Here is a 72,089-nt window from a genome sequence, read left to right as displayed (position 1 = left end):
CTTGAATGTATTTCTCATCACAGTTATAGTACAAGCCCTTCTCTCGTCTTGCCTGAAGCTCCGCCGGAGAGAGACGTTTGATGGTTGGCGACGGTTTGGGAGGATTGACGGTGAGTGTGGGACGAAACGATGAAGCTGCTGGAGAATTTGATGGTGAGCTAAATGCCGGTTTCACGGTTGGTGAGGGGCGATCCATAAAATTTTTCTCCTGCAATTTGGCCAAGCTAATTGCTTGGGTGATTAATGGCTAGAGATGAAACAACTCAAGTAGAAAGTGTTGGAACAAAATGTGTTTCACAATAAACCTTAATGAGTTTTGATGATAACAAGGTATTAAAAATTGTCAATTGGTTATTGCTAATAATTGTTCAAGTGTACAGGACCATAGGAAAGTCAATCAATTTCAATAGGTCTTGGAAGAACAATGGAGAGCAAAGGAATCCGAAGCATCTGAAGAAAACTGCGTCTGAAGCTAAAGTGCTTCTGAAGCTAAAGTGATTCTGAAGTAATGACGTCATCAGAAGCAGAAGACCATCAGAAGCAAGGTTTCATCAGAAGCGATATCATCACCAGAAGCTACAAGTGATCGGTAAATTTAAACTGAAGATTCAAAGTAGCTGTTTCTCGTTTCAACCTCGTCTGAGAAGAACGAAGAATTGAAAGGGAGGTATCAACGGTCATTTGAAGAGCACTGAGTACTTGTCCTTCGTTATCAGAGTTGACAAAGTACAAGTGTACAACCACTACCTCCACTACTCTGTTTTTGTCTACGCTACAAGACAAGACAACAGCTCTGCCTGCAGGAATGTTCATTCAAGATGGGAATGAATTTGAAGCCGATTCTTCAAAGGACTGCACCCAAATCAGGCAAAGGATTACTGGTGGATGATCAAAGGAACTCAACGACTCTTTAGACGTGCTAATCCTCTCAACGTCTCTTTCACGCCTCTATATAAAGGAGTGAAGACTTGAAGATTGTAGATAGAGATCATACAAGTTAAAAGCGCCAAAACTCTGTCAATTTGATTCTACAAAAACACTGAATTTCTGCACTGATTTGATACATCATAGAAATTCACAAGTCTAGAGTCTTTATTGCATTGTATTGTGAACACCACCGATTGTATATCAAGTGTTCAAGGTCAAACATTTTCTCTGTATTTTTGTTTGAACAGAAGCCTCTCGCCTGCGTGCTTGAGCATTAGTAGAGTCTTGCTTTAGTGCTTGAGCATTGGAAGACTCTTGCCTGCGTGCTTGAGCATTTTGAGAAGTCTCATACTTAGAAAGTATTGAGCATTTGTAATCTTTGTGATTATTAGTGAAATCTCCTTGGAAGTGCAAGGGGGACTGGACTACTTCCGATTTGTGGAAGGAAGCAGGATAATTGCTTGTGTTTCGCTTTTCTTTTCTTTTCTCTGCTTTGTTATTTTCCGCTGCATATCTGATTCTGGTCATTACATCAGAAGCATTCCTAAACTGCTTCTAAAGTATTATCAGAAGAAGAATTTTTTAGAGAAAAAGAAAACACAATTCAACCTACCCCCCCTCCCCTCTTGTGTTTTTCTCACCTTCAGAAAGGAGGTGGAAGACCCAAAATGCGATTTGCGAGTGTTTCAAACTGACTCTGATAATCTTTCACCGATCCTGTTTGGCACAACTTGAAAAGAGCTCCTTTTGGATCTTCGTACAAGGAAGGAGCAAAACGTGCTTCTAGTGCCTGGAGAAACGCCGACCAACTAAGTAGTTGTCCGTTGGAATGCATCCACTGGAACCAGGTTAACGCCTCACCCTCCATGTAGAATGAAGCTATACGGAGACGTTGTTCGTCTGGCGTAAGGTGGTAGTCGAAGAACTGTGTGATTTTGAATCTCCACCCTAGTGGATCTGAACCATCAAACGTGGAATATCCAGTTTGATAGACGTCGCCGGAAAGGATGACATCGTTGGAATGGGTGAGGTAAATCCCGGAGGGCCAAGGCGAGATCTGATGTTATTAACCTCGGACGTAAGGGAGTTCATGTTGTCGGCGATGGTGGATTGTTGGTTTTGAAAGGTTTGTTGATTTTGGAGGAGTTGATTAATGGAGGCGGATAGGGTTTCGATGGTAGGTGGGGAAGACATGGTCAATGAAAGCACCAAGTTGTTATGAAAGCAGATCTGATAAATTAAAAACAATGATAAAATAAAGTAATAACACTATTCTCTTGAATTTGTTCTCTGCTTTATTCATATGCCAATGATTACATTTATAGTACTAGCTAGATAAGATCAAAAGGAATCTAATTAGTACATTCTGATACAGCTCATGCATTTCTTAACCAGCCCATGACTCAGCACATGGTGACTCATAGCAGAGATATTATCTAGAAGCTTCTAGAGGGTTCTCACTTCTTACCCCTCCCCTTGGGAGGTGTCATCACAAAGTCCTTGAAGCGTTGAGGTTTGACCAAGTTTCTCTTAGCCCTTAGTTTAGGAACCAGCTCTTCTTCTCCATAGTGTCCAATATCCTCCTCTTGGTTATTATCCTCATCCATAACATTCTACAACTATGACATAAAGCTTCTCATTTTAGTAGTACCTTGCCATTGAACCTTGAAGAATAGATGTACTTTTCAATTGTTGGAATTTCAAGCCCGAAGTTAAAATAAAAACACATTTGAGAGGAAGCAAAAGCAATGAAACAAAAACCTATTAACACAACCCTTAAGTCTTAACAGAAAACCCGCATTCTCCTCGTCGGCAACAATATTGACCAATCTCTCATGCAGTTTCTGTGTTTAATATTAGTCATATCAATGTTATTAAATGGTACATCAATTTGTTAGACATATAAAGATGTTTAAGGGAATTCTGTTCTGCATATTGTTGTCAATATGAATAGAAATAGGAACATAACACATTTTTATATTTATGTGTTATTAGCATATGTAGAATTGTTGGCAGGTATATAATAAGGATTTCAAAAATATGATATACACATTTGCAGCTAAAGAATATGATGCAAACTAGTAATATTTCCATTCCCTTGATCACAACTAAGCTAGTCTTTTTCACCAACAAGATTAAATCTACTCTATTACATGTTAGAATATGCGGATTGTCCAAAATTATAGAATGCAAAATAAGTAAATACATATTTGTCATATTCCTCAATTAATGCTAAGTCTTATTCCAGTTAATTGGAAACCAAGCATTTGTGTCACCTATCTTTAGTTTATGGTGATCCAGTTCTTATAAAAGAAAAAATGAACGATGTAAATTCTCATTCGTTGATCAAAGTGTAGCGTTACAACTTATATAGAGGTTATGAAGGTGTATGATAGCTATGTTATGTGTATCGAACTCTTTCTCTTTGCCACCAGCTTGTGTTGATTGCTTCAAATTCAATGTGTTATTGTATCTTTTGGATGTCGCGTGAAGATTAGGCTTTAGCTGCCTTGGGCACCATCATACTTTTTATGTTTAATTTATCTTTTAGACCATAGTCACTTAATTCGTAATTCGTTTCGGTATGTGGTACTGGTTCGGGTACACGACATGAGAAGAATTCGGTACGTGTGAGGGTATATATCTTTGATACACTTCGGTTTATCGTACTATAGTACTAGTTGCTTCATATATACTTTTGCTACTTTTAAGTAGGGGGGTTGGTATATCTTTTATAGTTCCCGTGGTCTCTCTTGCGCGTTAGTGTTTATTTATATTAAGGGTGTAATATTTGGGTTAATTATATCTCAAAACTTCATTTGTTCTTGATTTGTGGTTTTAGCCTGTAACACCCCGTTTTCCCCAATAAGAAAATTTCTTAAATCATTTATCAGAGTAAGCATCATAAAACAACGGGATATCACATATAACATAATCCAAACAGTTAAATAATAATTTAACCAAATATCTTAAACATTGCAGCGGAAATTATATCATAATCATAACGTTTGGCACGCAGGCCTCATCAAATATCTCGAAAGAGTTAGTTCAATAACATAAAGCAATAACATGATAGTCACGTAAGAGAATGAAGCATGCATAACAAAACCCCATCCCGTTACGTATCAGAGCGACCTAGACGACACAGTGAGGCAAGGCCACTCACGACGGCAACTGCACACTAAGCACGATCACCTGCAAGTTACCATAAGAAGGCAACAGTTTCCAAGCAGAAGGGGTTAGATTTCATAACAAAATAATGTTAATCCAAAGTAATTTGAATCATAATCAACATCAACATCATAATCAACTTTACATGTTTGATAAACAATTATCACTTATTCTTTCATAGACAAGTTTGCATAATCAATAAACAAGTATCACGTATTCACATATTCAATCGTCATCAACAACATAGCATTATGGACATAACAATGTGACAATGCTCTTAGACTCCTTATATGCATGTGGTACCAATCGTCATCATTAAGTATTAATATACTTTAAAACGTGCGGAGGACAAAGCTCCTATAATTCGTGCGGAGGACAAAGCTCCTAAAAATCGTGGTGAGGACTAAGCTCAATGAGATACTATGCATGGACTCTTAACAACAAAAACACCGTAATCAACACATCAATGTGCATCCAATAATTTGGAGCTAACCGTCATCATATATAGACATTATGCATCAGTTAAATAACAACAGCAACATAGTCAATTCACAATACAAAATGATATCATTATATCAATTACAAATCAATAGCATCATAAACATTCATTCATGTCTTTCATAATGTATAATATATTAATTCATGTTCAATTAACATTGACACATCTTAAACAGCTTTACATATTATAATTAGCATCACCATTAAGTCCCAATACTACCCCAAGGTTCATCATAACATAGGTTAAATACTCTTAGTCACCTTAATTGAACTCCTAGTACTTCTAGTTTTGAGATTTAGAATTATTCCCTATGTTTTGGATTACTTAGAAACGGTTATGCTGAATTTTCATAATATTTCACTAAGACCTTCTTGGAGTATTTTCATCATAACTCAAAAACCAAAAATCATTTTCAAGTGAAACCAAAGCCATTGGAAAGCTAACAAAATTATCTAAAACTTTCATGTTTACACCAAAGGCTAATTCAAAACAGAAACGGGTGAAAATTGCGAATATTTTCCAAATTTTCCTGACAGAAAATCGGGGGCCGATTTGACAAATCGGGGGCCGATTTTCGTCGAACCAAAATCGGGAAATCAGCTCAGAAAATCGGTGGCCGATTTGGCAACTCGGGGGCAGATTTTGGGCTTCACAGCAGTTCAAAAATTAGTTTAACAATGCGTTTTTCACTTAAGAATCACTCTTAGATCACTAGACTCAAACACAAGACTCTCAAATTTGATAGGACACTTAACATATGATTATTCTACAACCTGAACACTGTTTCTACATCAATCTAATCATTCTACATCAATTAATTCTCAATTCCTCTCATTAACCCTAGTTTTCCAACTTCTCTAATTCAATCCTAACTTGTTAATTGGACCATCAGAATTACATAGATTAACACTATTGAATCATTATTCTCACCCTTACCTGGTTATGAAGAAGAAATCGCAGCACTCCTAGTGATTCTCCCTTCTCTTGGCTTTTTCTCCCTTTTTCCAAAAGTCTGCACGTACTACTGTTTTTCTAAAATTAGGTCTTCCCCTATTTATACCTCTTCCTAATAACTTATCTTATTTCACTTCCTCCCCCAAAACTCTCTAAAATCTCAAAACAACCCTTAACTAAATATTTTATATTATTTTCAAATCTTTATTTTATTTAACAACAAAATAAACCTCATATCCTTATCAAAGCATTCAAAACTCATCACTTATCACGTCATCAATCAAATCATCTAAATCATCGTAATTCATCAAAACATACCAAAATCATGCATATATCATATAATTATAATATAATTGCCTAAACTCGATTAAATAAACAATTAACGAAAGTGGGCGTTACAACTCTCCCTCACTTAAAAGATTTTCGTCCTCGAAAATTTACCTCACGCAAACAACTCTGGATAAGCTTCCAGCATCTTACTCTCAAGCTCCCACGTCAAGCTTTCACCAGTCGCTCCCGTCCAAACGACTCTCACGAGAGGTATCTCCTTGCCTCTCAACGTCTTCATCTTACGATCATCAATCCTCACCGGTAAAGTCTCTACCGTAAGGTTATCTCTAACTTGCACATCATCACTCTGGATCACATGGGATGGATCCGGTACATACTTCCGAAGTTGCGACACATGGAAAACATCATGTAAATTCGAAAGATGCGGTGGTAAACCAACTCGATACGCCACTGTTCCAACTCTTTCCGATATCTGATACGGACCAATAAACTTCGAAGTCAACTTCTTAGACTTCAACGCACGTCCTACACCTGTCATAGGAGTGACTCTCAAAAACGTGTGGTCTCCTTCTTGAAACTCAAGATCTTTCCTGCGCTTATCATGATAACTCTTCTGTCGACTCTGCGACGCTTTCATTTTCTCTTAAATCATCTTGACTTTCTCTGTAGTCTGCTGAACAATCTCTGGTCCTAAGACCACCCTATCTCCTGATTCAAACCAACACAACGAAGTTCTACATCTCCGACCATACAAAGCCTCAAAAGGTGTCATTCCAATGCTAGAATGATAACTATTATTATACGTGAACTCTATCAACGGAAGATGACTATCCCAAGTTCCTCCCTGCTCAAGAACACAAACTCTCAACAAATCCTCTAACGACTGAATCGTCCTCTCCGACTGACCATCTGTCTGCGGATGATACGCCGAACTCAATCTCAACTTAGAACCCAAAGCCTCTTGCAAACTCTTCCAAAATCTAGAAGTAAATCTTGGATCTCTATCTGATACGATGCTCGAAGGAACACCATGCAACTTCACAATTTCCTTGATATAAATCTCTACCAACTGAGAAACAGGAAAACTAATATTTATCGGTAGAAAATGAGCCGACTTCGTCAACCTGTCGACAATAACCCAAATTGCGTCATTCCCTCTAGGAGTATTCGGCAAACTAGTCACAAAATCCATGGATATACTATCCCATTTCCATTCCGGCACATCTAACGATACCATCATACCAGCAGGTTTCTGATGCTCGACCTTCGACTTCTGACAAATCAAACAAGAATACACAAACTGTGCAACATCACGTTTCAATCCAAACCACCAAAATAACTTCTTCAAATCATGATACATCTTCGTAGCTCCCGGGTGAATACTCAAGCTACTTCTATGACTCTCCTCGAGAATCATTTTCTTCATCTCTTCATTGTCAGGGATACAAATTTGACCTTGGAATCTTAACACACCATGGTCATCGACCTTAAAATCACCATCTTCAGTCTGATTACTAGCGACTAACAAATCCACAAACTTGACATCAACTTTCTGTGCTTCCTTGATACTATTCAGAAAATCACTATCAATCTTCAGCATACCCAGTTTCACACTTTGAGGTGACCATTCACAAACCAAACTCATATCTCTAAACTGCTCAAGTAACTCGAACTCTCTAACCATCATAGCGGACATATGCAAAGTCTTCCTACTCAAGGCATCTGCAACAACATTAGCTTTACCTGGATGATAGCTCAATTCGAAATCATAGTCCTTTAGCGATTCTAGCCACCTTCTCTGTCTCATATTCAATTCTTTCTGGTCGAACAAATACTTCAAACTCTTGTGATCACTAAACACTTCAAACCTCGAACCATACAAGTAGTGTCTCCAAATCTTCAACACGAAAACTACCGCGGCCAACTCTAAATCATGCGTAGGATAATTCTTCTCATGAATCCTCAACTGCCTCGAAGCATAAGCAACCACTTTACCATCTTGCATAAGCACACCACCTAAACCCAACTTAGACGCATCACAATACACCACAAAAGGTTCGTCGGACTTACGCAAAATCAAAACTGGAGCAGTCGTCAAACGCTTCTTCAATTCACTGAAACTGTTCTCACACTGAACATCCCACACAAAGGCTTTACCTTTACAAGTCAACTGTGTTAGCGGAAGTGCTAACTTGGAAAATCCCTCTATGAATCTTCTGTAGTAACCCGCCAAACCCAAAAAGCTTCTAATCTCAGTAACCGACTTAGGAGTCTCCCATTACGATACCGCTTCAACTTTAGACGGATCGACTGCAATACCATTACCAGAAATAACGTGGCCAAGAAAACTTACCTCTTTCAACCAGAACTCACACTTAGACAACTTGGCATAAAGCTTCTTTTCTTTCAACACTTGCAAAACAGTCTTCAGATGCTCAACATGTTCTTCCTCAGTCTTGGAATAAATCAGAATGTCGTCAATGAAGACAACCACAAAGCGATCCAAAAATGCATGGAAGATGCGATTCATATACTCCATGAACACTCCAGGTGCATTGGTAACACCAAAAGGCATAACTTTGTACTCATAGTGACCATAACGCGTTCTGAAAGCGGTCTTCTGCATATCTTCATCCTTTACTTTAATCTGGTGATAACCTGACCTCAAATCAATCTTGCTGAAAACACGCGCACCCACTAACTGATCCATCAAATCATCAATTCTCGGAAGTGGATACCTATTCTTGATAGTTACTTTGTTCAACTGACGATAATCGATACATAATCTCATAGAACCATCTTTCTTCTTTACTAGCAAAACTGGCGCTCCCCAAGGCGAAACACTTGGTCTAACAAACTTCTTCTCAAGCAAATCTTCTAACTGTTTCTTCAACTCGGAAGCAGACATACGATAAGGTGCCATCGACATCGGCTTAGTCCCAGGAACTAAATCAATAGAAAATTCAACTTCTCTCTCAGGAGGCACATCGGGAATTTCGTCTGGGAACACTTCAGGAAAGTCACATACCACTTGAAGCTTATCAATCACCGCTTGATTCTCAACAGATAAAGTAGCCATCAAAGAAAACATCAAAATACCATCGCGTTCCAGTTGCTTCAGCTGTTTAGTAGATAAGAATTCTGCACCACTTTCCTCTTCGACTGAAGAGAAATACACTGACTTGCTAGCACAATTAATATGAACATGATTGTACTCTAACCAATTCCTACCAAGAATAACATCCATACCGCTCAAAGGGAGACAAACTAAATCCATTTCAAAATCACGACCAAACATAGATAAAGGACATTTCAAACATACTAGAGTGGTAGTTACCGAACCCTTAGCTGGAGTTTCGACAACCATCTCTCCATTCATATCAGACAAATCAAGACCCAAAGTATAAGCACAATCAAAAGCAATAAAACAATGCGTAGCACCAATATCAATAATAGCAACTAAAGGAGTATTATTAATATAGCAAGTACCTCTGATCAAGCGATCCTCGTTCTCTGTCTGAGTACCAGTCAAAGCAAAAACTCTACCAGTAGTCGGCGCCCTCTTAGGCTGAGTACACTGTGAACTAATGTGACCCTCTTCGTTGCAGTTAAAACACACAATGTCCTTACGCTTGCAATCGGCTACAATATGACCCTTCTTGCCACACCGGACACATTTCTTGATCTCTTCTGGACAAACATTGCTTTCGTGGCCTTTCCCACCACAGTTGAAACACACAATCTCAGCAGCATCCTTCTTCTTGGGTCGCCTATCATCGACCATCCTCTGTTTCCCTTTATCAGCAGGGGCACTATACGGCTTAGGACGACTCTGTTGTCCCTTGCCCTTCCGCTCATTCACAGTCTTGTAGTGAGCTTTGGTATCCTCTTCGTAAATCCTGCAGCTATTAACCAAATCCGGAAAAACTCTAATCTATTGGTACCCAATCGCCCTCTTAATGTCGGGCCTCAAACCATTCTCGAACTTGATACATTTTGAAAACTCGGCAGTCTCAGCAGCATAATGCGGGTAAAACTTTGCCAACTCAACAAACTTGGCAGCATACTCAGTCACGAACATATTTCCTTGCTTCAGCTCAAGGAACTCGATCTCCTTCTTCCCGCGAACATCTTCCGGAAAGTATCTCCTCGGGAACTCTCTCCTGAACACAGCCCAAGTAACAACAGCTCCCTCTTGCTCAAGGTTAGGTAGCAGACTAACCCACCAGTCATCAGCTTCCTCGGCCAGCTGATGCGTACCAAAACGCACTTTCTGATCTTCAGTGCATTGCATAACACGAAAGATCCTCTCAATCTCCTTGAGCCAAGTCTGAGCTCCATCGGGGTCATATCTTCCCTTGAAAGTTGGAGGATGATTCCTCATGAAAGTCTCCAACATCCTCGTCTCAGCGTTCACACCAGCATTCGCGTTAGGTTGTTGTCCCACAGCTTGGGCAACAGCTTGTAAAGCAGCAGCTAACGCAGCATCGTTCCTTCCAGCCATTCTGATATTCCACACAACAGGTAACAATAACATAAGGTAGTAATACAAATATTACTAAGACTCGACAAGACTCTTCTAATTGATCGGGCAGACCGACCTGCTCTGATACCAATTGTAACACCCCGTTTTCCCCAATAAGAAAATTTCTTAAATCATTTATCAGAGTAAGCATCATAAAACAACGGGATATCACATATAACATAATCCAAACAGTTAAATAATAATTTAACCAAATATCTTAAACATTGCAGCGGAAATTATATCATAATCATAACGTTTGGCACGCAGGCCTCATCAAATATCTCGAAAGAGTTAGTTCAATAAAATAAAGCAATAACATGATAGTCACGTAAGAGAATGAAGCATGCATAACAAAACCCCATCCCGTTACGTATCAGAGCGACCTAGACGACACAGTGAGGCAAGGCCACTCACGACGGCAACTGCACAATAAGCACGATCACCTGCAAGTTACCATAAGAAGGCAACAGTTTCCAAGCAGAAGGGGTGAAATTTCATAACAAAATAATGTTAATCCAAAGTAATTTGAATCATAATCAACATCAACATCATAATCAACTTTACATGTTTGATAAACAATTATCACTTATTCTTTCATAGACAAGTTTGCATAATCAATAAACAAGTATCACGTATTCACATATTCAATCGTCATCAACAACATAGCATTATGGAAATAACAATGTGACAATGCTCTTAGACTCCTTATATGCATGTGGTACCAATCGTCATCATTAAGTATTAATATACTTTAAAACGTGCGGAGGACAAAGCTCCTATAATTCGTGCGGAGGACAAAGCTCCTAAAAATCGTGGTGAGGACTAAGCTCAATGAGATGCTATGCATGGACTCTTAACAACAAAAACACCGTAATCAACACATCAATGTGCATCCAATAATTTGGAGCTAACCGTCATCATATATAGACATTATGCATCAGTTAAATAACAACAGCAACATGGTCAATTCACAATACAAAATGATATCATTATATCAATTACAAATCAATAGCATCATAAACATTCATTCATGTCTTTCATAATGTATAATATATTAATTCATGTTCAATTAACATTGACACATCTTAAACAGCTTTACATATTATAATTAGCATCACCATTAAGTCCCAATACTACCCCAAGGTTCATCATAACATAGGTTAAATACTCTTAGTCACCTTAATTGAACTCCTAGTACTTCTAGTTTTGAGGTTTAGAATTATTCCCTATGTTTTGGATTACTTAGAAACGGTTATGCTGAATTTTCATAATATTTCACTAAGACCTCCTTGGAGTATTTTCATCATAACTCAAAAACCAAAAATCATTTTCAAGTGAAACCAAAGCCATTGGAAAGCTAACAAAATTATCTAAAACTTTCATGTTTACACCAAAGGCTAATTCAAAACAGAAACGGGTGAAAATTGCGAATATTTTCCAAATTTTCCTGACAGAAAATCGGGGGCCGATTTGACAAATCGGGGGCCGATTTTCGTCGACCCAAAATCGGGAAATCAGCTCAGAAAATCGGGGGCCGATTTGGAAACTCGGGGGGCGATTTTGGGCTTCACAGCAGTTCAAAAATTAGTTTAACAATGCGTTTTTCACTTAAGAATCACTCTTAGATCACTAGACTCAAACACAAGACTCTCAAATTTGATAGGACACTTAACATATGATTATTCTACAACCTGAACACTGTTTCTACATCAATCTAATCATTCTACATCAATTAATTCTCAATTCCTCTCATTAACCCTAGTTTTCCAACTTCTCTAATTCAATCCTAACTTGTTAATTGGACTATCAGAATTACATAGATTAACACTATTGAATCATTAGTCTCACCCTTACCTGGTTATGAAGAAGAAATCGCAGCACTCCTAGTGATTCTCCCTTCTCTTGGCTTTTTCTCCCTTTTTCCAAAAGTCTGCACGTACTACTGTTTTTCTAAAATTAGGTCTTCCCCTATTTATACCTCTTCCTAATAACTTATCTTATTTCACTTCCTCCCCCAAAACTCTCTAAAATCTCAAAACAACCCTTAACTAAATATTTTATATTATTTTCAAATCTTTATTTTATTTAACAACAAAATAAACCTCATATCCTTATCAAAGCATTCAAAACTCATCACTTATCACGTCATCAATCAAATCATCTAAATCATCGTAATTCATCAAAACATACCAAAATCATGCATATATCATATAATTATAATATAATTGCCTAAACTCGATTAAATTAGCAATTAACGAAAGTGGGCGTTACATAGCCGTTCTGTCGGTTATACCGTCTTTATTTATTAGAATCTCATCTTGTTCAACAAAAAAAAAAAAGTTATTAGGAATCTAGCATAATCATTTAGCATCATTTGTAATGCAAAATACTCAACACATTTGGACCCCAATATCCGTTTACTTCAAAGGACAAGTAGCTGGAGAGTTTTAAAATGAGTTATGTTAACTAGTGTTTTCGGAGTATTAGTTAAAAAACTAAAAAAAGGAAAGTTTTATATTGAAAAAAGCACTTATTATACTTTTAAGTGTTTGATTACATATCTTATGAGATAATTTAACTGTCATTGAGGCACAGTTAACACATTCCCTATGGTCAAAGCAAGAAGAAATTAAATATATATTTTTAGATTGGGACCATTTCCAAAAAAAATGCAAACAAAAATTACATAGAAAGTGATCTTTGCTAGGCAAGAGAAGGGAAAAGGGTACGTACATACACGCAATAATGGCCTGTCTGTTTTGAGAAAAGAAAAATGAAGAAAATTTAGTAAAATGTACGTTACCTATTCTCATGTATTTCTACATACTGTAAGAACAAACAAAAAAATGTATTTCTACACACTCTTCATTAAACTAGTTAATTTTGATGTGCCTTAATGGAATCGCAAATGATTATGGACTGAGGTAAAAATTTACAGGAATAATATATATGCTAGTAGCTTTCAATTCAAGTGTTGATTTTGAAAAAAGGGTTAAAGATGTTTTACCCCCGTAATATAGGTTATTTCCGGTTTTTTCTCTGTAAAATATATTTTTTTATTTACCCCTGTAAAATATATTTTTAATAGGTCATAAAAAAAACAAATCAAAAAAATATTTTACAGGAAGAAAATTAGAAATAACCTATATTACAGGGGATAAAGCACTATTAACCATGAAAAAATAGGACCACATGCAACGTTTTAATTAGATAAACAAAGCATTGTGATATGTACAACCTTGTTAATATCAACGAGTACTAGTACATATAATTGGTGCTATTAGTAATGCTTTATATGTCTTTAACAATATTATAAGACTGTTGTTGTGCACAAGTGTAAGTTATATGTCCCACATTGGATAAAAGAGTAAAGGTTGAACACCTTATAAGTAAGAGGACCCATAAAGCCACCCCTTAAGATTTTGGGTAAAAGTGTGGTGTCTCTCTTACTTGTGTGGTTGTTCTAGCCTCGATGTAGACGGTCCCCAGGCTCCCCTCATGACCCAAGAGACCACTTAACCACAGCAGCACTAGTTCCTGAGCTTCCTGAGTTTTCATTATCTGAAAATTTATTATTCTCGAGTAGACAGCTCAATTGGTTACTCTTTCTTTCCAAGAATCAAGGCTGATTAATTATTTTCTATATCTTTCGAGATGGCAATCATTGTGTAGAAAAAATTGCTTCTCTTGATGAGCTCCACATAATGGTTTTGTTTGGTGGGACTTTATCCCTTTTTATGTTTCATATTTATTTAACCGTAGTATCTTAAGGTACCCTCATTATTGTTTCTATTGATGTTTTCAACGGCTCAAACTTTTGTTCAAAATCTACAGTATTAAGCGAATAAAAAAATTTATTTAATATAACAAAATATTTAATTAAAAAAAATCCACATACATATTTTATTTCCATAGTATTACACAAGGATTCAAAAAACAATACACAAGCAAGTAGTCTTCATGCACTCTATAGTATATAAATAGATAATTAAAGATGATAGCCAAAAAATACTCTTGGATGAACAATGCATGTTCCAATTGGAACATATATTGATGAAGACATTGTGACATATCACTCTCTCTCAAGTCTCAATTGAAGCTTTTACCTACAAATATTGTTAAAGAAGTGAGTTATATATATGATATACACAAATACACTTCTGCATTATTGAAAATTAAAATAGAAGCTATATTATATGGAATTTACCGGTTAATCTTCAACTTGGAATCTCTTCTTCAACCTATTTACAAAAACTGCTAGAGTGACATAGATCCAATCTTTCATGTTGTTGAAGAATTTGAAATAGGCACGCCTCCATGATGTTTTAATCACAAGAGTTCCACAAACTCCCCAAAATCCAATTATGAAACCAAGTACCAAGCTAACATAAAACCCAAAGGTTATGAGCTTATCTTCATCTTCTTCACTAGTGACATGTTTATCATTGGTTCTAGTTGAAGAAATCACATCGCTTGGACAAAGATTTATGAGTGGTGGTCCACAAAGTCGATTATTCCCCACATATGAATAGGAATCAAAAGTTTGTAGTTGAGTGCTTACTGGAATTTTGCCGTCTAAGTTATTGAAAGACAAGTTCATGTTATTAAGAAATGTCAAATTTGAAAAGCTCGTTGGCATTCTACCAGAAAGATGGTTTCTTGACAAGTCGAGTGATTCTAACCTTTCCATATGACCAATGTTGCTAGGAATGATTCCTGTGAGATTATTCCTTGAAAGGTTTAAAGTAGCTAATGCCACGAGTTTTGTTATACTTTGAGGTATCTCTCCTGTTAAGTGGTTGCACGAAAGATCAATGATAGTCACCAATCCAAGAATTTTATCATATTCTTTGTTTGATCCTTTCCATGCCAATATTTCCTTGTCAATGAAAGGGCCAGTTTCATACATTTCATTTTCCACAAAGTAAATGAATGACGTATGTTGAAATGTTGTTCTGGGAAAGCTCAAATTTGATAAAGCAACTATCCGATCAAAACATTGTGGTATTTCCCCTATTATATTGTTTTGAGAGAGATCCAATACCTGAAGAAATGATAGATTACACAGACTTGTAGGAATGTTTCCTTGGAACTTATTTGCCCGCATACGTAAATTACTCAACTGAAGAAGATGATGACCTATCCACATTGGTAAAGTTCCTTGAAGATTGTTATCACCAACATCAATTAATTGCAATTTGTGACAAAGAATCAAAGATGGAATTTCACCAGAGAAGTTGTTTCTATTTAAATGGAGTGATTTAATTTGTCGTCGAGCACCAAATGAGTTGGGTAGTTTCCCTGATAAATTATTTTCGGCCAAATTTAGAACTTCTAGAGATTTAAACTTTCCCCAACAATCTGAAAGTTGTCCCTCTAGAAAATTACTAGACATGTCCAATTGTATTAAACTTTGAGATGAGGATGTGCAAAAAGAAGATAGGGACCCTGTTAACATATTCTTTGAGAGAAATAAAACACCCAGTTCTGGAAAAGCAGGCAATGAACCATTCATATTATTGAAACTAAAATCCCATACATCCCACCCATGATCATAATCATAATTACCTTTTGTTCTTGTAAATGATTTTGGCAAGGTTCCTTTAAGTATGTTATGTGAAACATTCAAGTATCGCAAACTCAAAGATAGATTCCAAAACCATTTAGGAAATGAATCTGAAATACCATTATGAGAGATGTCAAGAATCTCAAGTTCCCCTTGATGTTTGAGCCATGCTGGAAATTTAGGACCTAATGTACAGGATGATGCATATAGTCTTTCTAGCTTGAAAGGTGGAACCCATTTCAAACTCAAGTTTAATGAAAGGGAGTTTTGAGACACGTCCAAAATTCTCAATTGAGATAAGTTTGATAGATGTGTTTCATTAATGACACCGCTCAATTTATTTGAAGAGAGAAGCAACTTTGCAAGACTAGAAAGTTGGCCAATTGTATGTGGAATTGACCCACTCAAATGATTATGGGAAAGATGTAGTGTTTTTAATGAGGCAAGTTTAGTAATCTCAAATAGTGGTTGTGACCCATTCAATTGGTTAAAACTGAGATCTAGAGAGTATATGGTTGGTAGATATGCATGATCAATGATTTCCACAAAATTCAACTGATTTTGGGACAGATCTAGAGATCGAAGAGTAGGAAAATGAACAGTTGATTATAGAAATGTCCCAACAACATTGGCATTTCGAAGAGATAATGCCTCCAACGATGAAAAGCAAGAAAAATCAGGAAGTGGTCCTCTAATAAATGGGTTATCGCTTAGATCCAATTTCCTTAAACCATTTTTTGCGGAACACAATTGTTGTATGTTGTCACTAAGTTTGCTAGACAATTTATTGTAGTTTAGTTGCAACTCTTGCAGTTGAGACATATTCCTAAAATATTTTAGTATGCTACTTTGGAATTCATTATATGAGAGATCGAGATATTTCAGAGAAATGGAAGTATTCAGAAGTGGAATAGATTCAAGATTGACTTGATGCAGTCCACAACCATAGAAATCAAGTTCAGATAAAGAAGGAATTTTGCTTATTGATGATAACCAATCAACAACTAGAGAGAGATTGACCTTTGATAGACCAAGGTGTCTCAAATTAGAGAGGTGAGAAATCCATTCAAGGTCATTTGCAGTCAAGTCATTAAATCCAAGGTCAAGAGTTTGCAAATTGGAAAGGTTCCCTAAACTAGGAGGAATGACACTAACAAGTTTGTTACCAATAAGATTTAACTCTATCAACTTACTAAGTGAACCAATGCACTTTGGTATCTTACTTTCTAATTTATTATAAGCAAGATTTAAAGAAGTAAGATGTTTCAGTTCACATATTGAAGAATCTAACTTACCGCTCAATCTGAAAGCAAAGAGATCCAAACTGGTTACATGATGAGTGAAATTATCACATGAAATCCCTTCCCATTTACAACATTCTTCACCTTTCCATGAGGTAAGGTCGTTCCTTTCAAGAAGGAGAGCATCTTTAAACTTGAGCAGAGCTCTCCTCTCTGTCTCCACACACTTGTTTTTATGAAAACTTTCTGCACATAACAAATTCATGCATAGAATGGCCAGCACACAAAAGAGAAAATTGAACCCACAATAAAGCATTATTGCGATCTACTCAACTCACTTGGAAATATTTTTGGTTTATTCCAATCAAAGGGACAGAGTTATTAACTGAATTGTGTAGTGGAATGAAGAAGTGAGGATAAACTAGGATTATATTTATAGGCATATCAAAATCACCCATCTAGTAAAACTTGTTTAATGGGACTTATTCAAAAACAAAACGGTGTGATGGGGATGTCTTTTGTTTCATAATAAAGCGAATTAGTCAAGATAACAATAAGTTATATATTGATGCGTCATAAAATATTATATTGTAATGTAATGTTGAAAACTCGGTAAAGTTTATTTTTTCATCTGTACAAATTTTTTTTTTTATTTTTTTATAGTGATAGCCTTTTGGTTTTCAAGAGAAAGAGACTTTGATAATATGATGTTTGGTCGGAAATTAAGTCAAAGTCCAAAAAAAATTGTTTCCACCCAAATCCGAACTAATGTTAAGTCATTAACTACTTGTGTCTGTTTGGTTTTGAATTTTTTTTTCCTAATTGCAAGAATACTTGGCCATTTTGCAACAAAAATTTGTCCCAAAATAATTGATATTTTGAATACGATATTTATTATTTTTCAATTGTACTCTCTAATTAATATTACTTTGACCACCCTCTATTCCTATTTTTTACTTGTTCAATACAATCTGATATTTCTACCAAAATCTGGAAACTAGCTGAAGACGTGGCCTCCTTAGCTAATGTATGAGCTGCCTCATTTGCTTGTCTCCTTACAAACTCAACACTAGAGTTGATATAATATTGTTCAAAGATAGTTTTACAATTATGGATAATCATCCCAAATTTTGTAACATCCTGACGTGCAAATGAAAAACTATATATCCATCACTTTTTTGGCATCAAACTCAAAATCGATAGGTCCCAAATGTAATTGATGAACCCTTTCCATAGCTGATAACAATCCAAGAGCTTTGCCAACATGTACCTTACAGACTGGAGTAAACCATTCAGTTTTTGCCAAAACAAAAGTGTCTGTATCATCCCTTATACAGACTCCTATTTTCCGTAAAGTTCCAAATGAGTTGGGGACTTTCCCTGAAAAACTATTCTTTGCCAAATTTAAAAGTACTAAACTTTGAAACTTCCCCCAAGAATTGGAAACTTTCCCTGCTAGAAAATTACTAGACAAGTCTAGATAAATTAAATTATGTGACGAGGATTTTCAAAAGGAAGATAAGGACCCTGTAAACATATTATTTGAGAGAAATAGAGAGCTCAATTCTGGAAAAGGTGGCAATGAACCATCCAAATTGTTGAAACTGAAATCCCACACACGATAAGTTGCATCTTTTACTTTCATGCTTGGAAAAGATTTTGGCAAGGGTCCATTAATTTTGTTATGTGAAACATTCAAGTAATGCAAACTTGAAGATAGATTCCAAAACCATTTAGGAAAAAATTTGCCCAATTGTATGTGAAAATGGACCGCTCAATTGATTATAGGAGAGATTAATTATTTCTAATGAGGGAAGTTTAGTAATCTCAAATAGTGGTAATGATCCATTCAATTGGTTAAAACTGAGATCTAGATCGTGCATGGTTGATAGAGATATATCATCAATGATATCCACACCATTCAAATGATTTTGGGAAAGATATATAGAAATGCAAGAGAAGGCATATGAGCAAGTGATTTCGGAAATGTCCCGAAAACATTGGTATTTCTAAGAGATAATATCTCCAACGATGAAAAGCAAGAAAAGTCAGGAAGTGGTCCTCCAATGAATGGATTATTGCTCAAATCCAAATACTTAAAACCATTTCTTGCGGAACACAATTGTAGTATGCTATCACTAAGTTTGCCAGACAATTTATTGGAGTTTAGTTGTAACTCTTGCAGTTGAGAAATATTCCGAAAAGATTTTAGTATGCTACTCTCGATTTCATTATATGAGAGATCAAGATGAGTGAGGACTTTGCTAACATTAATTACCCATGGCACAATGGGCAATGGCTGATCTTAAACCATTTTCTTTAAGATCGAGATATTTAAGAGAAATGGAAGAATTCAGGTGGGGAATAGATTTAGGAAGTGCTTGATGGAGCCCACAACCGAGTAAATGAAGTTCAGACAGAGATGAAGTTTTGCTTATTGATGACAACCGATCAACAGCTAGAGTGAGATTAACAAATGATAGATCAAGGCATCTCAAATTGGAGAGATGAGAAAGCCATTCAAGGTCATTTGAAATCATATCATAATTATACCCAAGGCCATTCAAGGAATTTTGCTTATTGATGATAACCAATCAACAACTAGAGAGAGATTGACCTTTGATAGACCAAGGTGTCTCAAATTAGAGAGGTGAGAAATCCATTCAAGGTCATTTGCAGTCAAGTCATTAAATCCAAGGTCAAGAGTTTGCAAATTGGAAAGGTTCCCTAAACCAGGAGGAATGACACTAACAAGTTTATTACCACTAAGATTTAACTCTATCAAGTTACCAAGTGACCCAACACTTTTTGGTATCTTTCCTTCTAAGCCATTAAAACCAAGATTCAACTCTATCAGTTGACCAAGTGTACCAATGCACTTTGGGATTTTTCCATGTAGGTTATTACTATTGAGATTTATAGAAGTAAGATATTGCAGTTCACATATTGAAGAATCTAACTTACCTTGCAATCCTTTAGTATAACCTAATGTTTGGAAATTCAAACTGGTTACATAACCAGTTAAATTATCACATGAAATTCCTTTCCATTTGCAACACTCTTCACCTTTCCATGATGAAAGGCTACCATTTCCAGCTTCTTTAAATCTTAAGGCTTTGTTTGGGAGTTTGGAGGGGAAGGGAGGGAAGGACTTTGGGGGGTTGAAAATATATAGAAAAATGGACAAAAAATTCACATTTTTTGAAAGAACAGTTTTTTAGAGAATGATAAACTAATACTTATGATTAATATACTTTTAATTTTAAGAATATTATAACAACATAGATTGAATTTCAAAAATTCATATAAACCCTCCATAATCCCCCAAAACCCTCCCCCAATACAAATTTTGAGTTCCCCAAATGAGGGGGATTTTTTATTATCAGTAAAAAATTAACCTTCAAAGCCTTCTCCTCCCAATGTCTTCTATTTCTTTCACTTGCTCCTTCCTTTTTTCCAAAACCCTCCCCTCCATACTCCCAAACAAAGCCTAAGAGAGCTCGCCTCTCCGTCTCCACGCATTTCTTCAAATGAAAATTTTCAGCGCATACCAAACTGATGCATAGAATGCTCACTACACAAAAGAGAAAATTGAACTGCTTCATTGTGATCTACTCAACTCCCTTTGAAATACTTTTTGATTTTGAAGTGGAATAATGATAAACAAGGGTCATATTAATTTATAGACTGCAAAATAGCACACATATATTGAAAATGTCTACTTTCCTGGTTGTTTCTTCGGGTATCATATAATTCAAACCTAAAGCAAATTCAAGTCAAGATAATAATAAGTTAAATGTATGATGTGTCATTATGTACTTTAATAATATTTATATATCATGAAACAAAATGTAGTAGTAGTATATATGTATATAACGACTGTCAAATGATAAGTAGATAATAGTTTAGTAAAAGAATAAGTAAATAATAGTTTAGTCAAAAAATTAATATATAACAGTCATTATAAAAAAAGATATAAATAAAAGTATGAAGTCAATGAATCTTGCACACTTGGCAGGGCTGTTGCTCCCTCCCATCTAGATGTTATTATTATTATATTATGTAAAGAGAATAGATAGTTATAATGTAACTTTTTTTTTTCTCTTTAATTTTACTCTTTATTTAAACTATTTTATTTACTATAAAAAAATATTACCTCAAACTTATTTGAAACAAGCATTTGATCTTGATATATATCTTTCCTTTTGTTTTGAATAAGCCAAGTTTTTTTGATAATTACGCAACCAAAAACAGCTCAAGGCGAGCCGAAACTGAGCGCCAAAAACAATACAACAAATGAGAAACAGATTGAGCTCTTAGCAGCCAACACAGAAGCACAAAAACTAAAATAGAAACACAAAGAGCCTTTTCCAAAAGGCGAACAGCAGCACGTACATTACCACACGTAATATAAGCAAGTGACAATTTTCAATCTACTAAAATTCCAATGCCACGACATCACCTTTATTTTTTCAAACAAGTCTTCTACCTCCTTGATCGTATTGTTGAAAACTCGGTAAAGTTTTTATTTTTTGTTTTATCGGTACAAATGTTGAAAACTCTGATAATCTATAAATCTTGAGTTTGGTCGAAAGGTAAGTCAAGTCCACCCAAATCCTAAATTATGTTAGTACATTAACCATTGTGTCCAATTATTTGGCTTTGAATCAATTTTATTTCCTAATTGCAAGAATAATTGACCTTTCTGCAACAAAAAGTTGTCTCAAAATAATTGATAATATCAATACAATATTAATTATTATTTTTCAATATTAATATCATTTCGACCACTCTCTACTCCTATTTTTTTACTTTTCACTCTCTAAAACGGTTGCCCATGCTTTAGGAGATGTAGCCACAACTTCAACTAACTCCAAACAATTAAGTTTATTTGATTTTTTTACTTAAACTGTGCTCCAAATTTGGATATATTTGGAGAATTGTATGATAGGAACAAAATCAATTCAAAAGTTAGACAATGAAAATCGAACTGATTTGAAATTTATGAACATCAACATATATTCACTTTGTTACAAATAGTTCAAATTTTAAATTGATACAAGAATATATATAGATGACAACAAGGTAAACTTCAAGATTATGTGCTAACAGTGAAAAAGGTGAATCCACTTCCTCCAACAATACGAAAATTCAAGACCAGAGATACGCCATTTTAATATAGATAAACGAGTACTGGTACATAATTAAGTTTAAAATTGTTTCCAAATTTATATAACTAGTCTTAGACCCGCGTGTTTGGCGGTCACGAGTTTGTTTTAAGTTATTTTGTGGCAAGGTACGTTTACACGATTCCTAATATTTTAGAAGGTTATCCATTCGATCGATGTACATGATAATCACATAAAAAAACACAAATTAATATCTGAAAGCCAATATAAAAATGAAGAGCAAAAAAGGTTGGGATAAAATAAGAAAATGGAAAGTGAAGAGATTCAACAATCATGGCTAAGTTTTATTGATAATTCTTTAAAAATACTGGTTGTCTTTTTCATCTATGTTTAGAATAAATTTACAATCAAATTGTGCGGACCAAAGTTAGTTATCTTTCAATGGGACAAAAGCAAATAGTGCAAGAAAAACATAATTTAGAGAAGGTTCAAATTTCATGTATGTTGAACTAGTAAGTAATACTTATACTTCACAACTTACACAACTAATCAAAGATAAGGTTTCCATAGTACTTCATTAGTGTTTTATTATTTCATATATAAATCCATTGAATGTTTTGATGGGAGATGCTGCGTCGCCTTCTTGTGGTCTTGATACATTGTTCAAGTATGCAACTTGATTATTAAAAAAAAAGCATATAGCTTGATTGTTGGTAAACTAGAAAACAATATTGTAAGAGTTTTAACTATATATATGGCGTTTGTGATCCATATTCTAGAATCTAATAAATATAATATAATAAAACAAAAATAAAATAAAATAAAAACAAAAACAAAACATTCAGATTCATATTTCCTTTCCTTGTACATGAGGATTTAAACAACAATACACAAGAATGTAGTTTAGGGAGAACTTAAGATATAAGACATTGGAAAATATGACTTCCTGCACTCTATAATATATAAGGTACAAAACTGAAGATGACTGAAGAGAGAAAAAAATGGTTGTGTTGAGTACTCCAAAGAATACCACGCAACAATTATTGATGAAGACATTGCAAATATCACTCTCAATTGAAGCTTACCTGCACATATTTAAAAAATAAAAATAAATTATGCCAACTAATTTTGTGTGAATGTAAATTATAAATAAACGTAAAAGGAAATTAAATAACAAATATATATGCATTATATATACCAAATATATATTCTCTTATTAAAAAAATAAAAATACAAAATATACATTGGTGTGCATTTTTATTCTTGATAAATAAATAAAAGGTCCTCCGTCCCAAATTATAAGCAAAAAAACTCATTTTCTCTGTCCCAAATTATAAACAAAAAAGACTAATTTTTATCATATTTAATTATGTTTTTTTAAAAAAATCATCTTTTCCAAAGAGAAATTAAATGCAATTTCCATTTATTATGCTATCCCTTTCATTTTCTCTATAAAAATTGTTTTTACATCTTTCTATGAAACTTATTCCAAAGATAACACAAGAAATTATACTACAAACTATAATATTTTAGTTTTCTTAATAAGTGTGAAAATATTTTTTTCCTTATAATTTGGTACGGAGGGAGTATATCACAAGAAACTTACCAGTTAATCTTCCACTTGAAATCTCTTCTTCAACCTATTTACAAAAACTGATAGTGTGACATGGATCCAATCATTCAAGTTGTTGAAGAATTTGAAATAGGCATGCCTCCATGATGTTTTTATCACAAGAGTTCCACAAACTCCCCAAAATCCAACAAAAAAACCAATCACCAAGCTAACATAAAACCCAAATGTTATTAGCTTATCCTCTTCTTCACTTGTGACATGTTTGTCATTGCTACTAGTTGGAGAAATTACATCGTCAGGGAAAAGGTTTATGAGTGGTGGGCCACAAAGTCGACTGTTCCCCACATATGAAGATGGATCAAAAGTTTGTAGTTGAGTGCTTAGTGGAATTTTCCCTTCTAAATTGTTGAATGACAGGTTCATGTAACCAAGAAATGTCAAACTTGAAAAGCTTGTTGGCATTTTACCGTAGAGATGATTTCTTGACAAGTCCAATGATTCTAAACTTTCCATATGACCAATGTTGCTAGGAATGAATCCTGTGAGATTATTCCTTGAAAGGTTTAAACCAACTAATACCACCAACTTTGTTATACTTTGCGGTATCTCACCTGTTAAGTGGTTGCTTGAAAGATCGATAGTTGCCATCAATCCAAGATTTTTTCCATATTCTCTGTTTGATCCTTTCAATGCCAATATTTCTTTGTCATTGAAGGAGCCAACGTCATACACTTTGCCATCCATATAGCCAAATCCGTATGAGATATAGTGGAAACTTTTTCTTGGAGAGTTCAAATTAGATAAAGCAATTATGTCACCTAAGCATTGTGGTATTTTCCCTGTAATATTGTTTTCAGAGAGATCCAATACTTGAAGAAATGATAAGTTACACATACTTGTAGGAATGTTTCCTTGGAACTTATTTACTCGTAGACGTAAAACAATCAACCGATGAAGATGAGAGCCTATCCACATTGGTAATATTCCTTGGAGATTGTTATCTCCGACATCAATTAGTGTTAAGCTACTACAAAGTGTTAAAGGTGGAATTTCACCAGAAAAGTTATTGTTATTTAAGTGAAGCGACTCAAGATGTCGTAAAGAGCCAAAAAAGCTAGGTATTTTTCCTGATAACTGGTTTTGTGCCAAATTCAAAACTTGTAGCATTTCAAATTTCTTCCAACAATTTGAAAGTTGACCCTTTAGCAAGTTACTAGACAAATCCAAATACGTTAAACCCAGAGACGAGGATGTACAAAAAGAAGATAAGGACTCTGTAAACATATTACTTGAGAGAAATAGAGCGTAAAACTTTGGAAAAGGAGGCAGTGAACCATTCAAATTGTTGAAACTAAAATCCCACACATTCTCAAGTATACTGAATTTCATATTTGGAATTGACTTTGGCAAGGGTCCATTAAGTTTGTTATATGAAACATTCAAGTATATCAAACTTGAAGAGAGGTTCCAAAACCATTTAGGAAATGAATCTGAAATACCACTACTTGAGATGTCTAGCACACGAAGTTCCCCATGATGCTTGAGCCATACTGGAAATTTTGGACCCAATGTGCACGATGATGCATAAAGTGCAAAAAGTTTGAAAGGAGGAACCGAATCTAAACTTAAGTTGAATGAAAGTGAATTATGAGCCACATCCAAAATTCTTAAATGAGATAAGTTTGATAGATGTGTTTCAATAATGACACTGTTAAACTTATTTGATGAGAGAAACAATTCTTGAAGATAAGAAAGTTGGCCAATCGTATGTGGAAATGACCCACTCAACTCATTATGGGAGAGATCTAGATGTTGCAATGAGGCAAGTTTAGTTATCTCAAATAGTGGTTTTGATCCCTTGAATTGGTTAAAACTGAGATCTAGAGTTATTAGGACTTTGCCAACATTACTCACCCATGGAAGAATGGAAGAGTTTAAACTATTTTCTCCAAGATCAAGGGATTTCAGAGAAATTGAAGTGTTCATGTAGGAAATAGATTTAGGAGTGACTTGATGGAGCCCACAACCAAATAAATGAAGTTCAGACAAAGTATGAATTTTGCTTATTGATGACAACCAATCAATAGCCAGTGTGAGATTGACCTCTGATAGATCAAGGTATCTCAAATCAGAGAGATGAGAAAGCCATTCAAGGTCATTTGCAGTTAAATAATTATGTGAAAGGTCAAGAGTTTGCAAATTGGAAAGGTTCCCCAAACTAGGAGGAATGACACCAAAAAAATTATTGTACATAAGCTTTAACTCTATCAACTTACCAAGTGAACCAATGCACTTTGGTATCTTTCCTTCTAAGCCAATATTATCAAGATTTAAAGAAATAAGATGTTGAAGTTCACATATTGAATAATCTAACTTACCTCCAACTGCTTTTGTATAATCGAAAGGTTTGAGATTCAAACTGGTTACATAACCAGTTAAATTATGACATGAAATTCCTTCCCATTTACAACATTCTTCACCTTTCCATGACGTAAGATTGACCTTACTATGAATAAGTGCATCTTTGAACTTAAGGAGAGCTTGCCTCTCTGTCTCCACACACTTGCTTGGATAAAAACTTTCAACACATAACAAATTGATGCATAAAATTGCAACCACGCAAAGAAGAAAATTGAACCCAGAATGAAGCATTGTTATAAACTCAATTCCCTAGGATTTTTTGTGTGTCAAATTGACAGAGAAGTTAATTGAATTGTAAAGTGGAATAAAGATAAACAAGTGTGATTATCAAATGACAAATGAGAATGTGTCTATTTGCCTAGTTGTTTCTTCGGGTGCAATATTTCAAAGTTGTTCTTAATTGGCTTCATGACAAATGAACTTAAGCATGAGCCAAGACTTTGTATGCACCTTACCTCAAGTCAATCAAAGCATTTTAGGCCGAATGGAAAATTTTAGACATTATCAAAGTAAATTTATTATGAGAAAGATGTTTGTTGAAAGGTTGATTAAACGAGGGGAGATTTTTAGATTTTTCTTTGGGTGGACTTCAACATCCTTCTATATAGTATCATGCAGTAGAAAATCGTTGAAAATATGATTTTTTTTTTTTTTTTTTTGAGGGAATCATTGAAAATATGATGTTTATTAATTAATTCAGTTGAATTGACTATTCAAAAGATTGAACCCAATTTTCTTCGATGATTTGTAAGCCCAATGGAAAACCAAAAAACGTTTATTGATTGAACAAAAGAAAATATGTGCATTCTATTTGACCCGAAAAAAAGTATAGCAAATTGTAAAAATTTGCTTGATGATGTCAATCAAAGTAAGTTTATTTTAAAGTAAATAATTGATACGCAGAGACCTCATTATGGATTTGTAACAAAATAACCTACTATAATTATTAGGATTAATTAAGGCGCGTTTCCAACATTAATCCCTATTTAAATTATATTATATTTTTAGTCTTCAACGTTTTTGCGGTGTCTCCTCAATAAATGTTCTATTTTGGAGCATGCATGTTGCATCCAAGAGTATTCTTTGGGTACTCTTTTGCTACATTATTCTCTTATTAGTCATCATCTTAAGTTCTTACTAAACTACATTATCAGATAGTAATTGCTGTTTAAATATTTATGTGCCCTGGAAAGAAGTTATGTATATGAATATTTTCTGTTTCTTTTAATTCTATTTTTGTTATATTAATTCTTTTTTTATTTGTTTAAATCCTTTTGCTACATTGTTCTCTTCCACAACATTGACCAATCTCTCATGAAGTTTCCGTGCTTAAGTTTAGTTAGACATATAAAGATGTGAAAGGGATTTCTGTTCTTCATTTTGTGGTCAAAGTATGCAGAGAACAATGGTAGAATCACAGACTGCACCTCTTTATCTACAATTTAAAAGATGATAAAATCATATTTAACTAGATTGAGACCCGTGCGTTGCGCGGACATAACATTGTTTTTTTATTAGATTAAATTTGGAGTTTTATTATTGCAAGTTTTCTAAACATAATTATAATAAAGAAATTCTAACTTCTGAGCTCAAATTACAATAATTGTTGGTCTTATTTTTCATGACAGTGAGCTTATAGAGTTTAATGATGACTAAGTATAAAAAAAATTTGTATTCAGCTAAAGAGACAATTAAAATAGAGAAAGTGTAAGTGAACATGCATGCTCTTATGAATTAAAATAAATAAATTGGAAGTTTAGTTTGCAAATCTAGTTTGTTTAAATTATTCGATTTTGGTCACCATTTATTAAAATTCAATCAGTCTTAAGCAAATCAAATCAACATGTTTTAAGAAAAATCTACTGTGAGAATCATGTAAGGATCAAAAGTCAAACGTAACATGCCAACATATTTTGAAGAGCAAGTAGGCCACAAATAACTCGTTCCAAAAATGGTGTTATAAAAAACAATCTCAAATATTGTAATTAGAGGATTAGGAAGGTTTGATACTTATGTATTTTGCATAACATCTGCTATGTCTGATTAGAATTCTTTAGGGATATATGTAGCCCTGTGTTTTTTATGGCAGGCTACTCTTTGTTTTTGTTGCTATAGGATAGCCTTTGGCTTCCTTTCTCTCTATTGTGTAAACAGGTTCAAACCTTAATCCTAATTTGCATTTTATTTTCATTGCTTTTATAAAAAAAAAATGGTTTGTGGCAAAACAAATAGTCAGGGCCTCACACTTAGAGGGGCCTCAAAAAAATTTAAAAATGGAAAAAAAAAAAAACTGTGTGCCTACGGGAAATTTTCATCATTAAATGTCATTTTTTCGTAGGTAAAAATTTGAAAGACAACAATTTTGCTGTCAATTATGAATTGTCAATAAGTAAAGGTCTATTCAGTAAAAATCATGTTTGAACTATTGTTTGTATATTTAACTGCAACTTAAATGTCTATCACTATTAATAGTGCTGGAATTCTCAAGTATACTGAATTTCATATTTGGAATTGACTTTGGCAAGGGTCCATTAAGTTTGTTATATGAAACATTCAAGTATATCAAACTTGAAGAGAGGTTCCAAAACCATTTAGGAAATGAATCTGAAATACCACTACTTGAGATGTCTAGCACACGAAGTTCCCCATGATGCTTGAGCCATACTGGAAATTTTGGACCCAATGTGCACGATGATGCATAAAGTGCAAAAAGTTTGAAAGGAGGAACCGAATCTAAACTTAAGTTGAATGAAAGTGAATTATGAGCCACATCCAAAATTCTTAAATGAGATAAGTTTGATAGATGTGTTTCAATAATGACACTGTTAAACTTATTTGATGAGAGAAACAATTCTTGAAGATAAGAAAGTTGGCCAATCGTATGTGGAAATGACCCACTCAACTCATTATGGGAGAGATCTAGATGTTGCAATGAGGCAAGTTTAGTTATCTCAAATAGTGGTTTTGATCCCTTGAATTGGTTAAAACTGAGATCTAGAGTTATTAGGACTTTGCCAACATTACTCACCCATGGAAGAATGGAAGAGTTTAAACTATTTTCTCCAAGATCAAGGGATTTCAGAGAAATTGAAGTGTTCATGTAGGAAATAGATTTAGGAGTGACTTGATGGAGCCCACAACCAAATAAATGAAGTTCAGACAAAGTATGAATTTTGCTTATTGATGACAACCAATCAATAGCCAGTGTGAGATTGACCTCTGATAGATCAAGGTATCTCAAATCAGAGAGATGAGAAAGCCATTCAAGGTCATTTGCAGTTAAATAATTATGTGAAAGGTCAAGAGTTTGCAAATTGGAAAGGTTCCCCAAACTAGGAGGAATGACACCAAAAAAATTATTGTACATAAGCTTTAACTCTATCAACTTACCAAGTGAACCAATGCACTTTGGTATCTTTCCTTCTAAGCCAATATTATCAAGATTTAAAGAAATAAGATGTTGAAGTTCACATATTGAATAATCTAACTTACCTCCAACTGCTTTTGTATAATCGAAAGGTTTGAGATTCAAACTGGTTACATAACCAGTTAAATTATGACATGAAATTCCTTCCCATTTACAACATTCTTCACCTTTCCATGACGTAAGATTGACCTTACTATGAATAAGTGCATCTTTGAACTTAAGGAGAGCTTGCCTCTCTGTCTCCACACACTTGCTTGGATAAAAACTTTCAACACATAACAAATTGATGCATAAAATTGCAACCACGCAAAGAAGAAAATTGAACCCAGAATGAAGCATTGTTATAAACTCAATTCCCTAGGATTTTTTGTGTGTCAAATTGACAGAGAAGTTAATTGAATTGTAAAGTGGAATAAAGATAAACAAGTGTGATTATCAAATGACAAATGAGAATGTGTCTATTTGCCTAGTTGTTTCTTCGGGTGCAATATTTCAAAGTTGTTCTTAATTGGCTTCATGACAAATGAACTTAAGCATGAGCCAAGACTTTGTATGCACCTTACCTCAAGTCAATCAAAGCATTTTAGGCCGAATGGAAAATTTTAGACATTATCAAAGTAAATTTATTATGAGAAAGATGTTTGTTGAAAGGTTGATTAAACGAGGGGAGATTTTTAGATTTTTCTTTGGGTGGACTTCAACATCCTTCTATATAGTATCATGCAGTAGAAAATCGTTGAAAATATGATTTTTTTTTTTTTTTTTTTGAGGGAATCATTGAAAATATGATGTTTATTAATTAATTCAGTTGAATTGACTATTCAAAAGATTGAACCCAATTTTCTTCGATGATTTGTAAGCCCAATGGAAAACCAAAAAACGTTTATTGATTGAACAAAAGAAAATATGTGCATTCTATTTGACCCGAAAAAAAGTATAGCAAATTGTAAAAATTTGCTTGATGATGTCAATCAAAGTAAGTTTATTTTAAAGTAAATAATTGATACGCAGAGACCTCATTATGGATTTGTAACAAAATAACCTACTATAATTATTAGGATTAATTAAGGCGCGTTTCCAACATTAATCCCTATTTAAATTATATTATATTTTTAGTCTTCAACGTTTTTGCGGTGTCTCCTCAATAAATGTTCTATTTTGGAGCATGCATGTTGCATCCAAGAGTATTCTTTGGGTACTCTTTTGCTACATTATTCTCTTATTAGTCATCATCTTAAGTTCTTACTAAACTACATTATCAGATAGTAATTGCTGTTTAAATATTTATGTGCCCTGGAAAGAAGTTATGTATATGAATATTTTCTGTTTCTTTTAATTCTATTTTTGTTATATTAATTCTTTTTTTATTTGTTTAAATCCTTTTGCTACATTGTTCTCTTCCACAACATTGACCAATCTCTCATGAAGTTTCCGTGCTTAAGTTTAGTTAGACATATAAAGATGTGAAAGGGATTTCTGTTCTTCATTTTGTGGTCAAAGTATGCAGAGAACAATGGTAGAATCACAGACTGCACCTCTTTATCTACAATTTAAAAGATGATAAAATCATATTTAACTAGATTGAGACCCGTGCGTTGCGCGGACATAACATTGTTTTTTTATTAGATTAAATTTGGAGTTTTATTATTGCAAGTTTTCTAAACATAATTATAATAAAGAAATTCTAACTTCTGAGCTCAAATTACAATAATTGTTGGTCTTATTTTTCATGACAGTGAGCTTATAGAGTTTAATGATGACTAAGTATAAAAAAAATTTGTATTCAGCTAAAGAGACAATTAAAATAGAGAAAGTGTAAGTGAACATGCATGCTCTTATGAATTAAAATAAATAAATTGGAAGTTTAGTTTGCAAATCTAGTTTGTTTAAATTATTCGATTTTGGTCACCATTTATTAAAATTCAATCAGTCTTAAGCAAATCAAATCAACATGTTTTAAGAAAAATCTACTGTGAGAATCATGTAAGGATCAAAAGTCAAACGTAACATGCCAACATATTTTGAAGAGCAAGTAGGCCACAAATAACTCGTTCCAAAAATGGTGTTATAAAAAACAATCTCAAATATTGTAATTAGAGGATTAGGAAGGTTTGATACTTATGTATTTTGCATAACATCTGCTATGTCTGATTAGAATTCTTTAGGGATATATGTAGCCCTGTGTTTTTTATGGCAGGCTACTCTTTGTTTTTGTTGCTATAGGATAGCCTTTGGCTTCCTTTCTCTCTATTGTGTAAACAGGTTCAAACCTTAATCCTAATTTGCATTTTATTTTCATTGCTTTTATAAAAAAAAATGGTTTGTGGCAAAACAAATAGTCAGGGCCTCACACTTAGAGGGGCCTCAAAAAAATTTAAAAATGGAAAAAAAAAAAAACTGTGTGCCTACGGGAAATTTTCATCATTAAATGTCATTTTTTCGTAGGTAAAAATTTGAAAGACAACAATTTTGCTGTCAATTATGAATTGTCAATAAGTAAAGGTCTATTCAGTAAAAATCATGTTTGAACTATTGTTTGTATATTTAACTGCAACTTAAATGTCTATCACTATTAATAGTGCTGGATTTTTTTTTCCAATTCTTTTTAAATGAAAATTGTCAAGTCTATACCCGGCCCTCCGAATTGTCAGGAACGGCCCTGGTGTGTATATATATATTTTGAGTTTGGATGTCAATTAAGTAAAATTTGTCATATTTTTGTGCCAAAAGAAATTGTTAGTGTTATGTGATCAATTATTGTCATATATGGGCATGGCAAAATATTTTGATTGCATTGATATGTGAAACAGTCAACTGCAACAATCAAAATGTGGTATTATTATATATGATTTCTTAACGAAGAGCACTCAGTTGGCATTTTTCTGAAAATATTACAATTTGACTCCAATTTGAGACATGAAGAATCAAAATCCGCCCCTAACTATCATTTCTGCTGATATTTTTTAAGGGCTCAAACTTTTGTTTGCTCTGCACTGTATTTCCTTTAACCTAAGTTTTATCTCACCGACATTTACCTTAGGTTTTGGCCTAATCACCCGATGTTTATAATTTCTCTTCTTTTTTATTGATCAATTTTAACAAGGCTTTGCTGCAATTTGTTTTAAAATAAAATAAAAAGGACGCAATCCGTTCAAAATCTACTGCATGTTATACAATTAAAAAAATTAATGTAACAAAATATATTAAAAAGAAAAACAAAACATGTATCCACATACATATTTCATTTCCATAGAAACAATACATAGTTTGGTAAGAAACGAAAATATACACCAAGACAGATGTTTTCATGAGAATTAAAGATGATAGCTCAAGACAGAAAATATAACATAACAAAAGAGTACCCAAAGAATACTCTTGGATGCATGTTCCAGTTGGAACATATATTGATGAAGACATTGTGACATATCTATCACTCTTATCGAAAAATAAAATAGAAGGTATATTGTATGGAATTTACCAGTTAATCTTCGACTTGGAATCTTTTCTTCAGCCTATTTACAAAAACTTCTTGTGTGACATGGATCCAATCATTTATGTTGTTGAAGAATTTGAAATAGGCATGCCTCCATGATGTTTTTATCACTAGAGTTCCACAAACTCCCCAAAATCCAATGAAAAAACCAATCACCAAGCTAACATAAAACCCAAAGGTTATGAGCTTATCTTCATCTTCTTCATTAGTGACATGTTTATCATGGCTTCTTGTCACATCTCCTGGACAAAGATTTGTGATTGGTGGGCCACAAAGTCTACTATTCCCAACATATGATGAGGGGCCAAAAGTTTGTAGTTGAGTGCTTATGGGAATATTGCCTTCTAAGTTGTTGAAAACAAGTTCATGTGACTAAGAAATGTCAAATTTGAAAAGCTTGTTGGCATTCTACCTGAAAGATGGTTTCTTGACAAGTCGAGTGATTGTAAACTTTCCATATGACCAATGTTGCTAGGAATAAATCCTTTGAGATTATTCCATGAAAGGTTTAAAGCAGCTAATGCCACGAGTTTTGTTATACCTTCTGGTATCTCTCCTATTAAATGGTTGCAAGAAAGATCAATGGTTGTCCAATAGCCAAGATTTGTCTCATATTCTCTGCTGTATCCTTTCAATGTCAATATTTCCTTGTCATTGAAGGATCCAATTTCATACACTTCACTGTCCTCATAGACTGTGATTGACGAATAGTGAAATATGTTTCTTGGAGACTTCAAATTTGATAAAGCAACTATGTGACTGAAGCATTCTGGTATCCCTCCTGTTATATTGTTTTGAGAGAGATCCAGAATTTGAAGAAGTGATAGATTACACATACTTGTTGGAATGCTTCCTTGGAACTTATTTGCCCGTAGACGTAAAACAATCAACTGATGAAGATGATGGCCTAGCCACATAGGTAATGATCCTTGGAGATTGTTATCTCCAACATCAATTAATTTCAATTTTTGACAAAGGATCAAAGATGGAATTTCACCGGAGAAGTTGTTATTATTTAAATGGAGTGATTCAATTTGTCCTAGAGCACCAAGTGATTTGGGTACTTTCCCTGAGAAATTATTCTCTGCCAAATTTAGAACTATTAAAGATTGAAACTTCTCCCAACAATCTGGAAGTGGCCCCACTAACATATTACTAGACAAGTCTAAATTAATTAAACGTTGAGATGAGGATGAACAAAAAGAAGACAGGGTCCCTGTAAACATATTATTTGAGAGAAATAGAGCGTACAACTTTGGAAATGGAGGCAGTAAACCATTCAAATTGTTGAAACTAAAATCCCACACCCAAATATCTTCATAATTTACATTCAGACTTTGTAAGGATTTTGGCAAGGGTCCATTGAGTTTGTTATGGGAAACATCCAAGTATCTCAAACTCGAAGGTAAATTCCAGAACCATTTAGGAAATGAATCTGAAATACCACAATTAGAGATATTTATATCAGTAAGCCACCTTTGATGTTTGAGCCATAATGGAAATTTAGGACCCAATGTGCATGATGATGCATGTAGTTTTTCCAGTTTGAAAGGTGGAACCCAGTTTGAACTCAAGTTGAATGAAAGTGAATTTTGAGTCACATCAAAATGTTTCAATTCAGATAAGTTTGATAAATGTGTTTCATTAATGGTGCCGTTTAACTTATTTGAAGAGAGACGTAACTCATTTAGATCAGAAAGTTGACCAATTGTATGTGGAAATGGCCCACTTAAATTATTATGGGAGAGATAGAGTGTTTTTAATGAGACGAGTTTAGTTATCTCAAATAGTGGTTGTGATCCATTCAATTGGTTAAAACCGAGATCTAGAGAAGAAAGGGAAGACAAATGAACAAATGATTTTGGAAATGGACCGACAACATTGGTATTTCGAAGAGATAATGTCTCCAAAAATGGAAAACATGAAAAATCTGGAAGTGACATCACATTGAATGGGTTATTGCTTAGATCCAAATTCCTTAAATCATTTTTCGTGGTACACAATTGTTGTATGTTGTCACTAAGTTTGCCGGACAATTGATTGGAATTCAGGTTCAAATCTTGCAGTTGAGACATATTCCTAAAAGATTTTAGTATGCTACTTTGTAGTTCATTATCTTTGAGACCAAGAGATTTCAGAGAAATGGAAGTATTCAGAAGAGGAATAGATTCAAGATTGACTTGATGGAGCCCACAACCATATAAATAAAGTTCAGATAGATAAGGAATTTTGCTTATTGATGACAACCAATCAACAGCTAGAGTGAGATTAACAAATGATATATCAAGGTATCTCAAATTAGAGAGATGAGAAAGCCATTCAAGGTCATTTGCAGTCAAGTAATTAAATACTCCAAGGTCAAGAGTTTGTAAATTGGAAAGGTTCCCCAAACTAGGAGGAATGACACCAACAAAATAATTACCACCAAGATCTAACTCAATCAAGTTACCAAGTGAACCAATGCACTTTGGAATCTTTCCTTCAAATTGATTATCATTGAGATTTAAATAAGTAAGATGTTTCAGTTCACATATTGAAGAATCTAACTTACCTCCAAATCCAAAAAACAAGAGATGCAAACTGGTTACATGATGAGTGAAATTATCACATAAAATTCCTTCCCATTTGCAACATTCTTCACCTTTCCATGACGAATTGAATTCCCTATTAAGATTGATAGCATCTCTAAACTTGAGGAGAGCAATCCTCTCTGTTTCCACGCACTTGTTCATACCGATACTTTCAGCACATAACAGCCCGATGCATAAAATGGCCACCATACAAAAGAGAAAATGGAACACACAATGAATCATTGTGATGTACTCAATTCCGTTGGAAATATTTTTGGTTATTCCAATAAAAGATATAGAGTAATTAACTGAATTGTAAAGTGGAATGAAGAATTAAGGATAAACTAGGCTCATATTTGTAGACAGCAAAACCACACATCTATTGAAAATATCTAGCTACTTTCCTTCTTGTTTCTTCGGTTGCTATAATTCACACATTTTAAGTCAACCAAACTTGTGTCATGGGCAAGACTTTTGATTTATGATAATAAGTTCAATGTTTGATGTGTCATTTTATAATAATATTTTTTTTAGCAAATTTATTAATAATATTATTAAACATGATAAAAAAACTAATACTATACCTTTGTCAATTAAATATGAAAAACGATATTTGAACAACTATTTTTTGACAATTTTATCTCTCATCATACTCACATTATGTTTTTATTTTCTCTCTCTTTTGTTTTAGTTTTTGTGTCAATATCTCATTTTCTTTATAAATTTTTGGTTGTCTAAAAACTTATCATATAAATAAATGTTCAAATAACACAACTCATTAAATATTGTTTGAAGTCAACGAGACTTGCTCGCAGGTAAGGAAGATAGCTTCCTCCCATCTAAGTGGATCCCACCCCTAAAATTCTAAACTTTTTAGAAATTTCTTTGCATTGTCTTTAGCTCTGTTTGGTAACACTTTTTCACCATGAGCTTATAGCCTATTTCACGAGCTTATAAGCTATTTTTCAGAAGCTATTCCAAGTAGCGTTTGAGCTTATAGCTTCTCACTTTTTCTTCCAATTTTACCCTTATTATTTCATTTAAATTGTATTTTTATCCATTATAATTTTTATAATAAGCTACGTAATAAAGACTACTATCCCTTTATTCCAATTTTTGTATATATATCAGCTGGCCTTTTTTTTTTTTTTTGAAAAAATATATGCCTTCGTTTTTTTTTTACGAAACAAAATACTATTATTCTATTAGTGTTACTTTTTTTTTTTTGAGGTATGTGTTATTTTCTTTATTCTCTATTATTAGTATTACTCTATTAGTCCTACCTTTTTTTTTTGTTTTTGAGGTAAATGTTATTTTTTTTTATAAAGTGGAAACACTTAAATGATAATAAATATAAGATAAAATTTTAGTGAATAAAATTTAATTTAATTTATAATACATAGGATATATTAAATTAATAAATTTAAAGTATTTTTTTAAAGAAAAATTAGTTTACAAAATTACAAATACTTAAATTAATGATATAATTTTTATTATGAATTAATAATACCTTTATGTCATTTTACATTTATCAGCTAGTTGAACCGCTATTTTTACCAAACACTTCAGTTAGCTTATCAGCTAAAAGCTATTAGCTATAAACTATCAGCTACCTTATCAGGTAAAAGCTATCAGCTATTTTTACCAAACAGGGCCTTTTAACTTTTTAACTCTTGAGTGGAGGATTATTCTTGTATGATCACATGATCAAACAAGATTGGTCTAAAGGTAAGGTCCTCAAAACAATTTTTTTAAACCTAACAAAATGAAAAATTAAATTTTTTTAATTAAAGACCTCATTCATATTCTACTAATGAGAAAAAAAAAATACTTGATATAAAAGCCTCAAACTCTACTAAAATTAATAAAATATTATTTAAAATTATACTATTTCCATAAAGATTAAGTCACTTGTCCTCGTGAGTTTAGCTCAGTTAATATGTACAATTCTTAAAATATGCAAGGTCTAGGGTTCAAACTCCGACTACAAAAAAAAAAAAAGATTAAATCACTTGATTTTTCTTTAAATCACAGTAGAATTATTAAATGAAGTTGATCACCTTAGTTTAATATATGATTATGTATCTAAAACTTATGAAAAATTTAATTTAATTAAAATAATGTAATTTTACTGAAGTACTATTATGAGTTTCCGAAAAGTCTCATCTTCGTTTTTTTTTTACCATGAAAGATTTACTCATTAGATCCAAAGTACAATTTTGTTTTTGTTTTTTTATTGAAGGTAATGAGATCCTAAATACACTCGTTTACAAGTATTGGTGGGGAATGTCCCGTAAGCTTAGCTCACTTGATAAGTGATAATGCATATAAATGAAGGGGATGGAGTTCGAACCCCGAACACCTCACTTATTTACATTTAAGGTGAATTTTTCTAGCCGCCAGACTACTTGACAAAAAAAAAATGTATAGGTGGAGAGATTTTAACGTATATGAGAGTATTAGAAGTACAATTTGAATCAAATTAGGGACAAAAAATGTTGTGAGTTCCGGTTGATAATCACACCAATGAAAAACAAAGATGTGTGGAGCAAAGGAAGTGGTAATCAATGTGTAAAGTGTCTCCAAGCAACAACAACAAAAACAGACCTAATCTAGTGTAGAGCAACACCACAAGCATAAACAAAGAACAAAGATAAGCAATGAAAGAAGGAACAAACACACCAAAAGATTGTTGACCCAGTTCGGTCCAATATGACCTACTCTGGGGGAGAGAGCAGCTCTCCAATCCACTATGATGAAAGTGTTACAAAGAGTTACAAGAAAATAGCTTGCAAGCTTATACAAGAACAAGACCTAATTTCTACCCATTTGTGTTCCACTCTCTCTCAATAATGAACCCTAAAGAGAAGACACAAAAGGAAGCTTTTGATCCTTCCAATGGTGAAATCTCACTACCCAAGGTGTTTACAATGTTTCCCAACCCAAAAGATCCTCACTACAAAGACACTCAACCCTAAAGTTACCTCCTTTGTAATCCAAGTTTCTCTCTCTTCCAGCTCTCCTCCAAAATCTGCACAAAAACACTTATATAGCAGTATTCAGCTGATAAAATCGTGCCACGTTTTCCAAATCGTGCCACGATTGATACATACGACCCAAGGTACGACCAACCTTATCCTGAAAACTTAACCAGCAAGTTTGAAAATCATGTCACGATTTCACAAAATCGTACCACGATTTGACACCCTGTAAACCAGCTCACGACATTACAAAATCGTGTCACGATGCCACAATCGTGTCACGATTTCTCTATTCTTCCAAACCATAAATTTGAAGCCAAATTCCAACAAACAAAAAAAAAATCAAAATGTTCCCCCAACTCATCTAACTTTTTGAAACCTTTTTTCAGTGTTCGTTGTTGTGGTAGATCCCATTGACCACAGTAGCACTGGCTCCCTGTGGAGCTTTGCTCGACAGGAGAAATTTATGATATTGTCCGTAAATTTTATTGTTTTAGGTACACCATTTTTTAAACCATACATCTACATTGTCTTAAAATTTATAAGTAGTGTCAAGCAGGCAGCTCAATTGGTTACTCTTAAATTCTGGAAAAATTAATAAAAATGAAAAATAAAAAAAATAACGAAAAAATTAATTAAAATAAAAAATATGATTAAAAAAATTCTGGAAAATTTAATAAAATAAAAAATAATCAAAAAAATTTGGAAAAATTAATAAAAATTTAAAAAGTTCTAGAAAATTTTAAAAAATAATAAAAAAATCTAGAAAAAGTTAAAAATATGAGAGAAAAAAATATTTCAAAAAATTTATATTTCTGGAAAATTCTGGAACTTGATATATTTCGAAATTCATGAATATAATAAGAAAATTCATTTTATTTTTTTAAAAAAAAGTTCAGATTTTTCTTTCGAAATTAAAAAGTTTGTTTTTTTTAATTTTTTATACAAAAAATAAAAATATTGGAAAATATTTCAATAATTAAAAAACATAACATTAGATCATGAAGAATAGAATTAAGGGCTTTTTATTCAATAGTATAACATGACTTATATACCGGTGTCAATCAAAATCCATTTTATTTTATTATTCATCTAAATTATATTTTCGAATAAAATAAAATTCTAGAAATAAATTTTCATAATCAAAATAACTATATAATATTATATTTTTCGATTTTTTTTATAATTTTAATTTAATTCAGAATTTTTTTATATTTTTTGAAAATTTTGATATATATAAATTTTTTATTTTTTTTAACTTTTTCCAGATTTTTTTTTTATTTTCGTGATTTTTTCCTTAAATTTTCTAGATTTTTTTTTTTTCAGATTTTCTATATTTTTTCATAATTGTTTTTCATTTTAATTATTTTTTTTCATAGTTTTTTATTTTTAATAATTTTTCCAGATTTTTTTTTTATAAAAAATACAAATGCCACGTGTAACGTTTAAAAAAATAAAAAATAATAATAATATAGTCATCACGCCACATAATTAAATATGCACAGTCAGCATGCCACATCAGCTCGCCACGTCAGCAATTCTGCACAGTCACATAGGTCAGGGCCTAAAATCAAAGAATCTTATTTTACAGGGTTGGAATCTAAACTTTTTTTTTTTACAGAGGGGTAAACCGGAACTCGCCTAAATTACAGGGGGTAAATACATATTAACCTTTTATTTAACTATGGTAGATTATAGTACCCTAACTATTATTGATCAATTTTAAAAAGGATTTGCTACCATTTGTTTTAAAATAAAATAAAAAGGACTTAATCCGTTCAAAAAAGAAAGCATACAGCTTGATTGTTGTTAAACCTAAAAATAATATTGTAAGAGTTTTAACAATGGTGTTTGTGATCCAAATTCTAGAAACTAAAAAATATAATATAATAAAACAAAAATAAAATAAATAAAAACAAAAACAAAACATTCAGATTCCTTTCCTTGTACATGAGGATTTAAACAACAATACATAAGAAAGTAGTTTAGTGAGAACTTAAGATATAAGACACTGAAAAAGACGACTTCCTGTTCCTGCACTCCAAAGAATACTCATGGATTTAACACGCATGTTCCAAACGAAACATTTATTGATGAAGACATTGCAAATATCACTCTCAAATGAAGCTTACCTGCACATATTTAAAAAATAAAAACAAATTATGCCAACTAATTTTGTGTGAGTGTAAATCATAAATAAACGTAAAAGGAAATTAAATAAAAAACATATATGGATTATATATACAAAATATACATTCTCTTGTAAAAAAAAATACAAAATATACATTCATGTGCATTTTAATTATTGATAAATAAAAAAAAGGTATATATCACAAGAAACTTACCGGTTAATCTTCGACTTGAAGTCTATTCTTCAACCAATTTACAAAAACCGATAGTGTAACATGGATCCAATCATTCAAGTTGTTGAAGAACTTGAAATAGGCATGTCTCCACGATGTTTTTATCACTAGAGTTCCACAAACTCCCCAAAATCCAACAAAAAAACCAATCACCAAGCTAACATAAAACCCAATGGTTATGAGCTTATCTTCATCTTCACTAGTGGCATGTTTATCATGGCTTTTTGTTGGAGAAATTACATCGCTAGGACAAAGATTTATGAGTGGCTGTCCACAAAGTCCACTGTTCCCGACATATGTAGAGGGATCAAAAGATTGTAGTTGAGTGCTTAGTGGAATTTTACCTTCTAAGTTGTTGAACGACAAGTTCATGTAACTAAGAAATGTCAAATACGAAAAGCTTGGTGGCATTCTCCCAGAAAGATGGTTTCTTGACAAGTCAAGTGATTCTAATGTTTCCATATGACCAATGTTGTTGGGAATTAATCCTGTGAGATTATTCCTTGAAAGGTTTAAACCAGCTAATGCCACAAGTTTTGTTATACTTTTAGGTATCTCTCCAGTTAAGTGGTTGTTAGAAAGATCAATGATCGTCATCAATCCAAGATTTTTCCCATATTCTCTGTTTGATCCTTTCCATGCCAATATTGCCTTGTCCTTGAAGGAGCCAATTTCATACATTTCACCTTCAATTGAAAATGTGTATGAGCTATGGTCAAATCTTTTTCTTGGAAACATCAAATTTGATAAAGCAATTATGTGACTGAAGCATTGTGGTATTTGCCCTGTAATATTGTTTGTAGAAAGATCCAGTACTTGAAGAAATGATAGATTGCACATACTTGTTGGAATATTTCCTTGGAATTTATTTGCCCGTAGACGTAAAATAATTAATTGCTGAAGATGATGGCCTATCCACATCGGCAACGTTCCTTGGAGATTGTTATCAGCAACATCAAATAATTCCAAGTTGTGACAAAGGTTCAAAGATGGAAGTTCACCTGAGAAGTTGTTGTTATTTAAATAGAGCGATTTTATTTCTCGTAAAGCGCCAAATGAGTTTGGTACTTTTCCCGATAAATTATTCTTTCCAAAATCTAGAACTACTAAATGTTCAAACTTCCTCCAACAATCTGAAAGTTTCCCCCCTAGAAAATTACTAGACAAGTCCAAATAAATTAAGTTATGTGGTGAAGATGTACAAAAGGACGATATGACCCAGAAAACATATTATTTGAGAGAAACAGGGAACTCAATTCTGGAAAAGGAGGCAATGAACCATTCAAATTGTTGAAACTAAAATCCCACACAAAAAAGTGATCATATTTTAATTTCATACTTGGAAATGACATTGGCAAGGGTCCATTAAGTTTGTTATACGATACGTTCAAGTATGTCAAACTTGAAGATAGATTCCAAAACCATTTTGGAAATGAATCTAAAATACCAATATTAGAGATTTCTAGATTCCTAAGTTCCCCATTATGTTTGAGCCATCCTGGAAATTTAGGACCCAATGTGCACGAAGATGCATGTAGGGTATCTAGTCTGAAATGTGGAATCCAATTTGAACTCAAGTTGAATAAAAGTGAATTTTGTGTCACATCCAAAACTGTTAATTTAGATAAGTTTGATAGATGTGTTTCATCAATGATATCCACACCATTCAAATGATTATGGGAAAAATCTAAAGTTCCAAGAAAAGGCATGTGGAAAAATGATTTTGGTAGTATGCCGACAATATTGGTATTTCGAAGCGATAATGTATCCAAGGATGAAAAGCATGAAATATCAGGAATTGGCTGACTTTCGAATGGATTATCACCTAAATCCAATTCCTGTAAACCATTGTGTGCACAACACAGTTGTTGGATATTGTGACTTAGTTGGCCGGATAGTTTGTTGTAGCTTAGGTCTAACTTTTTAAGTTGACACATACTACTAAAGGATTTTGGTATGCTACCTTGGAGTTCATTAAATGAGAGGTCAAGATATTGAAGAAATACCATGTTTCCAATGTCATTTGGAATATTTTGTTGCAAAGAATTGAATGAAAGATCAAGATGTGTGAGGACTTTGCAAACATTAACAATCCATTGCAGAATGGAAGAGTTGAAACTGTTTTCCCCATGACCAAGGAGTTTCAAAGAAATGGAAGAATTCAGGTGAATAATGGATTTAGGAGTGACTTGATGGAGACCACAAGTTGATAAATGAAGTTCAGACAGAGAAGGAATTTTGCTTATTGACGACAACCAACCAACAGCTAGACTAAGGTTTACACATGACATATCAAGGTATCTCAAATTAGAGAGGCGAGAAAGCCATTGAAGGTCATCTGCTATCATGTAGCAATTAAATTCCCCAAAGTAGGAGGAATGACACCAACTAGTTGGTTACCTACAAGATTCAATTCTATCAATTGACCAAGTGAGCCAATGCACTTTGGTATCTTTCCTTCTAAGAGATTATAACCAAGATTTAAAGAAGTAAGGTGTTGCAATTCACATATTGAAGAATCTAACTTACCTTTTAATCTATTATTAAAATCCAAGTCTTGGTAATCCAAACTGATTACATGTCATATTATCACATGAAATTCCTATCCATTTGCAACATTCTTCACCTTTCCATGAGGTAATAACGTAGTCCCTTCCGAAAATGAGAGCATCTTTAAACTTGAGTAGAGCTCGCCTCTCTGTCTCAACACACTTGTTCATTTGAAAACTTTGAGCACAGACCAAACTGATGCATAGAATGCTCGCCATACAAAAAAGAAAAGTGAACTGCTTCATTGCGATCTACTCAATTCCCTTTGATAAATAGTTTTGGATATTCCAATCAAAGAGATAGAGTTAACTTTATTTTTATTTTTTTAGGAAAGAGCAGTTAACTGAATTATGAAGTGGAATAATGATAAACAATGGTCATATTAATTTATAGACAGCAAAATAACACACATGCATCTGCTGAAAATGTCTGCTTTCCTGGTTGTTTCTTCGGGTGTCACATAATTCAAACAAACAAATTCAAGTCAAGATAATAATAAGTTAAATGTTTGATGTGTCATTATGTATATTAAAAATATTTATATGTCATGAAACAAAATAGTGGTATTATCTATAATAGTTTAGTCCAGAGTGGGATCATGAATCCATTTTGTGTTGGCACCGATAGTGTTTTGTGGTGGATTTATCTAGGCGTTGGTCGACTCAAGGCTTCTACTCATAGTCTTCCTTTTGTTCGGCTGTTGTGTTCCTGTTAGGAGTCATGTGTTTCTGTTGTGGTTTTAGTTTATGCTCTTGTTTTTATGTCGGAGGGATTCTTTTATTTTATATCGCCTGGCCTAAGTACTTCTTGAACTCAAATTTATATGTATGTTTGAACTCTTGTAGGAGATTTCTCTTTTTTATATTTAATATATATTTGTCATTAAAAAAATATATGTAATACACTACTAAAAAAACAAAAATTAGTGAGGGAAATTTTGTGAGGGAAAACATGAAATCCCTCTCTAATTCCGTCACTAAATTTTGCGACCATAAAATTTGTGAGGAATTTTATTTTTTCCGTCACTAATTTCCCCTGCTAATTTTGTTTTTTCTAGTAGTGATAGTCTAGTCAAAAAATTAATATATAACAGTCATTATCAAAAAAGATATATATAATAATATGAAGTCAATGAATCTTGCACAATTGGCAGGACTATTGCTTCCTCCCATCTAGATGTTATTATTATTGATGTTGTTGTTATTATTATTATATAAGAGAATAAATAGTTTTTTTTTTTTTGAAGGAAGAGAATAGATAGTTATAATCTGACTTTTTCTTTCAGTTTTACTCTTTGTTTAAACTATTTAACTAGGACAAAAAACTTACCTACGTTTCAATAGGTCCAATTTTTACTGTTTCCATAGGTCCAATTTCAAGAGTTGCCTATGAGCAGAAGATTTCGTCATGTAAAATGACTCCAACTTAGCCCGCATCGATGCCGCGGTAGCTTCTCTCGCGACATCCCTTAAGACCTTATCTCCAAGACATAAAACAATGGCACTCTTTGCCTTGTCTATCATCTCACGTTTCTCCGCTTGTGTCAAAGTTGCCGGAATCGCCGCTTCACCCTTCAATGCTTCTACACACTTTTGTTGTGTCAAAATCGCTTGCATCTTAACCTTCCACAACCCGAAATCATTACTTCCGGTGAACTTATCGATGTCCCACTTTGAACCCATGATACCAACTATACCAATAATGCCTATGCCCCACGGTGGGCGCCAATTGTTGTGAATTCCGGTGAAAATCACACCGATGAAAAACAAAGATGTGTGGAGCAAAGGAAGTGGTAATCAATGTGTAAAGTGTCTCCAAGCAACAACAACAAAAACAGACCTAGACTTGGTGTAGACCAACACCACAAGTATAAACAAAGCACAAAGATAAGCAATAAAAGAAAGGAACAAACACACCAAAAGATTGTTGACCCAGTTCGGTCCAATATGACCTAATCTAGGGAAGAGAGCAGCTCGCCAACCCACTATGATGAAAGTGTTACAAAGAGTTACAAGAAAATAGCTTGCAAGCTTACACAAGAACAAGACATGATTTCTACCCATTTGTGTTTCCCACTCTCTCAATAATGAACCCTAAAGAGAAGACACAAAAGGAAGCTTTTGATCCTTCCAATGGTGAAATCTCACTACCCAAGGTGTTTACAATGTTTTCCAACCCAAGAGATCCTCACTACAAAGACACTCAACCCTAAAGTTACCTCCTTTGTAATCCAAGTTTCTCTCTCTTCAAGCTCTCCTTCAAAATCTGCACAAGAACACTTTTATAGCAGTCTTCAGCTGATAAAATCGTGCCACGTTTTCCAAATCGTGCCATGATTGGTGCGTACGACCCAAGGTACGACCAACCTTATCCTGAAAACGTACCCAGCAAGTTTGAAAATTGTGTCACGTTTTCACAAAATCGTGCCACGATTTGACACCCTGCAAACCAGCTCACGACATTACAAAATCGTATCATGATTTCTCTGTTCTTCCAAACCACAAATTTGAAGCCAATTTTCAACAATTAGTAATGCTTTATATGTCTTTAACAATATTATAAGACCACTTAACCACAGCAGCACTAGTTCCTGAGCTTCCTGAGTTTTCATTATCTGAAAATTTATTATTCTCGAGAGACGGCTCAATTGGTTACTCTTTCTTCCAAGAATCAAGGCTGATTAATTATTTTCTATGTCTTTCGAGATGGCAATCATTGTGTAGAAAAAATTGCTTCTCTTGATGAGCTCCACAAAATGGTATGGTTTTGTTATGTGGGACTTTATCCCTTCTTATGTTTCATATTTATTTAACCGTAGTATCTTAAGGTACCCTCATTATTGTTTCTATTGATGTTTTCAACGGCTCAAACTTTTGTTTACATTGCATTCTATTTCACTTCACCTAGGTTTTATCTCATTGAGCTTTTTTAGTAAGATTTTTAACAAGATAGAGATTGATTATGCCTCAAGCTGTTTACCCTGAGTTTTGACCTAGTCACCCAATGCTTTTTCTCTTATTAATCAATTTTAAAAAGGCTTTACTGCCATTTGTTTTAAAATAAAGTATAAAAGGACACAATCTTTGTTCAAAATCTACAGTATTAAGCGATTAAAAAGTTTATTTAATATAACAAAATATTTAATTTAAAAAAATCCACATACATATTTTATTTCCATAGTATTACACAAGGATTCAAAAAACAATACACAAGCAAGTAGTCTTCATGCACTCTATAGTATATAAATAGATAATTAAAGATGATAGCCAAAAAATACTCTTGGATGAACAATGCATGTTCCAATTGGAACATATATTGATGAAGACATTGTGACATATCACTCTCTCAATTCTGATCAATTGAAGCTTTTACCTACAAATATTGTTAAAGAAATGAGTTATATATATGATATACACAAATACACTTCTGTATTATTGAAAATTAAAATAGAAGCTATATTATATGGAATTTACCAGTTAATCTTCAACTTGGAATCTCTTCTTCAACCTATTTACAAAAACTGCTAGAGTGACATAGATCCAATCTTTCATGTTGTTGAAGAATTTGAAATAGGCACGCCTCCATGATGTTTTAATCACAAGAGTTCCACAAACTCCCCAAAATCCAATTATGAAACCAAGTACCAAGCTAACATAAAACCCAAAAGTTATGAGCTTATCTTCATCTTCTTCACTAGTGACATGTTTATCATTGGTTCTAGTTGAAGAAATCACATCACTTGGACAAAGATTTATGAGTCAATCCACAAAGTCGATTATTCCCCACATATGAATAGGAATCAAAATTTGTAGTTGAGTGCTTACTGGAATTTTGTCGTCTAAGTTATTGAAAGACAAGTTCATGTTATTAAGAGATGTCAAATTTGAAAAGCTCGTTGGCATTCTACCAGAAAGATGGTTTCTTGACAAGTCGAGTGATTCTAACCTTTCCATATGACCAATTTTGCTAGGAATGATTCCTGTGAGATTATTCCTTGAAAGGTTTAAAGTAGCTAATGCCACGAGTTTTGTTATACTTTGAGGTATCTCTCCTGTTAAGTGGTTGCACGAAAGATCAATGATAGTCACCAATCCAAGAATTTTATCATATTCACTGTTTGATCCTTTCCATGCCAATATTTCCTTGTCAATGAAAGGGCCAGTTTCATACACTTCATTTTCCACAAAGTGAATGAATGACATATGTTGAAATGTTGTTCTTGGAAAGCTCAAATTTGATAAAGCAACTATCCGATCAAAACATTGTGGTATTTCCCCTATTATATTGTTTTGAGAGAGATCCAATACCTGAAGAAATGATAGATTACAAAGACTTGTAGGAATGTTTCCTTGGAACTTATTTGCCCGCATACGTAAATTACTCAACTGAAGAAGATGATGACCTATCCACATCGGTAAAGTTCCTTGAAGATTGTTATCACCAACATCAATTAATTGCAATTTGTGACAAAGAATCAAAGATGGAATTTCACCAGAGAAGTTATTTCTATTTAAATGGAGTGATTTAATTTGTCGTAGAGCACCAAATGAGTTGGGTAGTTTCCCTGATAAATTATTTTCGGCCAAATTTAGAACTTCTAGAGATTTAAACTTTCCCCAACAATCAGAAAGTTGTCCCTCTAGAAAATTACTAGACATGTCCAATTGTATTAAACTTTGAGATGAGGATGTGCAAAAAGAAGATAGAGACCCTGTTAACATATTCTTTGAGAGAAATAAAACACCCAGTTCTGGAAAAGCAGGCAATGAACCATTCATATTATTGAAACTAAAATCCCATACATCCCACCCATGATCATAATCATAATTACCTTTTGTTCTTGTAAATGATTTTGGCAAGGTTCCTTTAAGTATGTTATGTGAAACATTCAAGTATCGCAAACTCAAAGATAGATTCCAAAACCATTTAGGAAATGAATCTGAAATACCATTATGAGAGATGTCAAGAATCTCAAGTTCCCCTTGATGTTTGAGCCATGCTGGAAATTTAGGACCTAATGTACAGGATGATGCATATAGTCTTTCTAGCTTGAAAGGTGGAACCCATTTCAAACTCAAGTTTAATGAAAGGGAGTTTTGAGACACGTCCAAAATTCTCAATTGAGATAAGTTTGATAGATGTGTTTCATTAATGACACCGCTCAATTTATTTGAAGAGAGAAGCAACTTTGCAAGACTAGAAAGTTGGCCAATTGTATGTGGAATTGACCCACTCAAATGATTATGGGAAAGATGTAGTGTTTTTAATGAGGCAAGTTTAGTAATCTCAAATAGTGGTTGTGACCCATTCAATTGGTTAAAACTGAGATCTAGAGAGTATATGGTTGGTAGATATGCATGATCAATGATTTCCACAAAATTCAACTGATTTTGGGACAGATCTAGAGATCGAAGAGTAGGAAAATGAACAGTTGATTTTAGAAATGTCCCAACAACATTGGCATTTCGAAGAGATAATGCCTCCAATGATGAAAAGCAAGAAAAATCAGGAAGTGGTCCTCTAATAAATGGGTTATCGCTTAGATCCAATTTCCTTAAACCATTTTCTGCGGAACACAATTTTTGTATGTTGTCACTAAGTTTGCTAGACAATTTATTGTAGTTTAGTTGCAACTCTTGCAGTTGAGACATATTCCTAAAAGATTTTAGTATGCTACTTTGGAATTCATTATATGAGAGATCGAGATATTCGAATAAATAAAGGTTAGACAGAGAAGGAATTTTGCTTATTGATGACAACCAATCAACAGCTAGAGTGAGATTGACATTTGATAGACCAAGGTATCTCAAATTAGAGAGGTGAGAAATCCATTCAAGGTCATTTGCAGTCAAGTCATTAAATCCAAGGTCAAGAGTTTGCAAATTGGAAAGGTTCCCTAGACTAGGAGGAATGACACTAACAAGTTTGTTACCAATAAGATTTAACTCTATCAACTTACCAAGTGAACCAATGCACTTTGGAATCTTTCCTTCAATGCGATTATTATCAAGATTTAAAGAAGTAAGATGTTGCAGTTCACATATTGAAGAATCTAACTTACCTTGCAATCCTTTAGTATAATCTAAAGCATGGAGATCCAAAATGGTTACATGACCAGTTAAATTATCACATGAAATCCCTTCCCATTTGCAACATTCTTCACCTTTCCATGAGGTAAGGTCGTTCCTTCCAAGAATGAGAGCATCTTTAAACTTGAGCAGGGCTCTCCTCTCTGTCTCCACACACTTGTTTTTATGAAAAATTTCTGCACATAACAAATTGATGCATAGAATGGCCACCACACAAAAGAGAAAATTGAACCCACAATAAAGCATTATTGCGATCTACTCAACTCACTTGGAAATATTTTTGGTTTATTCCAATCAAAGGTACAGAGTTATTAACTGAATTGTGGAGTGGAATGAAGAAGTGAGGATAAACTAGGATTATATTTATAGGCATATCAAAATCACCCATCTATTGAATTGAACAAGGCTTTTGTTAAATGACAAATAAAGCAAATTAAAGCCAAGATTTGTCATTATATAATGATGTTAGTATCAATTTAGGAAGTTTGAATTATGGCATCCAAAGAAACAACCAGGAAGGATAGTAATAAATAAAATTTCTGATATGTACGAAAAGATTGAAAAACTGAGAGAAAGTTATTAGGAATCTATAGACTTTTTGGACCCCAATAGTATCCGTTCACTTCAAAGGACATGTAGCTGGTGAGCTTTAAAGTATGGGTGATATTAATTTTTTTTGGTGGTGTCCGAGTTCGAACCCTAGACCCTAAAGCTGTCAAAATGATTTAGTTTTTGTCCGTTGGTCTTTTAGTTATTTTTCTTATGTATTAAAAGAAAAACGAAACATTCAGATACGTATATATGTTGTTTCCATGTACATAAGGATTTAAACAACAATTTTGAAGGCGGTTTTTTAGGTCAAATTAGGTTCAACTAAAATTCTAAGATGGCATCAGAGTGTATCTTTTGTATGTTGTTGGGCTTCCCGAACTGCTCACGCATCATTGGACCCGTGAGGGGGGTTGATGAAAATAGTGGCATTAAGGTTGCCTTCAATGCAACCTTCAATTTAAAGAAATAAAAATAAAAGTAAAAGAAAAACAAAACATTCAGATACATATTTCCTATCCATGTACATGAGGATTTAAACAACAATACACAAAAAGCATATAGTTCAGTAAGAATCTAAAATATAGACGAAGAAATATATCTTCCTGCACTCTATAGTATACAAACAACAATGGTGATGTCTGAAGAAAACTCCAAAGAATACTCTTGGATTTAACATGCAAGTTCCAAATGTTGATTAAGACGTTGTGACATATCACTCTCTCAATTGAAGCTTTTTTCCTACAAATATTGATATAAAGGACATCATATCAATTTAATTATATTAAATAAAACACATGCTAGAAGGTATATCATAAGAAATTTACCAGTTAATCTTGGACATGGAATTTCTTATTCAAACTATTTACAAAAACAGCTAGTGTGACATGGATCCAGTCATTCACGTTGTTGAAGAATTTGAAGTAGGCATGTCTCCATGACGTTTTTAGCACTAGAGTTCCACAAACTCCCCAAAATCCAATTATAAATCCAAGCCCCAAGCTAACATAAAACCCAAAGGTTATTAGCTTATCTTCATCTTCACTAGTGACAGTTTTATCATAGCTTTTATTTGGAGAAATCACATCGTCTGGACAAAGATTTATGAGTGGTGGTCCACATAGTCGATTATTCCCCGTATATGTAGATGGATCAAAAGATTGTAGTTGAGTGCTTAGTGGAATTTTTCCTTCTAAGTTGTTGAAAGACAAGTCCATGTAACTAAGAAATGTCAAATTTGTAAAGCTCGTTGGCATTCTACCTGAAAGATGGTTTCTTGACAAGTCGAGTGATTCTAAACTTTCCATATGACCAATGTTGCTAGGAATGAATCCTGTGAGATTATTCCATGAAAGGTTTAAACCAGCTAATGCCACGAGTTTTGTTATACTTTGGGGTATCTCTCCTGTTAAATGGTTGCAAGAAAGATCAATGGTTGTCCAATATCCAAGATTTGTCTCATATTCTCTGCTGTATCCTTTCAATGTCAATATTTCCTTGTCATTGATGTAACCAATTTCATAATAACTGTCAATGCCAATTTCGTACCATCCCTTGTCATCAGAGACTGTAACTGACTCATAGTGAAATATGAATCTTGGAGACTTCAAATTTGATAAAGCAACTATGTGACTGAAGCATTGTGGTATTCCCCCAGTTATATTGTTTTGAGAGAGATCCAGTATTTGAAGAAGTGATAGATTGCACATACTTGTAGGAATGCTTCCTTGGAACTTATTTGCCCGTAGACGTAAAACAATCAACTGATGAAGATGATGGCCTAGCCACATAGGTAATGATCCTTGGAGATTGTTATCTCCAACATCAATTAATTTCAATTTTTGACAAAGGATCAAAGATGGAATTTCACCGGAGAAGTTGTTATTATTTAAATGGAGTGATTCAATTTGTCCTAGAGCACCAAGTGATTTGGGTACTTTCCCTGAGAAATTATTCTCTGCCAAATTTAGAACTCTTAAAGATTGAAACTTCTCCCAACAATCTGGAAGTGGCCCTACTAACATATTACTAGACAAGTCTAAATGAATTAAATTTTGAGATGAGGATGTACAAAACGAAGACAGGGACCCTGTAAACATATTATTTGAGAGAAATAGAGCGTACAACTTTGGAAATGGAGGCACTGAACCATTCAAATTGTTGAAACTAAAATCCCACACCCAAATATCATCATAATTTACATTCAGACTTTGTAAGGATTTTGGCAAGGGTCCATTGAGTTTATTATGGGAAATATCCAAGTATGTCAAACTCGAAGATAAATTCCCAAACCATTTAGGAAATGAATCTGAAATACCACAATTAGAGATATTTAGATAAGTAATCCCGCGTTGATATTTGAGCCATGCTGGAAATTTAGGACCCAATGTGCATGATGATGCAAGTAGTGTTTCCAGTTTGAAAGGTGGAACCCAATTTGAACTCAAGTTGAATGAAAGTGAATTTTGATTCACATCAAAATATTTCAATTCAGATAAGTTTGATAAATGTGTTTCATTAATGGTGCTGTTTAACTTATTTGAAGAGAGACGTAACTCATTTAGATCAGAAAGTTGGCCAATTGTATGTGGAAATGGACCACTTAAGTTATTATGGGAGAGATATAGTGTTTTTAATGAGACGAGTTTAGTTATCTCAAATAATGGTTGTGATCCATTTAATTGGTTAAAACCAAGATCTAGAATAGAAAGGGAAGACAAATGAACAAATGATTTTGGAAATGGACTGACAACATTGGTATTTCGAAGAGATAATGTCTCCAAAAATGGAAAACATGAAAAATCTGGAAGTGACATCACTTTGAATGGGTTATTGCTTAGATCCAAATTCCTTAAATCATTTTTCGTGGTACACAATTGTTGTATGTTGTCACTAAGTTTGCCAGACAATTGATTGGAATTCAGGTTCAAATCTTGCAGTTGAGACATATTTCTAAAAGATTTTAGTATGCTACTTTGTAGTTCATTATCTGAGAGACCAACTGATTTCAGAGAAATGGAAGTATTCAGGAGGGGAATGGATTTAGGATTGACTTGATGGAGCCCACAACCATATAAATAAAGTTCAGATAGATAAGGAATTTTGCTTATTGATGACAACCAATCAACAGCTAGAGTGAGATTGACATTTGATAGATCAAGGTATCTCAAATTAGAGAGATGAGAAAGCCATTCAAGGTCATTTGAAATCATATCATAATTAGATGAAAGGTCAAGAGTTTGTAAATTGGAAAGGTTCCCCAAACTAGGAGGAATGACACCAACAAAATGATTAAAACCAAGATTCAACTCTATCAACTTATCAAGTGAACCAATGCACTTTGGAATCTTTCCTTCAAATTGATTACCATTGAGATTTAAAGAAGTAAGATGTTGCAATTCACATATTGAAGAATCTAACTTACCTCGCAATTCTTTAGTATAATTTAAAGGCTCGAGATTCAAACCGATTACATGATGAGTGAAATTATCACATGAAATTCCTTCCCATTTGCAACATTCTTCACCTTTCCATGACGAAATGAATTCCCTATTAAGATTGATAGCATCTCTAAACTTGAGGAGAGCTCTCCTCTCTTTCTCCACACACTTGTTTGTATGAAAACTTTCTGCACATAACACATTAAAACATAGAAAGGACACCAAACAAAAGAGAAATTTGTACCCAAAACAAAGCATTATTGAGATCTACTCCTTTTGAAATATTTTTGGTTTATTTTAATGAAAGGGATAATGTAGTTAACTGAATTGTGAAGTGGAATGAATTGAAGAACTGAGAATAAACTAGGCTCATATTTATAGACAGATCAAAATCACCCAGCTATTGAACAAGGCTTTTGTTTAATGACAAATAAAGCAAATTATTGCAAAGATAGTAACACATTAAATTTCTGATATGTCAGTATTTAATGATTTTAGTAGCAATTTAGGAAATTTGATTTGACTTAAAACACACCACTGAGAATAGGTAGTTTGAATTATGGCACCAGAGGAAACAACCAGGAAAGTAGAAACAAAATTATCAATAATAGATGTGGACGAAAAGATTGAAAAGATGAGAGAAAATTGTTAGGAAATTACACATATTCATTTTCCAGAGATTTTATGGTTGGTAGAGATGCATCATCAATAATAGGTCATATTAACTAATGTTCCGAGACACTAGTTAAAAAACCAAAAAAAAAAAATCATATTGAAAAAAACACTTATTATATTTTTAAGAATTTGATTACATATCTTTTAAGATAATTTTACTATATTTTTTTTTCTTAACTAATGTTACCGAATATTAATTAACATTTTCCTTAAAATATAAACCTCTTTAGTTGTATTTTTCTTTCGTTCAGATTAAAAAAATTACAAAGTATACCATTTTTGTAGATCGAGGTAAGAAATTCGAATATTTTTTTGTCTATCTATTTTATCTATCTATCAGATTTTTTAATATTGTATGGAGTTTTATTAAAAATAATTAGTGTATACACCTAATGGTTTACGGGATTAGACATATAATAATTTTTGTCTTATATATTGAATAAGAATGTGCACATGCACGCATGTAAGTATATTGTCTTTTATATAAGTGACATGAAGGAAGCTAAATTACATGATACATGCTTAAGGGATAGAACATCTACTTAATATGATGAGATATTTAATTTTTATTTTAATTCATCATTTTTTTACTCATACATGTTAATGTATTAATTATTATTTTAATATTTTTTTCTGTCAATATTTGAACATTGGACCTTTAACTCTTCTCTTCAACTCCTTTAATTTTTCATTTTTCTTTTAAGTGACAAGTCTATGATCTCTTTGTTTTTTTCGTTTTTTATTGAATAAATATTCAGATTACAAAAAATTGTTAATAAGTATAATTAAAGACAAATTATATCACATACATACATAAGAAAATATCTAATATAACAACTAACATCCTAACATTTATCACCAAAAAAATTAGTTTTGAATTATTATAGAATGTGTTACATGATAATATTACATTTCTGATGGGAAAGACTTTTGTTTTCCTAGATGTTTTGAATTATTATAAGAGAAATGATATTTGTACAACCATTTCTTAACAATCTTTTGACAACTTTCTCTCTCATACTCATATTATACTTTTATTTTCTCTCTTCCTTTTTTTAATCCCTATTGTTTTTGACCAATCATAAAAGAGAAAAACAAAGTTATCATAAAAGTTATAAGAAAGAGATGTACAAATATCACTACTCTTATTATAAAGTGTGTTACATGATTTTCTCCTAGACAGCAAAATCACACATCTATTGGAAACATCTAGTTACTTTCCTGATGGGCAAGACCTTTGCTTTATGATAATAAGTTAAATGTTTGATGTGTCATTCTATAATGAGTCAATTCAACATGTCTTGCTCACAAGTTTGCTTCCTCCCATCTAAGTGGATCCCACCCTTATAAATTCTCACTTCTTAGAAATTTACTTTGCATCGTGACAATATTTTTTTATATCTAAATTATTATTTTTTTTGGAAAATGTTACATTGACACTTTTTTTAGGTGGCATTAAGAATACACAAGTAAGAGTTTTTGTGTACCACACACAAACATGCTTTTCACCATTGAGATATTATTAAATAATTCAATGGTCAAGATTGAAGAATGAGTACTTGTGTAATGGGTTTGGGGTTCAATTGTTGGTATTTGCAAATATGGTGTCCAACAATAACAGAATTTAATAGATACCTTTATGAAGAAAAGAATAATTGCAAAAAAATTATAAAAATATTGAACACTATTAAAAGCAATAATTAATCTGAAAAACAGTTCAAAAATCGTAATTAAATTCTAAATTTAACTTTTCTTGAATGTAAAATAAAAGTTAAATAATTAATCCTTATTTAACTTTTCTTAAATTTGTTAGACATATAAAGATGTTTAAGGGAATTCTGTTCTGCATATTATTGTCAATATGAATAGAAATAGGAACATAACTTATTTTTATATTTATGTGTTATGAGCATATGTAGAAATGTTGGCTGGTACAAATAAGGATTTCAACAATAGTATATACACATTAGAAACCAAAAAATATGAGCAAACTAGTAATATTTTCATTCCCTTGATCACAACTAATTAAGCTAGTCTTTTTCACCAACAAGATTAAATCATCTCTATTACATGTTAGAATATGCAGATTGTCCAAGATTAAAGAATGCAAAATAAGTAAATACATATTTGTCATATTCCTCAACACATTTGGACGCCATTATCCGTTTATTTCAAAGGACTTTGGAGAATTTTAAAATATGAGTTATATTAACTAGTGTTTTCGGAGAGTTTGGGTACTACATAATTGGTGCCATTAGTAATGCTTTCTAAATTTTAATCCTATACAACTCTTTGAACCATTGGATATATAATAAACTTTTGCTTTATATGACTTTAACACATGTTATTTAGCACATGTTAAATTGTACTTGTATTAACTTTTAGTAGTCAACTCATATGAATATAAATGCATGGTCATGCTAACAATAAACATAAAAATATGTTTAGCCGGCCCTAGTTTTCTAGTGAGAGAAACTTCAACTTTTCTCTAAAAAAATTTTCTCCTTCGTTCATCGAGGAGGGGTGGTTTTATGTCATTTTTTGACCTATAATCACCCCTCTACATCTTTTCAATCTAACTTACCTCCAAATCCAAAAGAGAGTTCCATACTGGTTACATGATGAGTGAAATTATCACATGAAATCCCTTTCCATTTGCAACATTCTTCACCTTTCCATGATGAAATTCCATCCCTGTACTTAAGATTGATAACATCTCTAAACTTGAGGAGAGCATTCCTCTCTGTCTCCACGCACTTGTTCATATGGATACTTTATGATACATAACAGCCCGATGCATAAAATGGCCACCATACAATAAAGAAAAGGCTAAACTTCATTTTTCGTCCTCTAAGTTCTAAAATGTTGCGATTTTGGCCCCTTATTAAAAAAAATGGTAAAAGTGACCCCCTATGTTTAGGGAAATATGCTCTTTTGACCCCCTAACATAAGGGAAATATGCTTTTTGACCCCTTATCTTTAACAAAAGTTGTGATTATGGCCCCTTTTTTGGGACACGTGGCGTCTTCTCAGCAATTTTGGTATGAAAGGGGCCAAAATTGCCATTTTTTTTAATAGGGGACCAAAATCGCAATATTTTAAAACATATGAGGCGAAAAGTGCACTTATTATCATAAAGAAAATGGAACACACAATGAATCATTGTGATGTACTCAATTCCGTTGGAAATATTTTTGGTTATTCCAATAAAAGACAGAGTAATTAACTGAATTGTAAAGTGGAATGAAGAATTGTAGGCAGCAAAATTACACATCTATAGAAAATATCTAGCTACTTTCCCTGTTGTTTCTACGGTTGCTATAATTCACACATTTTAAGTCAATCAAACTTGTGTGATGGGCAAGACTTTTGCTTTATGATAATAAGTTAAATGTTTAATGTGTCATTTATAATAATATTTTTTTTAGAAAATTTATTAATAATATTATTAAACATGATAAAATAAATCTAATATTATACCTTTGTCAATTAAATATGAGAAATGATATTTGAACAACTATTTTTTGTCAACTTTATCTCTTATATTTAGATTATATTTTTATTTTCTCTCTCTACTGCTTTGGATTTTGTGTCAATATCTCATTTTTTTTATAAACTTTTGATTGTCTAAAAAATAATCATATAAATAAATATTCATCTTTATAAACTTTTGATTGTCTAAAAAATTATCATATAAATAGATATTCAAAGAACACAACTCATTAAATATTATTTGAAGTCAACGAGTCTTGATCGGAAGTAACGTAGTTAGTTTCCTCCCATGTGGATCCCACCCTTAAAATTCTAAACTTTATAGAAATTTCTTTGCATCGTGACAACCTATCTTTAACTTTTTAGCTCTTAGAGTGGATTATTGTTGTATGAACACAAGATCAAACAAGATTGTGTAAAGATAAGGTCATCAAAGCAATTGTTTTATACCTAAAATAATGAAATAAAAAAATAAATGGATTAAAGACCTCATTCATATTCTACTATTGATAAAAAAATTATTTGATATAAAAGCCTCATACTCTACTAAAATTAATAAAATATTATTATTTAAAATTAATACTATATCATCTCAATAAAGATTAAATCACTTGATTTTTCTATAAATCGCAGTTGAATCATCAAATGAAGTTGATTACCTTAGTTTAATATATGATTATGTATCTAAAACTTATGAAAAATTTAATTTAATTAAAATAATGTAGTTTTACTGAAATACTATTATGAGTTTCAAAAAAGTCTCATCTTCCTTAAAAAAAAAAGTCTCATCTTAAAATTTGTCTTAGACCTCGATATGTGTTGGTTCGTCTCTCAGACCATATATAAATATTTTTTTATATATTCACAAAATCTTGATAAAAATAAGACATTCTCAGAACATATTAATTCTATATATATTCTTTTAATTATTTCGATTGTACCCAAAACAATTTTTGGGCTAACGTTCCCAAATCTTATGACCATAATTTTGTGGACATGAAAGATTTTACTCATTGGATTGGAAGTAAAATTTTGTTTTCCGTTTTCTATTGAAGATAATGAGATCCTAAATACACTGGATTACACATATAGGTGGGGAGATTTTTACAATACGTATTAGAAGTATTACAATTTGAATCCAATTAAGGACAATAAAAAAAATCAAAATCTGCCCCCAACTCATCTAACTTTTAGAAGCATCGTTTATAATACAGTGTCTGAAAATTTAGTGTTTTAGGTACACCATTTTTCAAGCACATGAACTCTATTGTCTGAAAATTTATTAGTGTCCACTGTGGAGTATGCAGCTCAATTGGTACTCTTGCTTTGAAAAATCAGATTCATTATTTTTCATATCTTCCTAAAGAAGGCAATCATATTTCACATTTTTTGGCGAGACTTTATCCTTTCTTATATTTCACATTTATTTAACCGTGGTAGATTAGGGTATCCTGACTATTGTTTATGATGATGATTTTCAAGGGCTAAAACTTGCCAAGCAATATGAGATTTTTAACGCATCTTATACTTGTCGCAACACAAGCAGATATTAATATTGCATAAGTATAAATTAAATTGTACAAAAATCGGTGCGCAGATTTTTACAATACTTGTATCGAGTATTTGCTTCGATATCTTTTCAATCTTATTGTTTATTGTTGTGGTAATAACATTACGAAAGCAGATCCCATTAACCACTAGCACTGCTTCCCCTGTTATTAGTTTTGCTTCATCAGGGAAATTCATACTATTATAAACATATTATTTTAGAGAAATAAGAGAACGCAATTTTGGAAAAGGAGGAAATGATCAATTCAAATTGTTGAAACTAAAATCCCAAACCTGATCATAATCATAACTTACTTTTGTACTTGGAAAATGATTTCGGCAAGGGACCATTGAGTTTGTTATGTGAAACAATCAAGTATTCCAAACTTTGAAGATAAATTCCAAAATCATTTGGGGAATGAATCTAAAATGCCGTTATTAGAGATATTTAGATCAATAAGTTCCCTTTGATGTTTTAACCATGCTGGAAATTTAGGACCCAATGTGCATGATGATGATTATAGTGTTTCAAGTTTGAAAGGTGGAACCCAAATCCGAACTCAAGTTGAATGAAAATGAATTACGAGTCGCATCAAAAAATTTCAGTAAGTAGAAGTTTGGTCCTGTTTCGTGTAACCTTTACACTAGTCACTTAAAAAAATTCTAAAGATAGGTGAGAAAGATGTTTTGCTTTCTAACTAAGTGGAAGAAAACCTTAGCATCAATTGATCTATAATGGACATTCTGCACATGGTAACAGGTAATTGCATATTCTGATATTCATAAACTTACTTTTGAAATCTATAGATAAAACTTCAGCTTGTATTTGTATGATTCTTACTAGTCATTTTTTATTTTTCATAATTAAACAAATTTTAATTTAAGGGACTAAAAACACTAACAGAAAATTTTGTAGGGACTAAAAAGTGTGATTTATTTTTAAAGGGACTAAAAACAAAACTGCAGATATTTATAGGGACCAAAATCTTAATTAACCCAATTTTAACTTATTTCCAAATTTATATAATTGGATATATAATTAACTTATGCTTTATAAGGCTTGACAATATTATAAGACCGCTTTAACAATATTTGTCTTAAATTGCCATTTCCTTGTAATGTAAATGAACCAACCTTGGTTTTACTTCTACTACTATAGAGTAGGTGATATTGCATAAGAACTAGAAAGTAAAAACCAGAAGAATGATATTCCCAAGCAAATATTGATATTGCATAAGCAGAAATCAAATTGCACAAAAATAGGTGCAGAGATTTTTAATACATATGTGGTATTATTATATATGATTTCTTAACGAAGAGCACTCGTTGGCATTTTTCTGAAAATATTACAATTTGACTCCAATTTGAGACATGAAGAATCAAAATCTGCCCCTAACTATCATTTCTGCTAATATTTTTTAAGGGCTCAAACTTTTGTTTGCTCTGCACTGTATTTCCTTTAACCTAAGTTTTATCTCACCGACATTTACCTTAGGTTTTGGCCTGATCACCCGATGTTTATAATTTCTCTTCTTTTTTATTGATCAATTTTAACAAGGCTTTGCTGCGATTTGTTTTAAAATAAAATAAAAAGGACGTAATCTGTTCAAAATCTACTGCATGTTATACAATTAAAAAAAATTAATGTAACAAAATATATTAAAAAGAAAAACAAAACATGCATCCACATACATATTTTATTTCCATAGAAACAATACATAGTTTGGTAAGAAACGAAAATATACACCAAGACAGATGTTTTCATGAGAATTAAAGATGATAGCTCAAGACAGAAAATATAACATAACAAAAGAGTACCCAAAGAATACTCTTGGATGCATGTTCCAGTTGGAACATATATTGATGAAGACATTGTGACATATCACTCTCTCAGTTGATGCTTTACCTACAAATATTGTTGGAAAAAAAAAAAAGTGTTATATGCATTTGATAGTAATATACACTATTGTGCTTCTGTATTATCGAAAAATAAAATAGAAGGTATATTGTATGGAATTTACCAGTTAATCTTCGACTTGGAATCTTTTCTTCAGCCTATTTACAAAAACTTCTAGTGTGACATGGATCCAGTCATTCATGTTATCGAAGAACTTGAAATAGGCATGCCTCCATGATGTTTTTATCACTAGAGTTCCACAAACTCCCCAAAATCCAATTAGAAATCCAAGCCCCAAGCTAACATAAAACCCAAAGGTTATTAGCTTATCTTCATCTTCACTAGTGACAGTTTTATCATAGCTTCTATTTGGAGAAATCACATCGTCTGGACAAAGATTTATGAGTGGTGGTCCACATAGTCGATTATTCCCCGCATATGTAGATGGACCAAAAGATTGTAGTTGAGTGCATAGTGGAATTTTTCCTTCTAAGTTGTTGAAAGACAAGTCCATGTAACTAAGAAATGTCAAATTTGAGAAGCTCGTCGGCATTCTACCAGAAATATGATTTCTTGAGAAGTCAAGTGATTCTAACCTTTCCATATGACCAATGTTGCTAGGAATGAATCCTGTGAGATTATTCCATGAAAGGTTTAAACCAGCTAATGCCACGAGTTTTGTTATACTTTGGGGTATCTCTCCTGTTAAATGGTTGCAAGAAAGATCAATGGTTGTCCAATATCCAAGATTTGTCTCATATTCTCTGCTGTATCCTTTCAATGTCAATATTTCCTTGTCATTGATGGAACCAATTTCATAAATTTCACTGCCATCAGAGTATGACTCTAACCAATAGTGAAATATATTTCTTGGAGACTTCAAATTTGATAAAGCAACTATGTGACTGAAGCATTCTGGTATCCCTCCTGTTATATTGTTTTGAGAGAGGTCCAGAATTTGAAGAAGTGATAGCTTGCACATACTTGAAGGAATGCTTCCTTGGAACTTATTTGCCCGTAGACGTAAAATAATCAACTGATGAAGATGATGGCCTATCCACATAGGTAATGGTCCTTGGAGATTGTTATCTCCAACATCAATTAATTTCAAGTTGGGACAAAGGATCAAAGATGGAATTTCACCGGAGAATTTGTTGTTGTTTAAATGAAGCGATTCAATTTGTCGCAAAGCGCCAAGTGAGTTAGGCAACTTTCCTGATAAATTGTTATTTGCCAAATTTAGAACTTCTAATGATTGAAACTTCTTCCAACAATCTGAAAGTTTCCCTACTAGCAAATTACAAGACAAGTCCAAATAACTTAAACTATGAGATGAGGATGTACAAAAAGAAGACAGGGACCCTGTAAACATATTATTTGAGAGAAATAGACCTTCCAACTTTGGAAACGGAGGCAACGAACCATTCAAATTGTTGGAACTAAAATCCCACACTCGGATATAATGATCATTTATTTTCGAACTTGGTAATGATTTTGGCAAGGGTCCTTTGAGTTTGTTATGTGAAACATCCAAGTGTGTCAAACTCGAAGATAAATTCCAAAACCATTTAGGAAATGAATCTGAAATACCACAATTAGAGATATTTAAATCAGTAAGCCACCTTTGATGTTTGAGCCATAATGGAAATTTAGGACCCAATGGGCATGATGATGCATGTAGTTTTTCCAGTTTGAAAGGTGGAACCCAATTTGAACTCAAGTTGAATGAAAGTGAATTTTGTTTCACATCAAAATATTTCAATTCAGATAAGTTTGATAAATGTGTTTCATTAATGGTGCCGTTTAACTTATTTGAGGAGAGACGTAACTCTTTTAGATGAGAAAGTCGGCCAATTGTATGTGGAAATGGCCCACTTAAGTTATTATGGGAGAGATATAGTGTTTTTAATGAGACGAGTTTAGTTATCTCAAATAATGATTGTGATCCATTCAATTGGTTAAACCTGAGATCTAGAAATTGTATGGTTGGTAGAGATGCATCATCAATGATATCCACAACACTCAACTGATTATAGGAGAGATCTAGAAATGAAAGGGAAGACAAATGTACAAGTGATTTCGGAAATGGATCGACAACATTGGTATTTCGAAGATATAATGTCTCCAACAATGGAAAACATGAAAAATCGGGAAGTGGCCTCACATTGAATGGGTTATCGCTTAGATCCAAATTCCTTAAATCATTTTTTGCGGAACACAATTGTTGTATGTTGTCACTAAGTTTGCCAGACAATTGATTGGAATTAAGGTATAACTGTTGTAGTTGAGACATATTTCTAAAAGATTTTAGTATGCTACTCTGTAGTTCATTATCTGAGAGACCAACTGATTTCAGAGAAATGGAAGTATTCAGGAGGGGAATGGATTTAGGATTGACTTGATGGAGCCCACAACCATATAAATAAAGTTCAGATAGAGAAGGAATTTTGCTTATTGATGACAACCAATCAACAGCTAGAGTGAGATTAACATATGAAAGATCAAGGTATCTCAAATTAGAGAGATGAGAAAGCCATTCAAGGTCATTCGCAGTCAAGTAATTAAATACTCCAAGGTCAAGAGTTTGTAAATTGAAAAGGTTCCCTAGACTAGGAGGAATGACACCAACAAAATAATTATAACCAAGATTCAACTCTATCAACTTATCAAGTGAACCAATGCACTTTGGAATCTTTCCTTCTAAGTAATTATAACCAAGATTTAAAGAAGTAAGATGTTTCAGTTCACATATTGAAGAATCTAACTTACCTCCAAATCCAAAAAAAATGAGATGCAAACTGGTTACATGATGAGTGAAATTATCACAAGAAATTCCTTCCCATTTGCAACATTCTTCACCTTTCCATGACGAAACGAATTCCCTATTAAGATGGATAGCATCTCTAAACTTGAGGAGAGCTCTCCTCTCTGTCTCCACACACTTGTTTGTATGAAAACTTTCTGCACATAACACATTAAAACATAGAAAGGACACCAAACAAAAGAGAAAATTGTACCCAAAACAAAGCATTATTGAGATCTACTCCTTTTGAAATATTTTTGGTTTATTTTAATCAAAGGGATAAAGTAGTTAACTGAATTGTGAAGTGGAATGAATTGAAGAACTGAGAATAAACTAGGCTCATATTTATAGACAGATCAAAATCACCCATCTATTGAACAAGGCTTTTGTTTAATGACAAATAAAGCAAATTATAGCAAAGATAGTAACACATTAAATTTCTGATATGTCAGTATTTAATGATTTTAGCAATTTAGGAAAGTTGATTGACTTAAAACACACCACTGAGAATCGGTAGTATGAATTATGGCACCAGAGGAAACAACCAGGAAAGTAGAAACAAAATTATCAATAATAGATGTGTACGAAAAGATGAGAGAAAAAGATGAGAGAAATTACACAAATTCATTTTCATCATTGCAATTTGCAAGGTACTCAACAATTTTGGACCCCAATATCTGTTCAATTCAAAGTATATTGGATTGAAATGATTTCAACTTATTATTAATTATTAGTTCAACTAATTTGAGCTATAGGGTTAAGGGATATGAAGAGTTAAAGATCCAAGATACAAGAAAAAAATTCTAACATAACAACTAACATATTAATATTTGGCATTAAACGAAAAATTAGTTTTGAATAATGAAAAATTAGTTTTGAATAATTATAGAGTGTGTTACATGCTTCCATTACTCTTTTGATGGAAAGACTTTTGTTTTTGTAGAAGTTTTGATTTATTACAGAGTGTGTAACATACTTCCATTTCTCCTGGACAGCAAAATCAAACATTTATTGAACAAGACTTTTGCGACGGGCAAGACTTTAATTTTCATAGAAGTTTTGAATTATTATAGGATGTGTTACATGCTTCCATTTCTCATAGACAACACAATCGGCCATTCATTAAACAAGACTAATGTGATGGGCAAGACTTCTGTTTTATGAGAAATAAAGCAAATTAAAGCCAAGATAGTACTAATAATAACTTAGATGTCTGATATGTCATTATATAATGATTTTAGCAGCAATTGAGGAAGTTTAATTAACTTAAAACACCGCTAAAAATAGGAAGTTTGAATTATAGCATCCAACCAGGAAAGTAGAAACAGAATATGTGTCAGAAAAGATTGAAAAGATGATAGAAAATTGTTAAGAATTCAGACATAATCATTTTGCATCATTGCAAGACATTCAATACTTCTAGAAACAGAATTATGAATAATAGATGGGTTATGCTACCTTGTAGTCTAAGGGTACATGTTAAGGAACGCAAAAAGAGCAATTTTGCATTTGAAAACATAATTTTAAGAAGTTGAATATACTACTTTTGATACGTCTATTTTGCAAAGTTATAAAATATTAATGTGATCTAATAACATTCTTATAACTTCCAAGCATTGCCTTATTCTACAACTATGACAGAAAGCTCCTTATTTTAATAGTACCTTTCCATTGAACCTTGAAGAATAGATGTACTTTTCAATGGTTGGAATTTCATGCCCGAAGTTAAAATAAAAACACATTTGAGAGGAAGCAAAAGCAATGAAACAAAAACCTATTAACACGACCCTTAAGTCTTAACAGAAAACCCGCATTCTCCTCGTCGGCAACTATATTGACCAATCTCTCATGCAGTTTCTGTGTTTAATATTAGTCATACTCATATCAATGTTATTAAATGGTACATCAATTTGTTAGACATATAAAGATGTTTAAGGGAATTTTGTTCTGCATATTGTTATCAATATGAATAGAAATAGGAACATAACACATTTTTATATTTATGTGTTATTAGCATAAGTAGAATTGTTGGCAGGTATATAATAAGGATTTCAACAATATGATATACACATTTGCAACTAAAGAATATGATGCAAACTAGTAATATTTCCATTCCCTTGATCACAACTAAGCTAGTCTTTTTCACCAACAAGATAAAATCTACTCTATTACATGTTAGAATATGCGGATTGTCCAAAATTATAGAATGCAAAATAAGTAAATACATATTTGTCATATTCCTCAATTAATGCTAAGTCTTATTCCAGTTAATTGGAAACCAAGACATTTGTGTCACCTATCTTTAGTTTATGGTGATCCATTTCTTATAAAAGAAAAAATGAACGATGTAAATTCTCATTCGTTGATCAAAGTGTAGCGTTACAACTTATATAGAGGTTATGAAGGTGTATGATAGCTATGTTATGTGTATCGAACTCTTTCTCTTTGCCACCAGCTTGTGTTGATTGCTTCAAATTCAATGTGTTATTGTATCTTTTGGATGTCGCATGAAGATTAGACTTTAGTTGCCTTGGCCACCATCATACTTTTTATGTTTAATTTAATTATCTTCTAGACCATTGTCAGTTAATTCGTAATTCGTTTCGGTACGTGGTACTAGTTCGGGTAAGCGACATGAGAAGAATTCGGTACGCGTGAGGGTATAGAGCTTCTGTACATCTCGGTTCGTCGTACTAGTACTAGCTAATTAATCTATCTCCTGGACTAATAGACTTCGGTCAAATCTCCTTTGCATTAGACTTTGTTGTTTTAGCTTTGCTTTAGTTGCTTCATACTTTTGCTCCTTTTAAGTAGGGGGTTGGTATATCTTATATGGTTCCCATGGTCTCTCTTGCGCGTTAGTGTTTATATGTATTAAGGGTGTAATATGTGGGTTAATCCCCTGATGCTTCATCTGTTCTTGATTTTTGGACTTATGCCGTTTGGTCGGTTGTACCGTCTTTATTTATCGCAATTGTTTTATACCTAAAATAATGAAATAAAAAAATAAATCGATTAAAGACCTCATTCATATTCTACTATTGATAAAAAAAATTATTTGATATAAAAGCCTCATACTCTACTAAAATTAATAAAATATTATTTAAAATTAATACTATATCATCTCAATAAAGATTAAATCACTTGATTTTTCTATAAATCGCAGTTGAATCATCAAATGAAGTTGATTACCTTAGTTTAATATATGATTATGTATCTAAAACTTATGAAAAATTTAATTAAATTAAAATAATGTAATTTTACTGTAATACTATTATGAGTTTCAAAAAAATCTCATCTTCCGTAAAAAAAAAAAAGTCTCATCTTAAAATTTGTCTTAGACCTCAATATGTGTTAATTCTATATTCACAAAAATCTTGATAAAAATAAGACATTCTCACAATATGTTAATTCTATATTTATTCTTTTAATTATTTCGATTGTGCCCAAAACAATTTTTAGGTAAACGTTCCCAAATCTGCCCCCATAATTTTGTGGACATGAAAGATTTACTCATTGGATTGGAAGTAAAATTTTGTTTTCCGTTTTCTATTGAAGATAATGAGATCCTAAATACACTGGATTACACATATAGGTGGGGAGATTTTTACAATACATATTAGAAGTATTACAATTTGAATCCAATTAAGGACAATAAAAAAAATCAAAATCTGCCCCCAACTCATCTAACTTTTAGAAGCATCGTTTATAATACAGTGTCTGAAAATTTAGTGTTTTAGGTACACCATTTTTCAAGCACATGAACTCTATTGTCTGAAAATTTATTAGTGTCCACTGTGGAGTATGCAGCTCAATTGGTACTCTTGCTTTGAAAAATCAGATTCATTATTTTTCATATCTTCCTAAAGAAGGCAATCATATTTCACATTTTTTGGCGAGACTTTATCCTTTCTTATATTTCACATTTATTTAACCGTGGTAGATTAGGGTATCCTGACTATTGTTTATGATGATGATTTTCAAGGGCTAAAACTTGCCAAGCAATATGAGATTTTTAACGCATCTTATACTTGTCGCAACACAAGCAGATATTAATATTGCATAAGTATAAATTAAATTGTACAAAAATCGGTGCGCAGATTTTTACAATACTTGTATCGAGTATTTGCTTCGATATCTTTTCAATCTTATTGTTTATTGTTGTGGTAATAACATTACGAAAGCAGATCCCATTAACCACTAGCACTGCTTCCCCTGTTATTAGTTTTGCTTCATCAGGGAAATTCATACTATTATAAACATATTATTTTAGAGAAATAAGAGAACGCAATTTTGGAAAAGGAGGAAATGATCCATTCAAATTGTTGAAACTAAAATCCCAAACCTGATCATAATCATAACTTACTTTTGTACTTGGAAAATGATTTCGGCAAGGGACCATTGAGTTTGTTATGTGAAACAATCAAGTATTCCAAACTTTGAAGATAAATTCCAAAATCATTTGGGGAATGAATCTAAAATGCCGTTATTAGAGATATTTAGATCAATAAGTTCCCTTTGATGTTTTAACCATGCTGGAAATTTAGGACCCAATGTGCATGATGATGATTATAGTGTTTCAAGTTTGAAAGGTGGAACCCAAATCCGAACTCAAGTTGAATGAAAATGAATTACGAGTCGCATCAAAAAATTTCAGTAAGTAGAAGTTTGGTCCTGTTTCGTGTAACCTTTACACTAGTCACTTAAAAAAATTCTAAAGATAGGTGAGAAAGATGTTTTGCTTTCTAACTAAGTGGAAGAAAACCTTAGCATCAATTGATCTATAATGGACATTCTGCACATGGTAACAGGTAATTGCATATTCTGATATTCATAAACTTACTTTTGAAATCTATAGATAAAACTTCAGCTTGTATTTGTATGATTCTTACTAGTCATTTTTTATTTTTCATAATTAAACAAATTTTAATTTAAGGGACTAAAAACACTAACAGAAAATTTTGTAGGGACTAAAAAGTGTGATTTATTTTTAAAGGGACTAAAAACAAAACTGCAGATATTTATAGGGACCAAAATCTTAATTAACCCAATTTTAACTTATTTCCAAATTTATATAATTGGATATATAATTAACTTATGCTTTATAAGGCTTGACAATATTATAAGACCGCTTTAACAATATTTGTCTTAAATTGCCATTTCCTTGTAATGTAAATGAACCAACCTTGGTTTTACTTCTACTACTATAGAGTAGGTGATATTGCATAAGAACTAGAAAGTAAAAACCAGAAGAATGATATTCCCAAGCAAATATTGATATTGCATAAGCAGAAATCAAATTGCACAAAAATAGGTGCAGAGATTTTTAATACATATGTGGTATTATTATATATGATTTCTTAACGAAGAGCACTCGTTGGCATTTTTCTGAAAATATTACAATTTGACTCCAATTTGAGACATGAAGAATCAAAATCTGCCCCTAACTATCATTTCTGCTAATATTTTTTAAGGGCTCAAACTTTTGTTTGCTCTGCACTGTATTTCCTTTAACCTAAGTTTTATCTCACCAACATTTACCTTAGGTTTTGGCCTGATCACCCGATGTTTATAATTTCTCTTCTTTTTATTGATCAATTTTAACAAGGCTTTGCTGCGATTTGTTTTAAAATAAAATAAAAAGGACGTAATCTGTTCAAAATCTACTGCATGTTATACAATTAAAAAAAATTAATGTAACAAAATATATTAAAAAGAAAAACAAAACATGCATCCACATACATATTTTATTTCCATAGAAACAATACATAGTTTGGTAAGAAACGAAAATATACACCAAGACAGATGTTTTCATGAGAATTAAAGATGATAGCTCAAGACAGAAAATATAACATAACAAAAGAGTACCCAAAGAATACTCTTGGATGCATGTTCCAGTTGGAACATATATTGATGAAGACATTGTGACATATCACTCTCTCAGTTGATGCTTTACCTACAAATATTGTTGGAAAAAAAAAAAAGTGTTATATGCATTTGATAGTAATATACACTATTGGGCTTCTGTATTATCGAAAAATAAAATAGAAGGTATATTGTATGGAATTTACCAGTTAATCTTCGACTTGGAATCTTTTCTTCAGCCTATTTACAAAAACTTCTAGTGTGACATGGATCCAATCATTTATGTTGTTGAAGAATTTGAAATAGGCATGCCTCCATGATGTTTTTATCACTAGAGTTCCACAAACTCCCCCAAATCCAATGAAAAAACCAATCACCAAGCTAACATAAAACCCAAAGGTTATGAGCTTATCTTCATCTTCTTCACTAGTGACATGTTTATCATGGCTTCTTGTCACATCTCCTGGACAAAGATTTGTGATTGGTGGGCCACAAAGTCTACTATTCCCAACATATGATGAGGGGCCAAAAGTTTGTAGTTGAGTGCTTATGGGAATATTGCCTTCTAAGTTGTTGAAAACAAGTTCATGTGACTAAGAAATGTCAAATTTGAAAAGCTTGTTGGCATTCTACCTGAAAGATGGTTTCTTGACAAGTCGAGTGATTGTAAACTTTCCATATGACCAATGTTGCTAGGAATAAATCCTTTGAGATTATTCCATGAAAGGTTGAAAGCAGCTAATGCCACGAGTTTTGTTATACCTTCTGGTATCTCTCCTGTTAAATGGTTGCAAGAAAGATCAATGGTTGTCCAATATCCAAGATTTGTCTCATATTCTCTGCTGTATCCTTTCAATGTCAATATTTCCTTGTCATTGAAGGATCCAATTTCATACACTTCACCGTCGTCAGAGACTTGGACTGACCAATAGTGAAATATGTATCTTGGAAACTTCAAATTTGATAAAGCGACTATGTGACTGAAGCATTCTGGTATCCCTCCTGTTATATTGTTTTGAGAGAGATCCAGTATTTGAAGAAGTGATAGATTGCACATACTTGTAGGAATGCTTCCTTGGAACTTATTTGCCCGTAGACGTAAAACAATCAACTGATGAAGATGATGGCCTAGCCACATAGGTAATGATCCTTGGAGATTGTTATCTCCAACATCAATTAATTTCAAGTTTTGACAAAGGATTAAAGATGGAATTTCACCGGAGAATTTGTTGTTGTTTAAATGAAGCGATTCAATTTGTCGCAAAGCGCCAAGTGAGTTAGGCAACTTTCCTGACAAATTGTTATTTGCCAAATTTAGAACTTCTAATGATTGAAACTTCTTCCAACAATCTGAAAGTTTCCCTGCTAGCAAATTACAAGACAAGTCCAAATACCTTAAACTATGAGATGAGGATGTACACAAAGAAGACAGGGACCCTGTAAACATATTATTTGAGAGAAATAGAGCGTCCAACTTTGGAAAAGGAGGCAGTAAACCATTCAAATTGTTGAAACTAAAATCCCACACCCGAAAATGATCATAATTTACATTCAGACTTGGTAAGGATTTTGGCAAGGGTCCATTGAGTTTGTTATGGGAAACATTCAAGTATCTCAAACTCGAAGATAAATTCCAGAACCATTTAGGAAATGAATCTGAAATACCACAATTAGAAATATTTAGATCAGCAAGCCCCCTTTGATGTTTGAGCCATGTTGGGAATTTAGGACCCAGCGGGCATGACGATGCATGTAGTGTTTCCAGTTTGAAGGGTGGAACCCAATTTGAACTCAAGTTGAATGAAAGTGAATTTTGAGTCACATCAAAATATTTCAATTCAGATAAGTTTGATAAATGTGTTTCATTAATGGTGCCATTTAACTTATTTGAAGAGAGACGTAACTCATTTAGATCAGAAAGTTGACCAATTGTATGTGGAAATGGCCCACTTAAGTTATTATGGGAGAGATATAGTGTTTTTAATGAGACGAGTTTAGTTATCTCAAATAGTGGTTGTGATCCATTCAATTGGTTAAAACCGAGATCTAG

The 72,089-nt window shown here is 32.8% G+C and overlaps 9 protein-coding genes across 9 annotated transcripts; all 9 read right to left on the bottom strand.

The window, feature by feature from the left end:
* Window positions 1-14,311: 14,311 nt before the first annotated feature.
* LOC25495462 (receptor-like protein EIX2) lies at window positions 14,312-17,054 on the bottom strand. The gene is made up of 2 exons (XM_024785835.2): window positions 14,575-17,054; window positions 14,312-14,473 (listed from the first exon to the last, which is right to left on the bottom strand). Exon 1 carries the CDS (start codon window positions 15,880-15,882, stop codon window positions 14,578-14,580), a length of 1,305 nt encoding a protein of 434 aa, XP_024641603.2. The 5' UTR covers window positions 15,883-17,054; the 3' UTR covers window positions 14,312-14,473; window positions 14,575-14,577.
* LOC25495461 (receptor-like protein EIX1) lies at window positions 16,540-20,264 on the bottom strand. The gene is made up of 5 exons (XM_024786336.2): window positions 20,208-20,264; window positions 20,139-20,159; window positions 19,803-20,052; window positions 19,453-19,632; window positions 16,540-17,420 (listed from the first exon to the last, which is right to left on the bottom strand). Exons 1-5 carry the CDS (start codon window positions 20,262-20,264, stop codon window positions 16,540-16,542), a joined length of 1,389 nt encoding a protein of 462 aa, XP_024642104.1.
* A 2,860-nt stretch (window positions 20,265-23,124) lies between these two features.
* On the bottom strand, window positions 23,125-27,804 carry LOC25495460 (receptor-like protein EIX2). Its single transcript, XM_013595682.3, has 2 exons — window positions 23,910-27,804; window positions 23,125-23,388 (listed from the first exon to the last, which is right to left on the bottom strand). Exon 1 carries the CDS (start codon window positions 26,526-26,528, stop codon window positions 23,913-23,915), a length of 2,616 nt encoding a protein of 871 aa, XP_013451136.1. The 5' UTR covers window positions 26,529-27,804; the 3' UTR covers window positions 23,125-23,388; window positions 23,910-23,912.
* A 930-nt stretch (window positions 27,805-28,734) lies between these two features.
* Window positions 28,735-30,063, bottom strand: LOC25495444 (receptor-like protein EIX1). Its single transcript, XM_024786333.1, has one exon. The coding sequence runs from the start codon at window positions 30,061-30,063 to the stop codon at window positions 28,735-28,737; it is 1,329 nt and encodes a 442-aa protein (XP_024642101.1).
* Window positions 30,064-33,561: 3,498 nt separating this feature from the next.
* LOC25480218 (receptor-like protein EIX1) lies at window positions 33,562-35,949 on the bottom strand. The gene has a single exon (XM_013587349.3). It carries the CDS (start codon window positions 35,947-35,949, stop codon window positions 33,562-33,564), a length of 2,388 nt encoding a protein of 795 aa, XP_013442803.3.
* A 4,851-nt stretch (window positions 35,950-40,800) lies between these two features.
* On the bottom strand, window positions 40,801-42,980 carry LOC25480216 (receptor-like protein EIX2). Its single transcript, XM_024774569.2, has 2 exons — window positions 41,114-42,980; window positions 40,801-40,900 (listed from the first exon to the last, which is right to left on the bottom strand). The coding sequence occupies exon 1, from the start codon at window positions 42,050-42,052 to the stop codon at window positions 41,117-41,119; it is 936 nt and encodes a 311-aa protein (XP_024630337.2). The 5' UTR covers window positions 42,053-42,980; the 3' UTR covers window positions 40,801-40,900; window positions 41,114-41,116.
* Window positions 42,981-45,033: 2,053 nt separating this feature from the next.
* On the bottom strand, window positions 45,034-45,363 carry LOC112418259 (uncharacterized). Its single transcript, XM_024774570.1, has one exon. It carries the CDS (start codon window positions 45,361-45,363, stop codon window positions 45,034-45,036), a length of 330 nt encoding a protein of 109 aa, XP_024630338.1.
* A 2,076-nt stretch (window positions 45,364-47,439) lies between these two features.
* On the bottom strand, window positions 47,440-50,016 carry LOC25480215 (receptor-like protein EIX1). Its single transcript, XM_013587346.2, has one exon. It carries the CDS (start codon window positions 50,014-50,016, stop codon window positions 47,440-47,442), a length of 2,577 nt encoding a protein of 858 aa, XP_013442800.2.
* A 1,133-nt stretch (window positions 50,017-51,149) lies between these two features.
* On the bottom strand, window positions 51,150-57,199 carry LOC25480214 (receptor-like protein EIX2). The gene is made up of 2 exons (XM_024774568.2): window positions 57,019-57,199; window positions 51,150-53,947 (listed from the first exon to the last, which is right to left on the bottom strand). Exons 1-2 carry the CDS (start codon window positions 57,197-57,199, stop codon window positions 51,150-51,152), a joined length of 2,979 nt encoding a protein of 992 aa, XP_024630336.2.
* Window positions 57,200-72,089: the final 14,890 nt, after the last annotated feature.

This window comes from Medicago truncatula, chromosome 6 (genome assembly GCF_003473485.1).
Source record: "Medicago truncatula cultivar Jemalong A17 chromosome 6, MtrunA17r5.0-ANR, whole genome shotgun sequence".
Taxonomy (NCBI): Eukaryota; Viridiplantae; Streptophyta; class Magnoliopsida; order Fabales; family Fabaceae; genus Medicago; species Medicago truncatula.
The sequence above is the reverse complement of the archived record's forward strand: the minus strand, read 5'-3'. Positions and strand labels throughout refer to the sequence as shown.

What these genes read in the sequence shown, in the direction of transcription:
- LOC25480215 (XM_013587346.2), bottom strand. Translation starts at nt 50,016, where the DNA reads ATGCTTTATTGTGGGTTCAATTTTCTCTTTTGTGTGGTGGCCATTCTA.
- LOC25495462 (XM_024785835.2), bottom strand. Translation starts at nt 15,882, where the DNA reads ATGAATGGTTCATTGCCTGCTTTTCCAGAACTGGGTGTTTTATTTCTC.
- LOC25480216 (XM_024774569.2), bottom strand. Translation starts at nt 42,052, where the DNA reads ATGTGGATAGGCCATCATCTTCAGCAATTAATTATTTTACGTCTACGG.
- LOC25495460 (XM_013595682.3), bottom strand. Translation starts at nt 26,528, where the DNA reads ATGCTTCATTCTGGGTTCAATTTTCTTCTTTGCGTGGTTGCAATTTTA.
- LOC25495461 (XM_024786336.2), bottom strand. Translation starts at nt 20,264, where the DNA reads ATGGTAGCCTTTCATCATGGAAAGGTGAAGAGTGTTGCAAATGGAAAG. An exon ending in CAAATGGAAAGGAATTTCAT is followed by an intron (nt 20,160 to 20,207) that starts GTGATAATTTAA and finishes TCCAAACATTAG; the next exon opens with GTTATACTAAAGGATTGCAA. An exon ending in TTATACTAAAGGATTGCAAG is followed by an intron (nt 20,053 to 20,138) that starts GTAAGTTAGATT and finishes AAAATCCCAAAG; the next exon opens with TGCATTGGTACACTTGGTCA.
- LOC25480218 (XM_013587349.3), bottom strand. Translation starts at nt 35,949, where the DNA reads ATGAACAAGTGCGTGGAAACAGAGAGGATTGCTCTCCTCAAGTTTAGA.
- LOC25480214 (XM_024774568.2), bottom strand. Translation starts at nt 57,199, where the DNA reads ATGAACAAGTGCGTGGAGACAGAGAGGAATGCTCTCCTCAAGTTTAGA. An exon ending in ACTCTCTTTTGGATTTGGAG is followed by an intron (nt 53,948 to 57,018) that starts GTAAGTTAGATT and finishes TGTTATGTGCAG; the next exon opens with AAAGTTTTCATACAAACAAG.
- LOC112418259 (XM_024774570.1), bottom strand. Translation starts at nt 45,363, where the DNA reads ATGGGTTCAAAGTGGGACATCGATAAGTTCACCGGAAGTAATGATTTC.
- LOC25495444 (XM_024786333.1), bottom strand. Translation starts at nt 30,063, where the DNA reads ATGCTTCATTCTGGGTTCAATTTTCTTCTTTGCGTGGTTGCAATTTTA.